Source organism: Phacochoerus africanus, chromosome 1 (assembly GCF_016906955.1).
Source record: "Phacochoerus africanus isolate WHEZ1 chromosome 1, ROS_Pafr_v1, whole genome shotgun sequence".
NCBI lineage: Eukaryota > Metazoa > Chordata > Mammalia > Artiodactyla > Suidae > Phacochoerus > Phacochoerus africanus.
In genome coordinates this window covers 202475025-202535972 of record NC_062544.1, presented here as the reverse complement: position 1 = coordinate 202535972, position 60948 = coordinate 202475025, and the positions used below count along the sequence as shown (strand labels likewise).

The 60948-nt window shown below is 52.3% G+C and overlaps 4 protein-coding genes across 8 annotated transcripts; 2 read left to right on the top strand and 2 right to left on the bottom strand.

Annotated features, from left to right (window-relative positions):
* Positions 1–2820: 2820 nt before the first annotated feature.
* ECE2 (endothelin converting enzyme 2) lies at positions 2821–33642 on the bottom strand. Of its 4 annotated transcripts, XM_047787834.1 has the most exons (20): positions 33420–33642; positions 27421–27704; positions 16702–16788; positions 16219–16354; positions 15796–16011; positions 15230–15354; positions 14966–15112; positions 14752–14817; positions 10319–10507; positions 9476–9618; positions 9077–9191; positions 7629–7739; positions 6571–6669; positions 6391–6468; positions 5496–5599; positions 5207–5317; positions 5014–5081; positions 4643–4833; positions 4440–4535; positions 2821–3785 (listed from the first exon to the last, which is right to left on the bottom strand). In XM_047787834.1, exons 1-20 carry the CDS (start codon positions 33613–33615, stop codon positions 3609–3611), a joined length of 2739 nt encoding a protein of 912 aa, XP_047643790.1. In that variant the 5' UTR covers positions 33616–33642; the 3' UTR covers positions 2821–3608. The 4 variants fall into 4 exon arrangements, with proteins under 4 accessions (XP_047643790.1, XP_047643763.1, XP_047643772.1 ...); XM_047787807.1 differs by lacking the exons at positions 27421–27704; positions 33420–33642 and adding an exon at positions 17048–17154; XM_047787816.1 differs by lacking the exons at positions 16702–16788; positions 27421–27704; positions 33420–33642 and adding an exon at positions 17048–17166.
* CAMK2N2 (calcium/calmodulin dependent protein kinase II inhibitor 2) lies at positions 23634–25982 on the top strand. The gene is made up of 2 exons (XM_047787846.1): positions 23634–24060; positions 24949–25982. Exons 1-2 carry the CDS (start codon positions 23892–23894, stop codon positions 25017–25019), a joined length of 240 nt encoding a protein of 79 aa, XP_047643802.1. The 5' UTR covers positions 23634–23891; the 3' UTR covers positions 25020–25982.
* Positions 33643–34372: 730 nt separating the features above from the next.
* On the top strand, positions 34373–40869 carry ALG3 (ALG3 alpha-1,3- mannosyltransferase). Of its 2 annotated transcripts, none has more exons than XM_047787783.1 (9): positions 34373–34559; positions 37227–37326; positions 37425–37572; positions 37682–37842; positions 38309–38429; positions 39078–39283; positions 39439–39515; positions 40333–40477; positions 40621–40869. In XM_047787783.1, exons 1-9 carry the CDS (start codon positions 34469–34471, stop codon positions 40781–40783), a joined length of 1212 nt encoding a protein of 403 aa, XP_047643739.1. In that variant the 5' UTR covers positions 34373–34468; the 3' UTR covers positions 40784–40869. The 2 variants fall into 2 exon arrangements, with proteins under 2 accessions (XP_047643739.1, XP_047643731.1); XM_047787775.1 differs by having other exon boundaries at positions 34378–34596.
* Positions 40870–40941: 72 nt separating this feature from the next.
* VWA5B2 (von Willebrand factor A domain containing 5B2) lies at positions 40942–53530 on the bottom strand. Its single transcript, XM_047787795.1, has 21 exons — positions 53408–53530; positions 52754–52862; positions 52391–52536; positions 52135–52305; positions 49994–50213; positions 49656–49813; positions 49004–49135; positions 48645–48769; positions 48094–48249; positions 47566–47676; positions 47277–47485; positions 47077–47188; positions 46442–46627; positions 45464–45635; positions 45066–45379; positions 43943–44132; positions 43487–43843; positions 42353–42490; positions 42187–42270; positions 41863–42083; positions 40942–41776 (listed from the first exon to the last, which is right to left on the bottom strand). The coding sequence occupies exons 3-21, from the start codon at positions 52527–52529 to the stop codon at positions 41228–41230; spliced, it is 3744 nt and encodes a 1247-aa protein (XP_047643751.1). The 5' UTR covers positions 52530–52536; positions 52754–52862; positions 53408–53530; the 3' UTR covers positions 40942–41227.
* Between the last annotated feature and the right edge of the window lie 7418 nt (positions 53531–60948).

Here is a 60948-nt window from a genome sequence, read left to right as displayed (position 1 = left end):
CCAAATCTAAGAATCTGTGTTCCAAATTTGGCTTTAATGTAATGTGTTGTAGCTGACACTAGAAGTTATAGAATCTTTTTCCTGAGTTTCTCCACTTGTAAAAGAGAGATAATGATAGAACCTCCTTATAAGTTGTTGTGGGAATTTAATGAGGTGATGGGGGTGGTGCACCCATGGCATGGGGAAGTTCCCGGGCCAGGGATTGAATTCATGCTGCAGTTGTGGTCTGCACCACAGCTAGCAATGCTGGATCCTTAACCCACTGCACCAAAGGGAATTTCTATTAGGTTTTTTTTTGTTTTTTTTTTGTTTTGTCTTTTTGCCTTTTCTAGGGCCGCACCCACAGCATATGGAGGTTCCCAGGCTAGGGGTCTAATCAGAGCCGTAGCCGCCACAGCCACAGCAACGCCAGATCCGAGCCGCATCTGCAACCTACACCACAGCTCATGGCAACACCAGATCCTCAACCCACTGAGCGAGGCCAGGGGTCAAACTGGCAACCTCATGGTTCCTAGTCGGATTCATTCATTAACCACTGAGCCATGACGGGAACTCCATATGAGATAATGTTTTAAAAGTGCTTCACACAGACCTAAGCATAAAAAGGACTTGGTAAATGAGGGGTGCTTATTGTTATTGTCACCATCATTATTTGACACTCTGACCTTTTGTAAATATGGAACTTTAATGCCACAACAGCCAGCTGGTCAGTGTCCTAAGCTGGCCTCTGAAATCAGGTGTCAAGGGAAGGGCAATGCTTTATGGTGCCAAGCCTCTTTCTTCTACCATTACACTGACATTATAAAGCTTGTTTTCTGTGCAGTGCCCAAACTTCACAAGCCATTTCTAAATATTTTTTTGGGTTCTGGAACTTGCTAAGCTCACTTCTTAAAACATTAAAGCTGATTTAGTCCTCAGAGATCAACTCATCCAACCAGCTTATTTTAGAGACTGCTAAGGTTACTGAGGTCTGAAGAGGGGCTAAGCCATGTAGAGTGTCACAGCTAGGGGATGGCAGAGCTGGAGCCAGAACCAGGTTTCCAGACGTGATGGTCCTTATCTTTCTAGTACACTCTGCCGTCCCTCCTAAAGTTATGCTCTCAGAGCAGAAACTCAAGCCATGCTTTCTCTTGGTCTTAAAGTTCCCAAGGCCACTTTGCTTCTTTCTGAGTAGCCAGCTATTTCCTTCCCTTGGTGAGCAGCACTTCCAGGTAATGTGATAGAGACCCACATACAGCTCTTTACGGGGATGGTCTGATGTTGGGACAGGATACAGTCTGTGGGACACACGCTGGAACCATCTCCCAGCAACCAAGGACCCTAGAAACAATCACTGCCAAAGCTTCACCCTTACTCCTCCAAACTTTATAAACCCACCCCAACTTATACCTTGGGGAACACTGTGTTTTAAAGGGAATCGAGACTGGACTCTTTCCATTGTTTTGCTCTGGTTCTCATTTTACAGATAAAGAAACAGGCTCATCAAGGTTAGGGAATAGGCTCAAAATCACACAGCTATCAGAGCTTCAATTCCATTCCAGGTCCCTGACTGCAGCGAAGTGATTAGGTTTAGAGCTGTAGACTGGAAACTGGAGCACTTATAAAATATGCTTCTGTGGGGATTAGACGAGCCCATGAAGGCAGAAGTGCCAACAAAAGAAGAGTCACCTGAGGGAGGAAACCACCTTATTCATTTTTGTATTACCAGTGCCTGGCATATTATCAATACACTTAAAGAAAAATAAATCGGAGTTCCCTGGTGGCTCAGTGGGTTAAAGATCCAACTAGCATTGTCACTGCTGTAGCTCTGGTTACTGCTGTGGTGTGGGTTCGATCCTTGGCCTGGGAATTTCTTCATGCATGGGCACATCCAAAAAAATTTTTTTTTAAATCTATGAGTATATAAATGAATAAATCAAGAAATGGGCCACCTAGCAGAGGTGCCTGGAACACAAGAGTTTTCAATAAACACTCCTTTTCCCTCCCTTCTGGAGGGTGGCAGCTGCACCTGCAGTCTCTGTGCCTGGCACTTGGTAGACTTCAGTGAGTGTGCGTAGGTGGGATGAGTGGCTCTCAGACGTGCTAAGACCTTGACGACATGGAGAACTGCATGTCTTCTCAGCCACAAGCAGGGGCTTGTGTACTCTGAGCTCCAGGGAGTGAGGTGCTACCTTAGCCAAGGCTGCCCTCCACTGCAAGGTAAGGGCCACCCATCTTCCAAGCTGACCATGGCCAGATAGTTACCCAGATTCAGTGTCAGTCCCAGCGGCATGCACCAGTGGAAGGCTGTGAGCAAGCCTCCCAGCTGTAGAACAGCTAGCGATGGGGACCTGGCCACCGTCAGTGGAGGAGGTACTCCACCCAGCCAGACTCAATGTCATATCATCCCTCCATCCTGCCTCTCTTTCTCTATCTTCTTAGTGCTTCAAATTTCAGTTCCCTTTGTCTGGTGAGTGAGTAAATGATTATCTAGAAGAGAACCTTGGAGTTCCCATTGTGGTGTAGCAGAAACAAATCTGACTAGGAACCATGAGGTTGCAGGTTCAATCCCTGGCCTCACTCAGTGGGTTAAGAATCTGGCATTGCCGTGAGCTGTGGTGTAGGTCATAGATGCAGCTCGGATCTGTCTTTGTTGTGGCTGTGGCATAGGCCCGCAGCTGCAGCTCAGATTTGACCCCTAGCCTGGGAACCTCCATATGCCGCGGGTGCGGCCCTAAAAAGTAAAACAAACAAACGAAAAAAGTACCTGGCATACAGTAGGTACTCAATACATACAGGTGGAATGAGTAAATGAAAACAGGACTGAAGGAAGAGACAGGCTGACTGATATGTGTCTATTTATTGGCACAGGGTCCTACAGGGCCAAGACCACGCCCTCCCCACCCTTTTCCCTGTAAAAATAAACTCTGTCCATCCCCTCTCCCTGCTCTCCTGCTTGGTCCAGGGAGAATCATCACCCTCTAAGACTTATACCCCGAGACATAGGAACTAGCCCTCCAAATGCATACACACTTCCTGTCTGAGCCCAGGGAACCCGGGAGGGGGTAGGAAGGCTTGTAAAGGTCCTTGGGCTTCCACTAAGAGCTGAGCACAGCTGGTCTGTCAGGGAGGGCTGGAAGCAGTGGTAGGAGCAGCAGCAGGAGGAACACAGTGTGGGGGCTGCCCCCGAGGGTGGGGCTGAAAGGAGCTCCTGAAGGAGCCTCGGGGAGAAGTGTGGGAGGCACACCACCCGGGCCCTGCATGGTCAGAGTGTGACAGGTACAGCAGGCCCCATGGCTACCAAGCCCAGGGAGCTTGGGACCAGAAGAGGCGGACTCCTTCCTGTGGGAGCTGGTATCTCCCCTCCCCCGCCCAGGCCTCCTCCAGGCAGGGTGACACAGAAGAATGTCACAGTGAATGGTGGGGGCTCTGCTGGAGGCAGGGACACCCCCAAAGCAGAGGCACAATGTGGTGGTCGAGGAGGGATTAGGACTGATGTCATCTGTGGTGTAGAGGGGCTGGGCCCAGCACAGCTGGCATTTGCCTTCTCCAAACCCAGAGCAGACAGCAGGCTGGGCGAGCTGCCCCAGGCCCTGGCAACAGCCAGCCATTTCTCCCCTGACCCGGGTCTACCACACCTCACACAGCTGCCCTGAGTTCATGGGGGAGCCGACGGGGCAGCCGAAGTGCCGCAGGAAGTCACGGGAGTTGGAGAGAGTGCCCAGCACGCGGAAGCGGGCAGGGCTGTGGGGATCTGTCACCAGCCCCTCGTGAGAGCTCTCGGGTGTGCGGACCGAGCACCACACCTACAGGCCAGGACAGACACGGGGACATATGGTGCGGGCATGGCCACCAACCCAGCTGCAGCAGAGCCATCCCAGAGACACATAGCACCCGCCTGGCCCCTTGGCTCAGGAGGCCTCAGGGACACAGGAGGGAACTTAGCATCTCAGCCCCATCCCCCTGCTATCCGCATCTAGGGAAGGGAATGTGCCCTTTCTCTCAGATTCCTTGAAGGCCTTTCAAATCTGTCCTGGGCCCTGCGTTGCCCAGGATGGACGTGTCGGAAGGGAAGAAGCTGCCTGCTGTAGTGCAAGGTACCTGAGGGAGGCCCTGCTGAGTCTGCCACTTACTTTATTTCTCAGTAGCCCTGGACAAGCCACTTTGTTCCAGAGCTTCCTCCTCCACAGCCACCTTGCAGGAGCATCGTGAGGGTCAATCCCCCTCCCTACCCTCAGGCAGGGCTGCCCTGCCCTTCAAGGTCTGCAAAAGCCTTCTCCCTCCTCAGGCCTCCTCTCATGCCTTTGTGGACACCCCTGAGGGGCTGGCCACAAGGCCTTCCCAGACCACTTTCCACACTCCAGCTTCAGCCCCATTTCTTGCATGGCCCAGATTGCTAATGATACGCCCGGGAGGGAGCAGAAGAAGGGCAGACCCCTGGCCTCCCAGGAGGGCAATACCTGGGCAAATCCCACAAAGAAGAGCTGGTGGTTGGTGAGCCCCACGGCTGGCAGCTGCTGCTCCTCCCCATGCTTTTTCAGCCACGTTTTGTAAGCCTGGGGTTAGGGACAGGAGTGGCAAGACCTTTGGTCTCTGCCTGCCACCTCCACCCAGTGACCTGCCCCCAGGGAAGGCAAGCCTCAGCCACTGGAGGGGCACTCACATTGTAGGCAGCTTTAAGTCCCCCGTTGTCAGCAATGTTCTCCCCCAGCGTCTGGCGGCCGTTGAGCTTCTCCCCGTTGACCTGGTATTGGCTGTACTGCTCTTCCATGCAGGCCGTGTGATTCCGGAAGGCTGCCAGTGACTCATTCTGCCACCATGGCCGCAAGTTCCCTTCCTTGTCATACTCGCGCCCTGAGGAGAACTAACTTTGCACCCCACCGAGACCAGAACTCAACCTTTGGGGGCACTTGTGCCCCCATCAGCCCTAGTCCACAGACCCCAGGGTTCTTGGGGTCTGCTCCCAACATCCCAAGGCTTTGCAGGAGCTACTGGGAATTCTAGGCTGGAGAAGACAATGGCATGGACCTCTACCTTGGTCATCAAAGGCATGTGTCAACTCATGGCCCATCACCACGCCGATGCCACCAAAGTTCAGGGCCCTGGTAGGTGAGGAAGGCTGAGTGAGGACACAGTGGGGGGACTTCTAGATCCCACTTCCAGCCCTGCTCCCAGCTCACCCACAGGCCCAGGCCCCAGTACCCAGCCCCTCCTGCCTCAGACATACTTGGGGTGGTTGCGGGCGTAGAAGGGGGCCTGCAGGATGCCGGCAGGGAAGACGATTTCATTCTTGGTTGGAAGGTAGTAGGCATTGACTGTCTGGGGGGTCATGCTCCACCTGGGGGAGGGAAAGGCTGAGGTGGGGCCTGACGCTCCTGATGCCCAGCAGCCCTGACCTACATCCAACAAAAACCTGGGGCCTCATCTGAGATCAGTCTTGCCCTCCCCTTCCCCCAGCCCTGGAAACCTCCCCCACCTCTCCTGCTGCCCCAAGCATCTTCAGGTCCCATTCTTACTGGTCCCGGCTGGGAGGCTTGCGAAGCTGGTCAGCCATCACCTTAGCAGAGAAGTTGTACAAATTCAACATGTTCTGGAAGAAGGAATCTTCGGAGACTTCATACTATGGGAATGGTGGGAAGTAGAAAACAAGTGAAAGAACACGTTAATAGTCCCAGTTTGGCTACTAATTAGCACCTTTCTGAGCCTTAGTTTCTTCAGCTGTAAAATGGGAGTGAAATATCTAATAAATAATAATTGCCGAAGTTATGTTACAGCTGCTTTTTATTTATTTATTCATTTTATTATTATCATTTTTAGGGTCGTACCCATGGCAATATGGAGGTTCCCAGGCTAGGGGGTCTAATCAGAGCTGTAGCTGCTGGCCTGCATCAGAGCCACAACAATACCAGGTCCAAGCCACGTCTGCGACCTACACCACAGCTCATGGCAACGCCGGATCCTTAACCCACTGAGCGAGGCCAGGGATCAAACCCCCAACCCCCTTTCCTAGTCGGATTTGTTTCCTCTGTGCCACGATGGAAACTCCATGTAGCTGCTTTTTAAAAAATATATTACCTCCTTTTATTCTCACAACAAACATTAAGTAGGTGCTAACAGGACCCTATTTTTCAGATGAAGAAGCTGAGGCCCAAAGAGGTTATATAACTTGGCAAAAGTTACAGTTGGGTAGAAACAATTTGAATCAGGTTTGACTGCAAATCCCTGTTTTTGAACACTGAATTCTCCTGCTGTGGGGCTTGCAGCCTGGCACAGAGCCAGCACCTGAGTGATGCCAGATGCGTGCACAAGCCTCTGAAAGGAGCTCCTCCTTCCTTCCCACTACCAAGCGCTGTGCCCCCAACCCACCCATCCCCGAGGCTGAAGTTCAGTACTGATGAGCAAGGTACTCACCCCATCATAAACATCATCCAGCTCTTTGGGTTCCAGGATGAAGTCGGGGAAACCAATCATATCATAGATGGCGTCTGCCTAGAGAGACCGGGTTAAGGGCTTCCCTCCCCAGCCCCCCTCCCCAAATTGTATTCTCCATCATAACCTCTAGATGGCGCCCAAACCCTGACCACTGCTCACTTTCTCCTTGGCTGCCTGGCGGGTCTTCTCATCCATCCAAACCAACTGCCCCAAGGCCTCCTCAAAGGCAGTCCGGATTGCGCTGATCATCCCCTCTGCCTGGGAAGAAGGGGGCACAAGTCGGCCTCCCACTTGCATTAATGCATCCCTTCTCCCCATCCACCCTAGTTGCCTATCCCTGTCCTTCGTGGGGAGCATGTGGGAGTACCCAGACTCCTGAAAGAAGGCTGAGCATCTGGGGAGGACGAAAAGGAAAGATGATTTGTGAAGGTACTGGGACTGGGGTGGCTTTTTTCTAATTAATCAAAAAACTGACAGTAATTTAACTGAATTAACATAATTTAATATAGTACATTGATTTTTTTTCTGCTTATGAAAGGAAAGCATTAATAGCAGAAAATTTGGAAAATTGAGGAGAGTTGTAGAAGAAAACAGACCACTTAAAATCCTCTTCAGGAGTTCCCCTGGTGATACAGTGTGCTAAGGATCTGGTGTTGTCTCTGCTCCACATGGCCAAAAAAAAAATCCTATCCCTCAGAGATAACTCTTTAGGGCCACACCCAGGGCATAAGGAAGTTCCCAGGCTCAGGGTTGAATCAGAGCTATAGCTGCTGGCCTACACCATAGCCACAGCAAGGCAGGAGCTAAGCTGTGTCTTTGACCTACACCAGAGCTCACAGGCATGCCATATCCTTTAACCCAGGGATCGAACCCGCATCCTCATGGATATTTGCTGGGTTCACTAGCGCTGAGCACAATGGGACCTCCTATGATCAAAAAAATTTTTTGGGTCTTTTTTAAATTTTTTATTTTTTTAGGGCTGCACTCTTGGCATATGGAGGTTCCCAAGCTAGGAGCAAATCTGAGCTATAGCTGCCAGCCTACACCACAGCCACAGCGATGTGGGATCCTTAACCCACTGAGCAAGGCCAGGGATCGAACTCTCGTACTCATGATTACTAGTCAGGTTCGTTAACCACTGGGCCATGACAAGAACTCCTGAATGGTGAATTTTAACTAAAATGAGAGGTAGTGTTAGAAGGACCTTGAAGACTTACAATTTCCTTGCTCTGCCGGTCGAACGTGGCCTTCACAAACAGGGAGCCCAGAGCGAAGCCAAGGGCGTCATCCGTATTGGAGATGCAGGTCTGCCACCTTGGTGTGCAGGACTGGAAGGGGTAAAGAGCCAGGCCTCCCAGAGATGGCTCTGCCCTCCAGGCCAAGGGCAGCCCCCCTCAGCTCTGCACAGAGGAGGCCTGGGTTTGGGGTGCCACTCTCGGACTCCAGGGAAAATGAAGGGCAACATGGCAAAGCGTGCTGACCCCAGCAGCCAAACCTCGGGAGGAACGTGTGTGCTGCCCCTCTATTCTCAGCATGCTCCTCCTCTGATGTTTTTCTGAGGCCCACTGGGGTCCAGATGTTTCTTTGCTCAGTTCCACATCTCAGACTTACATCCAGTCAGTCCCTTGTGCCAGAAACCTGGGAATCACCAGCTTCTTCCTTCTCCCTACCCTCACATTCAGTCTATCACAGGATTCTACTAACTTTGCTTCTTCATCATCTCCTTCGCCCACCCCATGCCACCTCCCTGCTCTATAACACTATCATCTCTTGCCTGAAGACTGCAGGGGCCTCCTAACTAGACACTCAGACTCCATTCTCATCCCCCAACCCCCGGTCACTCCCCTGCATCCATCTTCCATTTAGCTACAGAAAGATGATCTAATACACAGATCTAACCAGGTTACTTCTCTGCTTAACATCGTCCCAGGTTCTCCATCCCTGAGGAATTTTTAGGTGTGGCATTCAGGTCCCTCTATGGATTGCCCCAGGCCCACCTCATCATCCTCTTGGGTGCCCTGTCCTCAGACTCCTGCCAGAACACTTGCAAAACCACCATGCTGGCCGCTGGGAATCTGCACACCCTGTTCCTTCGCTCTGGAATGCCTTTCTCCCTGGCTTTCTTGATGAACTCATTCTTCAAAGGTCACCTCTTCGGAGAAGTCTTTCCTAGTGCTCCCCATACCCCAGGTAAAATGTACTGTCCCCACCTCTGTCCTACACACACAAAGAAAGTCTTTCACTCAGTGTGAGCACTTATTACTCCTAAATATAATGTTTGTTTACATGTCCCCTTCCGCCACTTAACAAGACATCTTGAAACTAAGAACTGCACTTCCGGATTTTCTTCTTCACTCTCATTATCAAAGCTGCCAGCCCACACATATCATGCACTGGGTAGGTGGCTTCACTTCAGTCCCCAAAACAGCCCCACAAGAAATTCCTGTTTTACATGCCAGCACATGGAGAGTCAGAGAGGCCAGAAGATATGCTCAAGGTCCCAAAGGTCAAGAAATGGAGGAGATGAGACTAGAACCCAAGTCAGCTTTATTCCTTATCCTGTGCCTCTATACTACACCCCAAGGAAAATGGAGCCTGACACACAGTGGGTGTGAAACTTCGGCCTGACTGGATTGGAAGGTGGGAGCAGAATCAGAAAGCCCACCTTCTTGGTGCCATAGAGGGTCTCCAGCAGCTTCTCTTGTGCAGATTCAAAGCGGTGGTCCAGGCTTGAAGTTGTCTTCTGTACTAGGTTCCAGATCAGGTAATTGTTCAGGACACTGCATGTAGGTGGCCAGAATACAAGGAAAAGGCAAGTGAGGAACCATTTCCACCCCAAACCAGCTCCACCAATGTAGACAGCAGGGGAGTGCTGAGAGGCATGTGTGGGAGCTGTCCCAGAGTGCCTTTCTCTCACCCTAGGACCACACACCTGTCTGCAGAAGTCAGGTTGGAGCAAGGTGTAGAAACAGAGACAACAAGTGAGCCCCCTGAAGCCCCAGCCTGGGGGAATAGCCTGCACAGAGCCCTGAGCCCCACCTCCGACACCTTGGGCTCCCCCTACCTTGACTCTGTGCGGTTGATGAGCTCTGACACCTGCTGCAGATAATCCGTCCCATACACCACCACGGGCTCTGAATCACCCAGCTCCAGGGGTGACAGCAAGAAGGACAGGAACTCCAGCCAGTCTATGGAGGGCGCCAGGGCCTGCGAACAAAAAAAATCTCAAGCCTCCCTGCCTGTTTGGCTTCCAACAGACCCCTCCCCCATTGATAAGCTGGAGCTGGGAGCCCTTTCCATTGCCATGGCAACAGCCACTAGCTGGCTGGTAGCCCCTTCCTACAATAAACCTGTTTTCAGGCCTAAATGCTCCTTAATCTGGGAATCCAATCACTTATTACACAAGGAAAACCACTATGTGTGATAGCTAGGGTGCAGATATTCACATATTTCCCAAACAGTTGATAAATTCCCCAGACACCACCCAGGGTCCCTACATACCTGGACTCTCCTTCAGAACCCCCCTTACGCAACTTCTCCATAATCCAACGACTAAGAGGTTGATGCCTGGCACAGTAAGGGCCCTCCAGGAGATGCTTCCATTTCTCTTCTGATTGTTTTGCAGACAGCTGGTATAAGTTGTCATAGGTTTTTAACATAATCCCTCTATGCATCCCTAGGCCACATGAAAGGGACCAAGGGATGGCCCCATGGAAGGTGCTCTAAAATGGACACTGCTTTTCCTTCCAGGATAGCAACTGTGCAGCTAAGAAGCTCAGAAAAAGCAAGGAAATGAGGAGAGGACTGGCCGCCTCAGGTAGATGGCATGAAGGGAAGCTGGGTGGCCTGTGACGGCTGGGTGTGGGGGTCGGCCCCTCCCAGCTGTCTCTAGTCCCGCCTGCCCCACCTGCAGCTCCGCAATGCTCATCTTATGATAGATCTTCTCCTCGTCCCGCCGCTGGTCCTGGGGCACTGTGATGTTGGCCAGCTGTATCTCCAGCTCCAGAACCTGCCGCATCTGTTCCCGCGTGGAGGCTGGCTGTCCGCCCAGCAGCATCCCCAGCTCCTCCATGTAGTCAAGGTAGGCGGTAAGCACCTGTCAAGATCCCGAGTCATCCTCAGCGCCCAGCAACAAGTCCTGCCCAAGGTTGAGAGGACTGTTCTGGTCGCTACCTCTGCTCACCATCTCTTCTGCGGACCCTCCTCATAGAAGCCTCATTTCTGTCATACTGCTTATCACCATCTGCTAGGATCTTGTTTTTTTATTTGTGTATTTGTTCATCATCTGTTTCCCTAAGGAGAAGGTACGTTCTGGAGAGCACAAGTTACAGTGGCTTATTCACCACTGTGTCCCAAACCTAGCACAGAATAGGAGACCTGGAGTTCCCGTTGTGGCTCAGTGGTTAACATATCCAACTAGGAACCATGAGGTTGCGGGTTCAATCCCTTCCCTTGCTCAGTGGGTTAAGGATGTGGCATTGCCATGGCTGTGGTATAGGTTGTAGACATGGCTCGGATCCCGCATTGCTGTGGCTCTGGTGTAGGCTGGTGGCTATAGCTCCGATTCGACCCCTAGCCTGGGAACCTCCATGTGCCATGGTTGCAGCCCAAGAAATGGTATAAAAAAAAAAAAAAAAAAGAATAGGAGCCCTGTAAATGTTCGTGCAGTGGATGGAACTGCTTTCTATACCACTCTGTCTTCTCCTTTCTGAAAGCCCTACTGCTTTTCCCAGCCCATCAGTGACCATGTGCCTTCACAGAACAGCTGAGTGGACCCCATGGGGAGTTTGGTCCACAGTGGCTTCTATTTCCTTCTCTCTCCCATCCAGCCAAGCCTCAAACTTGCTGCCCTGCCCCCACCTCCCAAAGGGGGAGAAAAACCGCAGAAAAGAAATATTTGGTAACCACATGTATACACATGTATCAAATTCTCTGCTGGGACTTTACATAGAATGTGCTTTCCCCTCCTCACCACAACTCCATAAAGCAGATGTCAGTTCCATTTTACAGATGAGGAGACAAGCTTGGCAACCTTACAGGACTTGACTCATACCACAGAATCAAGCAGATGGCAGAGCCAAAATGTGGCCCAGGCCTGCTAACTCCAGAGCCACGGCCCCAGCACTACCTGGGCCCAGAACAAACTCATGCACTTGAGCTGCATGGGGGCAGGAGCTGTTTGTTCGGTCCTCCACCGTGGTCTCAGGCTCTGGCACAGCACTTGGCACATATCAGGACCTCGATAAATATCTATTGACCGATGGAAGAAAACCTGTGAACAGACCCTCAGTTCTGCTTGGTACCAGCTTCCTGTGGTTCTCCTTCCGGGGACCACTCTCACTTTCACCCTGAAACCCCACTCTGGGCTCCTTCCATTCTACTGAGAAGTTTTAGATTCCTTAATATCCACTCTCTGCACTTCAAATTTTCTCCTTTTTTCCACCTCCCCTCTTCCTTGCTTCTGATGTCAGGGGAAGGAGGTATGAGTACCAGTTCAAGTCACCCCATCTTTTAAGGGGGTGGCTGGTTCAACCAGGGACCTTGCCCCACTCCCAACTCACTTATGCCTTTTTCCCTATCTCCTTACCGTCAGCTTAAGACTTACTTTTGAGACTTTCCTGAACCCTGCTTTACTCCTCAGGTTTTTACCCCACCTGAACCTTTTGCATTGCAGCTTCCCCTAGATGCCGACACAGGAGACTTCCTGCCCAAGACGACCAGTGACACATGAGAGCCGAACTGAGGTTTCTCCTGCCCTTTCCAAAGGACAGAGCATTGGTTCTCTCCTGAATTCTCAAAATTTTCTCCACCCCGCCTGACTCAGGGGATCTTAAAACCCCACATTCTGCTCACTCCACTCCCCACTTTTGAGTTTCTACATGTTCAGAAGGACCTGGCCCACTCTCCCTTCCCACTCCCCTCTCTCATCCATCAGTAAGTCACACCCTGTCCCACCTCAAAGCCTTTGCAGAAGCTGTTCCCTTTGCCCAGGACCCTCTCCCTTCCCCGCAGCCTACCCGCACCCTAGAGCCAGGCTGGCTTCCTGTGGCCACACTCTTGGAAGGCCACGCTTCTCCTCCATGACAGTCCCAGCAACTGTACACAGGATAGCTGTGCACTGGGCCATTTCATGCCTTCTCCCCACTGAGTGGCAGTGTCTTGTCACCACATCCTAGAGGATGGCTGAGGGATGCTCTCTAAGTGTCCGGGGGCGAAAGGGAGAAGGACAAACCCCCCTTCTGGTGTGGTTATTCTGCTCCATAGAAGTCTCTCTTCTTCCCTCTGCTTTTGAAACACAAAGATCTCCCTCTCTCTCTTTTCTAGTCTTGCCCTTTATCTCACTTCTCCTAAGCCTCAATCTAGGCTTTTAAGGGGATGCCCCTCGAGACTTCAGCTCCCTCCAGGCCCGGGCTCTCTCCAGGACTCCTCCCAGCTTTCACAACTGCCCGCTGACCTCTCCACAGATGTGGCGCCCAGGTGCCTCACACTCGCATATCTGAAATGAGTGGCTCCCACTCCCTGAGTGTCTGCCACGTGTAGAAGCATGAACTTGGATCCTCCCCCTGCCCCCAAGCACTGTAGCAGGTAGACGCTATGATCTCCACTTTGCAGATGAAGAAACAGCCTCAGAGAGCTTAATCACCTTGCAGCAAGCCACAGAGCTGGGACTAAAATCAAGGTCTGACTCTAAAGTCTGCCTTTGTCGGGAGTTCCCATGGTGGCTCAGCGGAAATGAATCTGACTGGCATCCATGAGGACACAGGTTCGATCCCTGGCCTCGCTCAGTGCATTAAGCATCCAGTATTGCCGTGAGCTGTTGTGTAGGTCACAGACGCAACTCGGATCCGGCGTGGCTGTGGCTGTGGCTATGGCTGTGGCCAGTAGCTACAGCTCCAATTCAACCCCTGGCCTGGGAACCTCCATATGCCGTGGGTGCAGCCCTAAAAAGACAAAAAAATAAAATAAAAATAAAGTCTGTCTTTGTCCTGTGATATCACATTGCCTCTTCTTCTCCAATGTTCTCTAGGCTGGTTCTCCCCACAGGCACCCTGGATTCCCTGAGCCCCCTCCATTGCACCATCATTCAGGCGCACCACCTCAACTCTCTTTACGTCTACCTTCCTCTGCTCCTCTCTTTGAATATCCAGTTGTCGACAGTTCATGATTCGGACTTGATTATGTCTCTTGCATCCTCCTCCTCCTGACCTTCCCCCCCGCCACTTTCCCCATTTGGGTCCTTACAGACTCAGAGACTAGAGTACCACAGACCCTCTTAACTGACCTCCAGCCTCCCTCTGTTGCATCTTTTTTTCACGCACAGCCAAATGGGCTTCCCAAAGCACTGCTCACTGGGGCACTCCCTCCCTGCTCTGCAATGCAATGGCTCTCTGAGACCTACACAGTACATGCAGTGAGGCATTGGGGGTCCCCTCCATTACTAGTCCCTAGCCACCTTTCCACCCTCTCATCTGCTTTGAGCTCTACATTTTGCCAAACTGGACCCCTTCCTATGGTCCAAACATTCCTCAGCTTTTCCTTCTTCAACACTCTTGTTTAAACTGATGGAGTTCCCGTCGTGGCTCAGTGGTTAACGAATCCGACTAGGAACCATGAGGTTGCGGGTTCGGTCCCTGCCCTTGCTCAGTGGGTTAACAATCCGGCGTTGCCGTGAGCTGTGGTGTAGGTTGCAGACGCAGCTCGGATCCCACGTTGCTGTGGCTCTGGCATAGGCTGGCAGCTACAGCTCCGATTAGACCCCTAGCCTGGGAACCTCCATATGCCGCGGCAGCGGCCCAAGAAATAGCAAAAAAGACAAAAACAAAAAAACAAAAAAAACAAAACAAAAATAAACTGAGCATGCCCTCACCCAGTCCTAGATATTCTACAGGGCCTGGCTCAAATTTTCCTACCTCCTTAGGAAAACTTCTCTGGTGGCCTGGGTCTCTCCTAAGTCCTAGAGGCCCTCTTCTGAAGCTTGTTCTCAGCTATCTAGGTCCATGAACCCATCTACACTGAAGGCTTCCTAAGACAGTGGCTCTGAAAGATACATCTCACAGTAGGTCCCTATAAAATGTTTTCGTGGAAGAATAAGAGAGAACAAGGAAGGAAAGAAGAGAAGAGGAAGGGAGGAAGGGAAGGGAAGGGAAGGGAAGAATTCAGGGAGGGGAGAATGAAGAGAGAAAGAAAAAGGAAGGGTAGTCAGAAGGCAGGGTAGTCGGTTCACTAGGTGAAGAGACAGGCTCACCTTCCCCTCTCTGACCCTAGGCAAAGAGGAAAGTAATCAGGGACCAGCCCAGCTCAACAGGGAGGTTGGGTAGATATTCTGAGGATGCTCCTTACTTTCTCATTGGCAGTCCTGTTTAGGTAGTAATCTCGAGAGGGTAGAAAGAGCCCAGACTGGTCCACCTGCAATAGCAAGGTAAGGAGTGAGCCTTTCCCCCAAAACTTGGACTCGTGCAGGAAGGACTACCCCATCCAGCCCATCCCAGGGGAGGGGAGTCTGGTCTCAGCAAACAGTCCATAAGTCCCTCTGCACCCTTCCCCAGACTGGTACCTGGATAACATTGCTGTTGGAACTCTTAGAGTCAGCACTGATGTAGACAGTGAAGAAGGGGGTGGCCCTGTAGGTTCCTGCTACTGCCTTCAGCACCTCCATGAAGTTGTCCTGGTCCCAGGGCCCCGTAATGTTCCAACCGCTGATCTGAGTAGAGACCACAGTGGCATCTCTGGCACAAGGGCCTCCAAGTGCCTTCTGGGACCCCATCCTCTCCCAGGGTCTGACCCTCTCCCCTGCTCACAGCCCACCTGGGGACCCTACTTTGTCAATGAGGTCACGCAGCGGCTGGGCTCCCAGCTCCTCAATACGCTCCACCTGTAGGCAGGAGAGGTAGAAGCGCTGTGTCTTCCGCTCAGCTTCACTGCTGGAGTTGAAGGTGGTGTTTTCTGTGGGGTAGAACACAGGTCTGAGCGGCAACTACGCTAACTACTGAGAGGGGTCCAGACCTTTGGACCACCTCCTTGCCTTCTCAAGGGGCGGTCCTAACGTAGACCCAGTCTTCATCTGCAACAGCAAAGCAGAGTTTCCCCTCCCCTATCCAGGGAGACCCTCAAAGATCTCCAAGCACAACAGACTCCGTGGTGCCTACCACACCTCAGCAGTGCTCCAGAGCCCAGACAGGAGTCCCTTCACTATCCTCAGAGGTCTGCTCCCTCAACCCATCTACCCTCAGGATGCTCTCTGCATCCCCTACCCCAGGAGTGTCAGCAGTCATCCATTTATTACTTCATTCATGGATATTTATTGAGCACTTCCTAAGTGCCAAAGGCCTGTGCTGGGCACTAGGCATGTACTTGGCGCCACACCTCCCCAGCAGGTCCACTCACCAAGCAGGTGCTTCAGAATGGCCTGGTTCTGGTCCCAGAGACTGTTGAAGGTGTTCCAGCGAGAACGCCCATCAGGCAGAGGATTTCTCTGAATCCAGCCTCCACAGGAGAACTGGTAAAAGTCCTCACAGGGGCTCACCCCACGGTCTAGGGACTCCAGGATTTTTCCAGCCACTCGAATGCAGGCCTCTGTGAGGCAAGTGCTGTGAGATGGGTCTGTGGCAGGGGACATGGGGTATGGGGGGGTGTCAGTCAGTCTGGGAGAGGCAAAGGCTTTGGGAGGGCCATGGCAACAGGAAGGTTGGGAGGAGAGAGAACAACTGGGGGGAGGCTGGCCTCAACCAGAGAGAATCTTAGCAGCCCCTTCAGCCTCCAGAGCCCCCACTGCCCCTGTTACCTGGTGACAGGGCTGGGCCCACCTACCTCTGCGGTACTGGACCCCCAAGGCCACGAAGCAGCCCAGAAGCAGTGCAGCCAGCAGTAGAGAGACACCAGCCAAGACCAGCTCCAGCTGGGTGTGTGAGCCCAGGAGGTGTCTTGTCCTTTTCTGGAATCCCACCTGGGAAACACAGGAGGACCTAGAGCTAGCAAACTGTAGGTGGGTGATCCAATCATGGAAGTCCTCCCAGAGGGTGAAGGCGCAGGCAGTTTCCAGAGCCATGAAGCAAAAACGCTAATGGGGTTCACTCGGGGCACAGGGGCAATGAGGCAGGCTGAGTTGAGCCCTTAGCCTGTTTTGTGCAACGTCATGGCTTAGAATCGCCTCACCATGGTCCCAGCGCAGAGGCCAGAGATGGAGCGGAGGTGGGGGCAGGTGACCCTCCGGGGCAACCCAGAGCTCCAGGGTGTGCCAGGCGTCATGCCAGGGCGGGGGCCTGCTGAGAAAGGGAGGACCCCCTTGCCCACCTCCACGGCGTCCGGGGAGGCCCCGCCCTCTACGGGGGTCTCGAGTGCGTCTTCATCCCGCAGCGTGGCGCGTTTGTACTCCACCATCTGCCAGACAGTCGGGGCGCCAACCCAGGTCAGGCAGAGAGGGCTGCGTGCCCCCGGCCCTGCCCCAGCGCCCCTCGCCTCGCTGCAGTGCGGGCCCCTTCCCTCTGGCCGGCCGGGCTCTCTGGCCTGGGTCCCTCCGACCCTCTGCCCGTCAAGTCGTCGCCTCTTCTCCGCGAGCCGGAGCCCTTGCCCGACGCCGCCTGCCCCTCTGCCTCCCCCTCACCGGTCCTCTCCCCGGGAGCCCGGGGCCCCCACTCACGTTGCCACCGCCCAGCTCCTGCAGCGCAAGGCTCATGGTGGAGTCAGGGCCCGCGGCACCTTAGGGCTCCCAGCGGCTGGCCCTCGCCCAGGCCGCGGCCTCGGCCCCCGGCCCGGCCCGGCCGCCGCCACCGCCGCCGCCGCCGCCAGCCATCGCAGCTGCACGGGAGCCCCTGGCTCGGCTGCCGCCGCCCCCGCCCTCCTGCGCCCCCCCTCCCCCCGCGGCGCCGCGCCTGGGGTGGGGGGACGTGGGGAGGGGGAGGAGCGCTCCTGCCGCGCCCGGCCATCCACCCGGCGGCGCCCAGACCTCGCTCTGGTGCCCGAGGCCTGCCCCGCAGAGCTGCGCCCAGCCTGCTGCCCCAGCCTTAGCGAGCCGACCTCCAGAAACGCGGGAGACTCCCTTTCCGCTCAGGGTCGGCACCCCATCCAGCAACACCCTCCCGCAAGCCATCGTAATTTACATTTCTTTGACCCAGGCCCAAACCCTGCTATTTCTTGGCCCAATTCCCTAAATTGCAGGCCCTCCCCATCCCCCTTAAACACCTTTGAGAAATTATGCTCTCTTGGGGAACATCATGCCCCAGCTGTCCGCACAGCCCCTTTTCAGCCAGCATATACAGAGCAGCTCGCAGGAGGTGACTCACATTCAGGGTGTTGGCACGGTATCTACACAGGGAGATTGTAGACCCAAAGTACACAGGCAGGCACTCAGCCCCACACACGGTCCACACGCGCGCGCGCACGCGCGCACACACACGCACACTCACAGAATGCACACACTGCTTGCTCACGCACAGGGTATACAGCCCTAGGCACCCAGAGCCAACATATGTACACACATACACAATAAACACGTGACACACACACAGTGCTCGGACAGCATGCACACAGTTGACACTGACTCCACCCTTACATGTTGCTTCAACACTTCACTTTTACTCTCCAAGATAATTGTTGTCATCAGATCATCTCACAAAGGGAGGGTTACAGATGGTGACAAATCGGCAGGGAAAAAAACAGCTATGCACAGATATTTAAAGAAAAGACATGCTAACACTTCTAACTTGAGGAAAGCAAAGCACTTTATTTGGGTGGTTTACAAAAAAAAAAAAAAGCCAAGCAATATTTAACTGAAAGGCAGTAGTGTGGCATCTATGCATCTGCCATCTGCCTTCCATATTGTCATTCCTTAATCAGGCCTGGTGGCTTTGCAGTCTGCTTTACTAAAGAGTGCCTAGTGGTTTTTTTTTTCCCCCCATGATTTTTTTTTTTAAAGTGCCTCATCCTCTTCCCTCCTCTCTTTTGCAAGAGTATGTGGTTTTGACCTGAGAAGACTTGGAGTGTTAACAAATCCATCCCCTATTTCTTGACTCTCTCCTCAGTTCTGAAACATCTTGCTGCAGGTGGTTCTAACATGGAATGCTCTTGTGGCTGAGAAAGGGTAGATGATGAATGGATCAGCCTGAGAAATGTTGGATTGCTTTCTTTTGGCATCTTCCACCCCAAAATTGCATGTTCTCAAAGAGGAGACAGTGTCATGGTTAGGATGAAAGATTCTGGATTCAGACCCAATTTCCTCACTTGTAAAATGGAAATGAGAGCAATACCTATTTCAAAGGATGGCTGTGAGAATTAAATGAAACAATACTTGTAAAATGCTTAGAACAATGTCTGATGCATAATAGGTACTCTAGCTGCTATTATTATTGTTGCTGTTATTATTAAAATCCTACAGGTAGAAGTGAGAATTATGTGGCTGGAGGAAGCCTGTTCTGTTTCCCAGAGGGTAGAGCAGGCACATGGGTTCAAGGACTCCCTGAGCAAAGAACTTTCACATCCAGCTGCACTGTAGCCTGCAGTGGCATGGCCTTGGGGTAACCAGAGAGAACAAGTCTCTGGAGTTGTTCATGTTCACTCTGATGATGTGCCATCGCATCACTCACTTCTTTCCCCTCTCCCCGCAAGCCTGGATAAAGGGAAACATGGCAGCAGTGTCAGTTCTGCCATGTGGGAAATTCCACATTAGTATAAGCAGTGCTACTTTATAAGGACTTCCTGGCCACAGGCTCATTAGAAGTAGTCCCGTTGGAGTTCTCTCGTGGTACAGTGGGTTAAGGATCTGGTGTTATTGAAGTGGCTTGGGTTGCTGCTGTGGCACAGGTTCAGCCCCTGGCCTGGGACTTCCATAGGCCGTGGGCACGCTCAAAAAAAAAAAAAGAAAAAGAAAGAAAGAATACCATCTCATTGCTACTGCAATGCCATGCTGGAAGTAGCAAGCTTGTATAGCACTTTACCATGTGCCAGCCACTGTTCCAGGTGCTTTACATCGATGTACTCATTTATCCTTAAGGCACTTATGAAGCCATTTTACAGATGAGGAAAGTGAGGCATAGAGAGGCACACAGCTAGTAAGCAGTAGAGCTGGGATTCAAATCCAGACAATCTGACTCCTTTCTGGAGATCGGTCTGGCAATATGAATCAAAAGGAAAATACGCTACCTCCCAACATTAATTGCTAGTCTTCTGCCACATCTTCTAGGGAAGAGAAAGCACATAGTTTTCTTTTCTTTCTTTCTTTCTTTCTTTTTCTTTTCTTTTCTCCCCCCCCCCACTGCCCCCCGCTGTCCCGCTGTTTAGGGCTGCACCCATGACATATGGAGGTTCACAGGCTAGGGGTCAAATTGGAGCTGCAGCTGCCTGCATAAACCACAGCCACAACAATGCCAGAGCCGAGCCTCGTCTGCGACCTACACCACAGCTCATTGCAAAGCCGAATCCTTAACCCACTGAGTGAGGCCAGGGATAGAATCTGCAACCTCATGGTTCCTAGTCAGATTCATTTCCGCTGCTCCATGACAGGAACTCCAAAGCACTCAGTTTTCAAGCAAGACAGATCTGGACTCAAATCTGGGCTCAGTTCTTTATCATTAAGCAATTTGAAAGCTTTGACCTTTCCCTTTTCTTCATCTGTAAAACTGGAACAATCATTCCCATCTCAGAGATTTGCTGGAAGGATGAAATGCAGCATGTAACAAAGAAGCTGGTCCCTACTATTACAGTGTTCCCAGCTTCACTAGGATTGGCCTAAATGGACATTTCCTTTCCATGCCTCTTTCATGACCCAATTCATTTATTAGGTTCACAACTATTCCACACTAGAGGTTAACTACACTATGTATAAGAGGCTTGGAGGTTGCTCTATTCCATAATTCTATTTTCTTTCCTTTGTGTTTATAACCTTTGATTCTGTTTTAGTCTCTCATTCTATTATTTTCTCTCTTTTTTTCTGCTCTTCTTTTTCTATTAGAGTAATTTTTTATCTCCTTTTATTTTTCTCAAAATTGATTGTGAATTGAGAGGGAAAGGAAAAATGTCTTATATGTTAATCTCCAAGAACACTATAGTCATGAAGATAACAACAAACAATAATGCCCAGTGTTGACAAAGATAGGGAATGTGGGCACTTTCATACACTACTGGTGGCTTATAAACTGATAGTCTTTGTGGCAATATGAATCAAAAGGTGTGTACGTGTACATATATATATGTATGTGTATGTATGAATTTTTTAATGGCCACACCTGCAGCATATAGAAGTTACCAGACCAGAGATTGAATCCAAGTCCCAGCTTCAGCAATGCTGGATCCTTTAACCCACTGTGCTGGGCTGGAGATCAAACCCGCACCTCTGAAGTGACCCAAATGAATTTTCACTTCATGAGCAGGGATGTAGAACTTCAGAATTTTGGAGTTCCTGTTGTGCACAGCAGAAACGAATCCAACTAGGAACCATGAAGTTATGGGTTCCATCCCTGGTCTTGCTCAGGGGGTTAAGGATCCGGCATTGCCGTCAGCTGTGGTGTAGTTTGCAGACGAGGCTTGGATCTGGCATTGCTGTGGCTGTGGCGTAGGCTGGCAGCTGTAGCTCCGATTGGACCTCTAGCCTGGAAACCTCCATATGCTGTGGGTGTGGCCCTAAATTGAAAAAAAAATTTTTTTAAATAGAGGATCACAATCTAAAAAACTTCCTCCAAGGAATTCCCCTCGTGCCTGAGAGGGTTAGGAACCCAACTAGTATCCATGAGTATTTGAGTTTGATCCCTGGCCTCGCTCAGTGGGTTAAGAATCTGGTGTTACCACAAGCTGAGGCATAGGTCAAAGATGTGGCTTGGATCCAGTGTTGCTGTGGCTGTGGCGCAGGCCTCAGCTGCAGCTCAGATTCAACCCCTACCTAGCCTGGGAATTTACATATGCCACAGGTGTGGCCCTAAAAATGGAAAAAATTAAAAATTAAAAAAATTAAAAATTTCCTCAAAATTTCACATAGTTGAAGCTTATACTGTATCTTTGCAATTTTGCAGTTGTGTCTTTTGCTTTAATCATGGATCCAGCATGCATCTTAAATCTATTTAAGAAGGAGCTAAGCAAATGAACTCCAGGTTAAATTGTTGTCCCTCCAGTCTCCCTCAATCTGGGAGGAGAAAAAAGAACTGTATCAATCACCCACCCAGTGCTCTCATCTTGGCAAGAAGCCTCATTTTCCCTTTAGTACTTTTGGTCAGGGGCAGCTCATTACCTCCTGAAACAACTCACTTCACCTTAGGACATGTTCATCTACAAAGTTGTCTTTAACAACTAGAGGCTCTGTCACCTCTAGTCTTCACACTAGAATATGGAGGCTCAGAGAGGTTCCATGAGAAAAGACTAGAAGGATTTTATATATGATTTTTATGTGATTTTCTGTATTTTCCTAAAATGTTAAGTACAAATGAAATAATTTTTTGGCTGTGCCCTCGGAAGTTATGGGCCTAAGGATGGAACCTATGTGACAGAGGCAACACAAGCCACATCAGTGACAACAGCAGATCCTTAACCAGCTGAGCCACAAGGGAACTCAAAAATTTACTAATTTTTTAAACTATAACTGTGGGGCCATCAGTTCAAGGTCACACAGGAAATGGCAGAGCCCGGATTGGAACCCATTGGTAGACAGCCTCCCATGGCGGTGAAATTTTCTGGGCTCTCTCCTAGTGACCCTAAGTTCCAGCTTCTCTTGTCTTTTCAGGTCTGGAGGTTCCTCTCACTCCAGCTGGCCCTCCACCTCCAACTTTTGTGCTTATCCCAGAGACTAGGGCACAGCCCTGGAGGGTTTGATAGGGATAGGCCTCTTCTGTGATCTTGAGTGAGGGTTGTACAGAGGCATCCTCTGTCACTCCTTATTCTGGCCTTCAGTGCCACTGCTTTCGCCTGTGTGTCCCTGGGACTAACACTTGGAGCAGTGTTGTTGAAGGGAGACCCAGCACCAGGAACCTCACTAGCTCTGTGATTTAGAAGGAAGGAGGAAGATTGCTTTGGGGACGATTAAGAACCAGCCACCGAAATCCAGATGATGATTACCCTTATCATTGCTGTCGTCACTGGCGTCGAATATGAGACATCCCCTTCCCTCAAGGCCAGAGATTGCGTGACGAAGCCGCCGACGGCCAGCGGGGGCTGGAGGCTGGGGGCGGAAGACAAGAGTGTGTTACGGTCGGTGTGGCAAGAACTTTCACGTGATCCCTTGCACCCAGGGCGGGGGCATCCTCTATCCCTCCTGCTCCGGACACACACAGGCGAGCGCCGCGTCTTCAGGCGCTCCGGGTTTCCCCGAGTCACCTGCAGCCAGGGTGCCCCCCGCGACGCAGTCATTCATTCCTCCTACACCGCAGGCGCTGCTCCGGCCTCGGGGCTTGGGGAAACCGCAGCGCGCGGCAGGCGCTTTGAGCCCGAGTTTCCGCGTCAATCTCGGTCTCTCCTAGGAAGGGTCTGCGTAACTGGCCCGACGCGCTCTCACCAGGGCAGATCTCCACCCCCAGCCCTGTTGCTAGCGCCGAAATTCGGGCTCAAAGCGCCCGACGCGCCCTCCAATTCTCCCAGCCTCTGAGGTCCCTATGTGCCACCATGGAACACAGAAACCAAGCATGGAGGCAGATACAGAAGGGCAGAGACACTTGAGACAGACGTAGACAAAGACCATGACACAAAGCAATATTGGGCACCGACCGAGACGGAGATACACACAGACACACAGAGATAGCCTGACATAAAATAGACACGCAGAAACACAGACTCTAGATGAACAGTTTAAGACCCGAAAAGCAACCCCATACAAGCGCGCGCCAACAGCGGGGACACCACCCATTGGCCTGAGCGATTCCCGCGTCCTGCGGGTTCCCACACACTCCTCCCGGTACCCGACCCTTCCCTTGCCGAGCTTCCGGTGTCCCCTACCCCCTTCCCGAATGCTGGCCCTCCTCTAGCTTTGGTGTCCCCGACCCGCCCCTCGGGAACAGGATTCTCTCCCGCCTCCCTCAGCCCCGCCTCTCCCCGCCAGATCCTGCACCCGTTGGCTAGTACTATTCGCCTAGCCACCACTCCCGCCACTGTGCAGTACCCTCCCATTTTCGCTCCTTTGCCTCCGCAGAGAACTGGGCACGCTCCTGTCCGCACCACCCGCCCCCCGCCTCCCTCCCTCCCCTGGCCGGTGTCCGCCCCATCTCCACTGCGCCCCGCCCGCCGCGCTCTGCCGCAGTCGGGCGCTCATCGTCATTCCGCTCTCGCCGCCGCCGCCACCCCCGCCCCCAGCGCGCCACCCCCGCCCGGTCCCCGCCGCCGCCACCGCCGCCGCCGCCTGCCCAGCGGCCGGGGAGGCGGAGGTGCGGGGGAGGAGGCCCCGCTTGGCTCCGCAGCCCCGGATGCTGCATGACTTCATCCTTCCGCCGGCTCCCCTGATGAGCTAGGGCCGGTCCGGCAGCTAGCCCGCCGCCCGCGCCCCGCTGCAGTCCCGCGCCCACCCCGCGCCCGCCATGTCCGAGATCCTGCCCTACAGTGAGGACAAGATGGGCCGCTTCGGCGCCGACCCCGAGGGCTCTGACCTCTCCTTCAGCTGCCGCCTGCAGGACACCAACTCCTTCTTCGCGGGCAACCAAGCCAAGCGACCCCCCAAGCTGGGCCAGATCGGCCGAGCCAAGAGAGGTACGCGGCCAGGGCCCGGATCGCCGCTTGACCCAGAAACCCTCCGCCGGGCGCCCCCCGGCTGCGGTTCCCCGCCAGGCGCCCGCAGCTCTTGCCGCAGACCAGCGCAGCCAGCCGCTCGCCGGCCGGGGTTTAAGGGGAGGGTCCCTGCTGCAGTGTTGTGTCCCGCTCTTCCCCTCTCTTGGGAACGCAGTGCCCCGGATTCGATGCTCGCCACCTCTGGAAGTAGAGCCTTGGCACCCAGGCGAGGGGGAGGGGCCGGCCGGGGCATTCGGGGCTGCCCGAAGTGGGAACATGGGGCGACGGGCTGCTTCTTCAGGATCAAACGCTGAATCGGTGTATGCTACGGAAGAACCTTTGGGTGGGGAGAGATGTTCGACTGGAGAGTGGGCGAGGGGCTGGGAGTTCGATTGTCCAGATTGTTTGCATGGGGAATGGGTTCTGTTGGTGCCAGGATCGGAAAAGGGGTTCGAGCCGCAAGAGGGTTAGGTTGGGGAGAGGGTTGGAGTAGATGGAGAGTCTGTTTGAGGAGGAGGTTCTGTTGAAATGAGGGTGGAAGAGAGGGATCCCATGAGCAAACGCATTCCGATTAGCTCGGACGGAGAAGAGCTCGGGGGGCGGGAGGGTTTGGACTGGTAAGATGAACAGCGGGAGCCTTTGGAAGAGGGGCGTTCCTCCACAAGAAGAGGAGGGGGGGTGTCTCTAGGAGCTGAGGTCAGCAGTGGGTTGAGTCGGCAGGAGAGTTGGAATGGGGAAGGCACTGTAGCGGAGGGGTCTACGGGGCGTCGCTGGGCCAGGAGCAGTAGCTGAGCAGGGTGCGAGGCCCGGGGCCCATTCTCGCCGCCGCCCCTCGAGGCCGCGCGGCTGACGCGCTTTCTCCCTGCGCAGTGGTGATCGAGGATGACCGGATAGACGACGTGCTGAAGGGGATGGGGGAGAAGCCGCCGTCCGGAGTGTAGACGCGCCGGCTCAGGCGGCGGGCTCCGGGCCCAGCCCAGCAGCGGCCAGGAGCGCAGGCCGGCGATGCGGCTGCGGGCGCCCCCCGCCCCGGCCCAGGCGCCCGCGGGCGGGGGCTGCAGGGCCGCGCCGTCTCCGGGTCACAGTCGCTGCCGCCGCCGCCAGGCACTCCGGAGCTGTCCGCTTCAGCACCACGGCGGCGGCGGTAGCGGCGGCGCGGACCTGCCCGGAGCCCGCCGCCGCTTTCATGCACTTTAGAACCTCGGGCCGCAGCCCCTCCCCGCACACCGGAACGGACACAAAGACCCGCAGCCCTCAGCCCCCGGTCCGCCCCCTCCCGCACGGCTCCCCTGACCCGCCCCCGTCCCAGCAGGTCTGGTCTGCAGACCTGCTGCCAGCCGGTGTCGGACCTCGCGCGCGGCCACCAACGTTTGGCTGCGTATTTGCATGAGCTTCCTATCCACCTGAGCCCAGCCCTCCAGGCCGCTTCTCACCCCCACCCTTGTCTGGCGTGACCCCAGCCTCAGCCTCTTTCTAAGGGACTTCCTCAGCACATTTGTATTTTTATATCCGACTCTTTGTTTACTGATTCCCCTCATGGTTCATACCCTCCCCCCACAGTCTCGGCCACGCTCCTCTGCGCCTGGCAGATAGGATGGGTGTTGAGGCTGGGATGGGACAAGCCCCCAACATGGTAACCAACCACAGAGCCAGTCTGCCCATGCCTGACCCCAGGAGGCTCTCCGGCAGACCCCTTCCCTCAAGGTATCACCTTCCAAGGGCCCAGGTCTGATTTTACCTTGGACCCCTGTATTCTGCCCCTGGGAACCCAAATGGGGGCTGTTCTGCATCTTTGGATGACACCTGTGGCCCTGGAGATGTTCTCAACCCAGGGGTGTCCTTTGTAAATGTTCCTCCATCCTCACTGTACCAGGAGTGTGTGAATAAACACAGACCTCCCTGTGTGTGTGTGTGTGTGTGTGGTGTAGCTGCTGCTTTAGTTTGCCAGGAGCCAGGCCCAAATGGCTCTGATTCCTTCTGGGATGGGGAGCAGGTGCTTGGGAATCTCAGGTGCATGTTACTGGCAGAGAAAGGCTGTCAAGTAAACAAAGCAGGCCAGTCTGGCCTAGGAACATCATTACAGGGCGGCCTCCTTGGGTAAATAATACAACCCAAGCAGGATAAGTCACCAGAGTTGAGGCTGCAGCGGGGTTTAGAAGCATAAAGCAATCGAGATTCAAAATCTGCAGCCTCCTGTGGATAAATCCAGGTTGGATGGGACTCAGTAAAAGGCCCCAGGGAGGCAAGTCTCCAAGCATGGCTGGCATGCAGAGGGGTTGTGCTGAGCTTTGCCCCTGAGGATGAACACTGGTGATTTGGTATGATGGGGAGGAAGTTGGGGAACCCATGAGTGATCCAAGGAAGTCAGAAATCTGGGATTTGGGTCTAGTGTGGCCTGGCCTGTAATTTTTTTCATGTGAGGTTACTTCCATCAGCTCTATCTTAGGCATGAGGCCCCTGGGATGTGAGTACCTTGGACCCAACCCTAAGCCCTGAGTTAGGAATTCTGAATAGTTGAGTCCAAGACATAAAGGCCTCACAGCTGAATGGCACTAAGGAATTCCTCATGATCTGAGTCCGAGAGGAAGCAGGGTGGAGTGGGAGGTCTAGGGGGTGAAAGGATCTGGGCTCCAAGAGCCAGCTGGGCCACACTGAGCTCTCCACCCTTATGCATGAGGTAGAAATGGAAATGGAAGCCACTGCCATAGGTTGCATGCCTCAAGGACCAGCCATAACGAGCTTGGGCATAGTGTCTTGCCCGGAAGTGAGGGGCAGCAGAGGTCATTGAGATGAACCGGCCCCCAGGGACCAGCACTCGGCTCACCTGCAAAGCAGATAGAGAAGCCATTGGTGAGAAGCCCACCTCCAGGTTCTCAAAGGTCAGTATTGCTCCAGATGCCTTCCCAGTGTAATCTCAGGTACTACCCTACATCCAGTAGCTCAGGGCTTTCCATGGCAAAAGAGTGAGGCTCCTTCTCTGCCCTTGGTTGTTCCGTGGGGGTAGGGATATTTTAGACAGGTAGGAGCATGGAAGTGATGTCAGGTGCAGGGGCAGGGGGCACTGCTTTCCTGTCAACTGCTCATCCTCTCTATCTGGAACCTGTCTGCTACCTCATCTCTGTGGCAACCCAGTAGTCAATCATCAGCCTGGCCACTCCAGCCCCCTCTGAACTCGACCCAGCCTAACCCCTCCGTTCTTCCAGGTAACCACTGTACTAAAGGTGACCCACTACTTGCTCCAAACCATGCCTCATTCTGGCTTCTGAGTTCTTCCAGTTTCCCAAAAGCTCAACCCCTCCTCCCCACCTCTTGATCTGCCCTCTTCCCTCATTGCTTCCTCACCTCACTCAGCACCTGGTCCACAGTGTGGACACCTTCAGAGGACACAATCCAGGGATCCTGTTCTCCAGTCAACAGGGCATCCAGCGTGCCCTTCTCAAGCACCACGTTGAAGGACTCACTGGGAAAGCCCAGTGCCCGAACGTCCATGGTCTCCCAGCGCAGCTTGGGCACATGGGCATAGCGAGCCCGCATGGCATCCACCACCACTGACGAGTAGTCCACACTGGTCACATCAGGGAAGCCCCCAAGGAACAGCTCATAACTCAGGGCACTGTTCCCACAGCCTGGGTGAGAAGGAGTAGGTGACAAAAGGGCTAGGTTAGCTTTGGTTCTCACCTCCCCAATTATGCATTCACTCTTGGCCCATTTTCTCTCAGCCCAAACCTTCCAGTACTGAAGGAACAGCATGGTACAAGAGCAGGAGCCTTAGAGTCATACAGACCTGGGCACATATCCTGGCTCCATCATTCCTAGCTGTGTGGACTCAGGCAAGTTGTTACATACCAGGAATTTGGATTTCCTAGTCAGAAAAATGAAGATAACAATACCTAGCTGACATGCAGGATATGATGCACTAACCAAAAACTAAATCAGGTGGAGAGTAGCTGAAGGAGCTCTGCACTTAGGAGTTCAAAGATCTGGGTTCTGGAAGTTCCCTTTGTGGCTCAGCAGTTAACGAACCTGACTAGGATTCATGAGGATGCGGGTTCGATACCTGGCCTCACTCAGTGAATTAAGGATCCGGTGTTGCCATGAGCTGTGGTGTAGGTTGCAGACATGGCTCAGATCCCGTGTTGCTGTTGCTGTGGCTGTGATGTAGGCCAGCAGCTGTAGCTCTGATTTGACCCCTAGCCTGGGAACTTCCATATGCGGCTGGAAAAAAAAAAAAAAAAAAAAGACAAAGATCTGAGTTCTGATAGCCTTAGTCATACAGCCATGGAAAGTTATTCAACTCTCAGCCTCAGTTTCCTCAAACTCATAATGGGGATAATACTGGCACCATTAGAGCCATAATATTATTAACAAATGGATAATATTAGTATTATCCCAATGCCTAACTTCTTAGGGATCCTCAACTATATCAGCCTGGGGAAGACCTCGCATTAGATGTTATTACCTTACTTTGGTTTCCAAGGCAGAATTAACAAGTTAAGGGGAAATTATGTGGGGACTCCCAGTGGAGATGATTCCTTGTTATTCCTTTACGTATAATTGAGCACTACATACTGGATTCTGCTGATGAATAAAGAGTCCCTGTCCTCAAGGAGCTCATGCTCTGGTGAGAGGAACAGATGTGTAATCAGGCAACTGCCACATAAGGCAATGAGTGTTTCAATAGGGGCAGGCTGTAAGATCACATAGGATAGTCCCTGTCCCTGCCTTAGGTGGCTCAGCCAACAGGTTCATGGGAACTGACAACTCACCAGAGTCTTGAAGACTCCTAACACTCTGGTGGGAAGTGCCTGGAAAGCAGTCCCAAAGGAGTGGAGATTAGAGGAGTGGATGTGGACCTACTGTCCAGTGGGCATGGCTTCCTTCAAAGGTCTGTTGGCCTTTTCCAGGTCAGCATCAGCCAGAGGACAGTCCTGGAGGACAGTTCCTGGTGGCCTCACATGGGGATCCCCAGCTCTTGGGATTAGATTGCCTTTAATCCCCATTTGCCTCCCTAAGAGGATCACAGATTTAGCTGTAGGGATAGCCCTAATCTAGCAGACAGAGCTTGACGCCTGGATAGGGTACCTAGAGGCTGCCCCTTCTTGTGTTCCTCCTCAGGACCTGGAGCTCAGGAAGAGTACTATCTTGCCTGGGAGAATTCAATGTGTGCTTCCCAACAGTGGAACCACAACAGGCTCTGGGATGAGAGGTGAGGATGGCTGAAGAGGAAACCCTAACTTAGTGCAGGCTGAAATCCCACTGGGTTTTCTGGACCCACCGTTCCTTCACCACCCAACCTGACCTCATGTGCCTGCAGAGCTCTGCCTAACTGTGGACAACCCCAATTTCCTTTCCTTGTTTCCTTTGGTAGGAATGGTATCTTCCAAGACAACTTTATTAAAGATAAAGAGAAAATCAGACTTGACCACAGAGCCAAGTTATGTCTACAAAGCAGTGATTTCTGACTCTGCTGCCTCAGTGGTTTGGGGCTACCAACTAAGATGAGCCTAGGAAAGGTCACTTCCTCCCTAGGTCCACTCTTAGGGAAGCAGGGCCCTGGAGAATTGAACCAGATCCAAGAACCCATCATATGTGAGTCCAGAGCTAGGTGGATGCTATCTCAGCACCAAGAGATTGAGGTGTAAGCTAGACTACCAATTCGCTAATTTATATCAGGAAAAATAGCCATCATGGGGTCTGGACAGCCAATCCTCTGGTCAGTCACTTCTGTCTCTAAAGGAAATACATATTGAAACCAAATTATAATTGCAAGGTTCTACAGAGTATGGAGTCAAGAAAGAAGAGAGAACCAGAGAATTATGACAACAAAGCTGGAACAGCCGCATGCATTTATCTGCCAGGAGGAATCTACCCATAGGGACCAGACGCACAGGTCCTCAGGCAGGGCACTCTTTCTCTGAGCAGTCCTGAAGAAAGTGCCTCTCTGACTCCCATCTTCAATAATAAAAATGATAGCTAGGGAGTTCCCGTCGTGGCGCAGTGGTTAACGAATCCGACTAGGAACCATGAGGTTGCGGGTTTGGTCCCTGCCCTTGCTCAGTGGGTTAACGATCCGGCGTTGCCGTGAGCTGTGGTGTAGGTTGCAGACGCAGCTCGGATCCCACGTTGCTGTGGCTCTGGCGTAGGCCAGTGGCTACAGCTCCGATTGGACCCCTAGCCTGGGAACCTCCATATGCCGCGGGAGCGGCCCAAGAAATAGCAACAACAACAACAACAACAACAAAAATGATAGCTAACAGTTGTTGAACACTGGGTCCTATGCTAAGTACTTTATAAGGATGTCTCAAGTTTTGTTTTTTGGTTTTTTTGGCGGTGCCCACAGCATGCTAAAGTTCTGGGCCAGGAATTGAACCTGTGCCATGGCAGTGACCTGGGCCACAGCAGTGAAAATGCCAGATCCTTAACCACTAAGGAACTCCTCTCAGGTTATTTATTTATTTATTTATTTATTTTAAATGGCCGAAACCACAGCATATGGAAGTTCCCAGGCCAGGGGTTGAATCCAAACCACAGCTGTGACCTATGCCCTAGTTGTAGCAACTCTGGATTCTATAACTCACTGTTACGGGCTGGGGACTGAACCCATGCCTCCGCAGCGACCCAAGCCACTGCATTCAGGTTCTTAACCCACCGTGCCCCAGTGGGAACTCCAAGTTACTTCTGAAGTAGTTTCATGCAGAAGATACTATTATAACAACCATTGAAGTATTTTAGCCTGCAAAGCCTAAAATACTTACTATTTAGCCTTTTTCAGAGAAAAATTACTGACCTCTAACCTAGACTAAGTCTCATAATATTTATCACTAACGTGGATAAGATTAGTCGGGGGTTTTCATGAGGATTAAATAAGTTAGAAAGGGCCCACCACATTCCCTAGCACCTACCAGGTGTTTAATTAGTTTGTTCAGGTGTAATACAACATAAGATGCTCCCAAGCTGTGGGTCCTGTTGTTAGATCTTGGGAATCCCACCTGGAAAGTTTTCCTTTTTGATTTTTAGACATTTCTCTCCTCTATCTAGAAAAGGATACTTCCCAGCCAGACAGATTTTTAAGGCAGTGTTACCCTGCCAATTATTGGCATGAGAATCAGCCTGCAGGCTTGTTCAAAATACAGACCCGTGGGTAATACCTTAGACCATTCTTGGAATTAGAAAGCCCAGTGGGGTTCATTTTTCCAGGTTATTCTTTTTTTTTGTCTTTTTTTGCTATTTCTTGGGCCGCTCCCGCGGCATATGGAGGTTCCCAGGCTAGGGGTCCAATCGGAGCTGTAGCCACCGGCCTACACCAGAGCCACAGCAACGAGGGATCCGAGCCGCGTCTGTGACCTACACCACAGCTCACGGCAACGCCGGATCGTTAACCCACTGAGCAAGGGCAGGGACCGAACCCGCAACCTCATGATTCCCAGTCGGATTCGTTAACCACTGCGCCACGACGGGAACTCCGTTTTTCCAGGTTATTCTGATGCACACTAAAACTTGAAAAACAGAGATCCATGGTAAATCTACGAATAAATGCTACGGTTGAAAACCACAAAATTCAAGAGTTTTTACCTCTGGGGTGACAGGGCTTGAGGGACCACACAGAAAAAACCTTGAATATGCAAGGCATTTAATTTTGCCAGGAATTTTTGTAGGAGTCTTTCATACTCATTCAATCAGCTAAAAAGCCTGATACATAAGTATATACTCTTTTTTTTTTCCTAAAAGCTGAGAAAATTGAGACAGAAATTTACTTTGTCAAGGATTCCACAGCTAAGAGTCCATGATTTTTTTTTTTTAATTTCTTTCTAGGGCCGCACCTGAAGCATATGGAAGTTCCCAGGCTAGGGGTTGAATTGGAGCTGCAGCTGCCGGCCTACAGCACAGCCAGATCTGATCGGCATCTGCACTTATGCTACAGCTTGTGGCAACACTGTCCTTAACCCATTGAACAAGGCCAGGGATCAAACTGGCATCCTCTGGAGTTCCCATCGTGGCTCAGTGGTTAACGAATCTGAGTGGGAACCATGAGGTTGTGGGTTCAATCCCTGGCCTTGCTCAGTGGGTTAACAATCCGGCATTGCCGTGAGCTGTGGTGTAGGTTGCAGACACGGCTCAGATCCCGAGTTGCTGTGGCTGTTGCGTAGGCCAGTGGCTACAGCTCTGATTCGACCCCTAGCCTGGGAATCTCCATATGCCGCGGGAGAGGCCCTAGAAAAGGCAAAAAGACACACAAAAAAACAAAAACAAAACCTGCATCCTCATGGATATTAGTCAGGTTCTTAACCCACTGAGCCACAATGGGAACTCTTTTTAAGATTCTATGATTTTGCCATTATTCTGCAGTTAAGATTACATGTGCCAAGATCCCAACATAATTAGCTGCCTCCAGCATCCAAGTTCTTAAGCACTAGATTATACTTCCTTTCTAGTCCTAGAAATGTTCTATTTCTCAAACCAAGTAGGGTATACACACACATTCGAGTTATTATTTATACCTTACATATATATTATAAATGACTCATATATGGGAAATATTTCACTTAAACATATACATGCTTTTAAAAACACCAAAATAAAAACTATAATTAGAAGGAAATCTGTTGCTTAATCAAATTTCACTGGAGTTCCCAAGGCTGGAAGAGTGAGAGAACCCCAGTATGGGCAAGTGGACCTCTCAGAGCCCCACCTTACAACCCATTATTTGTTCCTTTGGAAAAAATCACACCATCATCCGCAGCAATCTCCCCTCAGAGAGTGCTGCCCCTGTCCTCACTGCACACGGCAGGGCGGGGTGGGGGGCGGAGAATGGGGCATATGGATGCGTAGGACCAGGTTTGTTAGAGTTTAGAGTGAAAAGATCAGTCTCTGAGTGACGATGGCTCCCGGTGCCCAGCCGGGCAAACATAAAAAGCCCTAGGCATTGCGCTCGAGGTACCTGCACGTGCCCTATCCAACTTGAATTCCCAGTTCCATTTCTGGAAGTGAACCCAAGGCTCAGAACAGGTTCACGATTCGTCCTGTCTTACAGTCAGCTAGCGCTGGGACTTGAAGTAAGTCCCCTGAGCTCTCTTAGTGCTGGAGGCTGCCTCCCTAGGGGCCGGAACCGAGTTATGGGTCACCTACCCACTTACTACATTCAGACTCAGACTTTCTACGGGGGAGGGGGGTGGCGGTCCCCGGACTAAGAATCTCTTGGCACCTGTTTGCCCTGGCAACTACTGCAGAGATTCTGAAGGTTCTGGGTCTTCACTTCTGACTAGGGCGTCCTCTGAGAGGGGCAGGCAGAAGCGAGGAGCAGGAACAGTCCCCTTGGGCTGGGCAGTCCCGAGACTACCCACCTAACACAAGGATACGGTCCTCGGGCCGCAGCTCCGGCTCTAGGAGGTCACGGAAGGAGGAGAAGTCCCCGAACCACTCGTAGGGGGCAGAGTCTGCAGCGCCTTGGTAGCGCTGGTCCCAGTACTGGACTTCGCGGTATCCGCTGTTCTTTTCTGGTAACTCCAGCAGGGGCGTGGAGGCCCTTGAAGAGGCCATGCTTGCCGCTTCTGGGTTCGCAGGGCTGCAGGTTCTCACATCTGGGCGGGGCTTGGCGCTTCTATGTAACCAATCGGAATGGTGGCATGTAGGAGGCGTGGCCTTTACGTCTCCGCCCAGCACCAGCAATTGCTCAACATAAACACGTGGAACTTCCGTTCTCTGTTAAGTGCGCTGGGAAGAATCCTCCGGATGGGGAAGTCATATCGTCCAAACCCTGAGTCCTCCGGCAGCATTGCTAACTTCTGAGCCACAGTCCTGGTGTCGCACTCACTAGGGCTCGTCACTCCCCTTCTCATACTTTGTTTGATTGGCTCCTCCCATTAAGAAGTCTGAAAATTAATGAGGGATTTATTTCTTCCCAGTATTGAGCACCCAGAGAACTCTGAGGGATGGCGGGAGTAGCACAGGTCTTATCCTCCAGGAAAGATTGGCATGTACGCTGATATTAACGACACAGGCTAAGTGTTATACTGGGCCGGGGAGATGGAGGGGAGAGACAGGGCGCAGACAAGAATGTTCCTTTCCGGGCAAACTTCGATCCACATTAGCCCCTATGGGTCCAGGGCTAAGTATGTACTGAGGAGTGACATTATTTCTACTTGTAGAGTGTGCACTCCATAGGGGAGACAGATATAGAAGAAGTGAATTTTGGAGTAAGTAAGGACTCTGACAACTCCAGCCTACGCTCAGTCCGTTGGGACATGCAGCGCGGGAAGCGGAACCCAAATACCCAAGGATCGGGCTTCCGAGGTAGCGGGCCACAGGAGCGGTGCACCATCAAGATGGCGGCGAGCCTGCGGAAACGCGGCCGGGCAGGTCCCGCAGCCCTGGCGGCGGGACTGTGCGGGCAATGGCTGCGGCGCGCCTGGCAAGAGCGGCGCCTACTACTGCTGGAGCCACGCTACACGCTGCTGGTGGCCGCCTGCCTCTGCCTGGCGGAGGTGGGCATCACCTTCTGGGTCATTCACAGGGTGGCATGTGAGTGCGCCGAGGGGGAGGGGAGGGTAGGGAGGGGGACCGAACCCCCGACCCAAACTGGGACCTAGATTTAGAGCTCTTAGACCCCTCATCCACTCAATCTTCAATGCAGGCCTTTATTTTTTACCCCAGTAAAAACTAAAGATTGCTCCACTGAAAACGAAACCTGATCTTAATCCCTTCCAGAAAATTTGGGTCCAATTTAATGTACTGCTGCTGCTGCTTGTCTCTGTGAATTTGGACCGGTCACTTCTCTTGCTGTGTCTCAAGCTTCTCATCTCTTCAGTTCTGAGGTCTCGAACTCTCTTCTTAGCGATAGCGTTTTGTGATCGCTTGAGTCATTTGGCATTATTGGTGGCTGCTTTCCAGGCTGAAAACATTGGACTTAAAGCTTTCTTGGTTAAGATAGTTAATTCAGTACATATTTGTTGAGTGCTTATTATATGGCTAACACTATGCTAGGTGCCAAGAGTATAGTTCGAAAAAGATAGACACATTTTCTGGTTGTGTAGGCCTGGACAGAGATGTATTAGTATAAAATTACAATGCTGTCGTATTCATCATGATAGTAAGACAGTGCTATAAAGGACACAAGAGGGCACTTCAGCCAGGCCTTGAGGAGTCAGAGAAGGCTTCCTAGAGTCTTCCTTGAAACATAAGAGCTAGTTAGTTGAAGAAGAGAAAAGGAGGGGGGAAGAGAGAATCCTGTATCAAAAATCTTCAATTGAAAGAGAAAGTTGGGAGTTCCCGTTGTGGCGCAGTGGTTAACGAATCCAACTAGGAACCATGAGGTTGCGGGTTCGGTCCCTGCCCTTGCTCAGTGGGTTAACAATCCGGCGTTGCCGTGAGCTGTGGTGAAGGTTGCAGACGCGGCTCGGATCCCGAGTTGCTGTGGCTCTGGCGTAGGCCGGTGGCTACAGCTCCGATTTGACCCCTAGTCTGGGAACCTCCATATGCCGCGGGAGCAGCCCAAGAAATAGCAACAACAACAACAACAATAACAACAACAAAAGACAAAAAAAAAAAAAGAAAGAAAAATGAAAGAGAAAGTTGGAGTTCTGTGCTGGCGCAGCAGCAATGAACCGGACCAGTATCCATGAGGATGTGGGTTTGATCCCTGGCCTTGCTCAGTAGATTGAGGATCTGGAACGCTGAGGGCTGTGGTGTAGGTCCAAGTTTCGACTTGTTATCTGGCATTGCCGTGGCTGTGGTCAGTAGCTATAGCTCCAATTCAACCGCTAGCCTGGGAACTTCCATATGTTTTGGGTGCAGCCCAAAAAAAACAGAAAGGGGAGGGAAAGTCTACTTTGTTTGAGGAACTGAAAAAATTTTTTTAGAGCTGGAATGTAAAATCAAGTAAGAGTAGAACAGACAGATAAGACTGCAAAAGTTGAGGCCAGATCATGTAGGAATCTGTAAGCCCATGTTAAGGAGATAGATCGCAAAATGGCTGAGAATTTAGGACTCCATGAGTTTCAGTCTCGTCTACCCTTCCTAGCTCACTGATCTTGAGCTAGTCACTTAACCTCATAAATTCATAATTTCCTCTTCTAAAAATGGGAATAATAAAATTTGGTCTTGGGGTTCCCGCTGTGGTGCAACAGGATCGGTGGCGTCTTGGGAGTGCTGAGTCAAAGGTTTGATATCCTGCCCTGCACAGTGGGTTGAGGATCCAGGGTTGCTGCAGCTTCGGCTTGGGTCATGACTGCCGCTTGGATCTGATTCTGGGCGCAGGAACTCCATATGCCGTGGGGCGGCCAAAAATGAAAAATAAAATAAGGTTTGGTCTTCATCTTAAGGAATCATTGAAGAGTTTTAAGCAGGGAAACATGATATGGTTTCTATTATAGGAAGAGCTCTCTGGTTGTGGGGTGGAAAATGTATTGCAGTGGGGTGAAAGTGGAAGCTGGGAGCCTAATTAGGGAGGTTTTTTTGTTTGGGTTTTTTTTTTTTGTCTTTTTGCCATTTCTTGGGCTGCTCCCACAGCATATGGAGGTTCCCAGGCTAGGGGTCTAATCAGAGCTGTAGCCGCCGGCCTATGCCAGAGCCACAGCAACTCGGGATCCGAGCCGCGTCTGCAACCAACACCACAGCTCACGGCAATGCCGGATTGTTAACCCACTGAGCAAGGCCAGGGATCGAACCCGCAACCTCATGGTTCCTAGTCGGATTCATCAACCACTGTGCCACAACGGGAACTCCTATTTAGGGAGCTTTTGCATCACTGAGGCTAGAGATTATGTTAGGCCCAAATTTGAGTGTGTGATAGTAGAAATATTTAGGATGAGGAATAGGCAGGACTTGGTGACTGAGGGTTGCAAATGAAAGAGAAGGAAGTGTCAAAGACGTTTCCCAGGTTTGTGACCTGGGCAGCTGACAGGTTAATGGTGCCATTCATTGAGCCCAGAAAAAGGAACAGATTTGGAGTGGAAGATTACGAGTTGCATTACAGACATGTTGGAGTTTGACCTGAGAATGTGAATGACATTCACCCAGAGAATGTCAGATAGGCAGTTAAGAGAAGGAGTTGTGATAGAAGTCCTGAGAGTGAGCCAGAACCAGGTGCTTTGATAGCCTGGGGCAGACAAGTTCTGAGCTTGAAGTAACCACACCATGCTGTCCTTTTCCAGATACAGAGATTGACTGGAAGGCCTACATGGCTGAGGTGGAGGGCGTCATCAATGGTACCTATGACTATACTCAACTGCAGGGCGACACTGGACCTCTTGTGTGAGTGGGGATAGGAGGTTCAGCGAGGATGTGAGGGGCTGATTGGATGCTGGGCTGGCTAGCTTCACCCAGATTCACGTTCGTTCTCCTCTTCCCAGGTACCCAGCCGGCTTTGTGTATATCTTTATGGGGCTATACTATGCTACGGGCCGGGGCACTGACATCCGCACGGCCCAGCACATCTTTGCTGTGCTCTACCTGGCCACCTTGCTGCTTGTCTTCTTGATTTACCACCAGACCTGCAAGGTGAGTCCTCACTACCAGGAACAGGGGACTCCAAACCGGGAGGCTTGGGGAATGGGACTGGCTCAGGGTTGGTGAGCTGACCTTGTTTCCCACTGTGCCTACCTCTTAGGTACCTCCCTTCGTCTTTTTCTTCATGTGCTGTGCCTCTTACCGTGTCCACTCCATCTTCGTGCTGCGGCTCTTCAATGACCCAGTGGCCATGGCACTGCTCTTCCTCAGTATCAACCTCCTGCTGGCCCAGCGCTGGGGCTGGGGCTGCTGCTGTTTCAGGTCAACACCCCTCCCTTCTGGCCCCTCTCTCACATTCTGTGTTTTCATCACCTTCTCCCCAGATTTCTGCAGCAGAGGACCTAAGGGAGTGGTCCCGCAGTGTGGGTCAGTTAGGGCCGCACTGGGAGAGTCCAGGATCTATAAAAAGTGCCCCCCTCCCCAGGCCCCCAACACACACACCTTCCTCCCTTCCTCCATTCCCTCCAGACAGCATCTATTTGTTGGGGTTGGTCTTTGCATATTCTAAATATTCCACATATATTTGCTCACTCCGTCTGAGTGTCGAGACAAGGTATCGGCTCCCTCCCTCTAACCCCTGCCAGGCTGTGCTGAGTGTGAGCTCCCCTGGGGCTTCCTAGCAGGTGAGGGGAGGAGGTGCTATGGTGATAGGGGTGTTATCCATTTTGGGGCAGGGTACATGGCCCTGGAGCTGACCTCCACTCTTCCTCTCCCTTACCCACTCCAGCCTGGCGGTGTCTGTGAAGATGAACGTGCTACTCTTTGCCCCTGGGTTACTGTTCCTTCTTCTCACACAATTCGGCCTCCGTGGGGCCCTCCCCAAGCTGGGCATCTGTGCTGTCCTTCAGGTATCCCCTCCTTACCCCTCCCCCCCCCCTTTTTTTGTCTTTTTGTCTTTTTAGGGCCACACCAGCAACATATGGAGGTTTTCAGGCTAGGGGTCTAATAGGAGCTACAGTTGCCAGCCTACACCACAGCTCATGGCAACGCCAGATCCTTAACCCAATGAACGAGGGCAGGAGATTGAACCCACAACCTCATGGTTCCTAGTTGGATTCATTTACACTGTGCCACGATAGGAACTCCACTCCTTCCCCTTTCAAATGAAGGGGAGGCCCTTCTGTCTGGCCTCCTTTCATCCTTGAGCTTTCCTCAAAGCCAAGAGACAGGGTTGATTCTGGGCTGGGCAGCCACTACCTCTGGGCTTTGGTTTCATTAGCTGTAAAACAAGGGTGTTGAGCTAGAGGGTCTATGAGGGTCTTTCTAGCCCTGCCCATTTATAACCTGGAGAATTCAAACTTCAAGCACTATTGTTACCTGCTTCCTTGACTCCTTTGACCCAAGGCTCTGGTCTTTGTGGGTGGGCTGGCTTTCCTACTATTCCTGATGGGAATTAGGAAACCTCTGAGACCTGTACCCTGTTCCCACTCCTTCAGTGATTAACATGAGGCTGAGGGTGAGCCTGGGCAGCTCTGCTGACATCACACCATCCTCAGGTGGTGCTGGGGCTACCCTTCCTGCTGGAGAACCCCATCGGCTACCTGTCCCGCTCGTTTGACCTTGGCCGCCAGTTTCTCTTCCGCTGGACCGTGAACTGGCGTTTCCTCCCCGAAGCGCTTTTCCTGCATCGTGCCTTCCACCTGGCACTTTTGACTGCCCACCTCACTCTGCTCTTGCTCTTTGCCCTCTGCAGGTGGCACAGGTGAGAAGGGGGAGCAGTGCCATGGGCAGAGGTGGGGGAAGGCGTGAAGGACTTAGGCCTTTGGGAGATGTTGAGGAGATGCTGAGCTCATGGGGTGAGTTTAGAGCCTGGCCCATGATGGGAGCTTGATTAATGTCTCAATGGCTTCTCCCCAGGACAGGGGAAAGTATCCTGTCGCTGCTGAAGGATCCCTCCAAAAGGAAGGTTCCACCTCAACCCCTCACTCCCAATCATATCCTTTAAGTCAATGGGAAGGTAAGTCTTGCTCTCTCCAGGTGCAGATGGGGTCCTGGTCAGCTAGGCTGGTGACCTGGGGAAGGGAAAAGAAGGTACCAGTAATAGCTACAGGGCACATGTGTAGAGCTCCTACTCTATCAAACACTGCAGAGCACTTTATTCTTTTTTTTTTTTTTTAGCTCTTTAGGGCTGTACCGCGGCACATGGAGGTTCCCAGGCTAGGGGTCTAATTGGAGCTGTAGCTGCCGGTCTCCACCATAGCCACAGCAATGCCAGATCCGAGCCTCGTCTGCGACCTACACCACAGCTCCCAGCAACACCGGATCCTCAACCTACTGAGGCCAGGGATTGAACCCAAAACCTCATGGTTCCTAGTTGGATTGTTTCCGCTGCACCACGACGGGAACTCCTACTTTATTCTTTAATTCTAAATATTACTGAATTAGCATTATGAGTGCCCCCCTGCGCCTGGTGCTGTTCTAGGAGATTTACATGCATTCCTAACATTTAAAGTTCACAAGAGACCCTGAGATAGGGAGATATTTTTATTTTTATTCTTATTTTACACACAGTAAAATTAGGGCATTAAGAGGTTAAGTCATTTGCTAAGGTCGCATAGCTAGTAAGTGAGACTCATTAGGCCTTACGGTCCTAGGTATTATTGCCTCCACATCAGATTGAGGAACAGGTGTGAAACTTGTCAAAAGTATACATCTCAGAACAGCAGAGCCAAGGGGCTGACCCCAAAACTTTTGCCCCTCTGCTGTGAAACCTCCCTACCCTTTCTGCTCTTGGCCTTGACCACCATATACAGATTGTTTCTACCCTCTTCACCTCCAACTTCATTGGCATCTGCTTCAGCCGGTCGCTTCACTACCAGTTCTACGTCTGGTATTTCCACACACTGCCCTACCTCCTGTGGGCCACGCCTGCACGCTGGCTCACACATCTGCTCAGGTACCAGCTGGGACACCTGGGGAGTGGGAAGGGCTAGGGAGCTCCACCCCCCATGACTGACCCTGAAGGGGCAGGGGGTGAGCTGAAGGGCTGCTGCAGGTCTAGAAACTGGACACGACCTGGAGCTTATTTCTCATCTCCAGGTTGCTGGTGCTGGGGCTCATTGAGCTCTCCTGGAACACATACCCATCCACGTCCTGCAGCTCTGCTGCCCTGCACGTGTGCCATGCTGTCATCCTGCTGCAGCTCTGGCTGGGCCCCCAGCCTTTCCCCAAGACCATCCAGCACAGCAAGAAAGCCCACTGAGATCCACCTCTTCCCCTCCAGCCCATTCTCAGGACCCTGGATGGGGATGGACTCTGTACCCTTCCCAATAAACCTGACGAAGTCCACTTCTGTGCAGCCTAGGTGGAGGTGCCTGGACCAAGCTGAGAGGGGCAGATGTGGGGCAGATAAAGAACTCATTTGGGCAGTCCTAAGAGGCACTTTATTGCATAGGATTTGGGGACTGTGGCTCTCTCCCTTTCCACTGCACTGCACAGAGCTCAGAGGGGAAGGGGGCATGGGGAGGGAGGAGCAGGAGAGAGCACAGGCAGGCACTTTCTGTGGGGGCAAGAGGATTCTGTGAAGGGGATAAGAAGCAGTGAGAGCAGGCTGTCGCCAGCCTACCCTTCACAGCACCGAGAAGCCAGCCCTGGGTGGCAGTGACTTGAGTTTGTTGGGGGGTGCCAGCCTGAGCAAGGGCGCCCCTCACATGTTTGCCGGGCTGTAGCACAGCAGGTGCAGCTGTAGGTTCTGGTCCCAGTGGCGCAGCAGCAGGAAGAGACCGCGGGCAGCAGCCTTGAGGTTGGCCAGGTCGAGGCCCTCTGGCAGGTGCTGGGCTCGCAGCCAACAGTCAGCCTTTGCTGCCGCCAGTTCCCACTCCCCAAAGGCAGCCGCACAGCGGTGCTCCAGCCACGCAAGCGCCACGGCAGTGGCCCAAGTCCGGCCCCGCAAGTCGGCACCGCCAGGCCCTTCCGCCCCCTCTGAGGCCTCGGTGTCTGAGCCCCGCCCACTGTCCGCCTGGCCTGGACCCTCGGAGCCTGAGCTGGGAGACGGGCTGCAGGAGGCCGTGGCACTGTCACCCTGGCCAACACCGTGCCCTAGAAGTGCCCAGGGAGAGGAGGCCGAAGTGGGGCTGAGGCTGGCGCGATGCGCAGCGAAGGGCGAGGCGCGGCATAGACGCTCCTGCGAGATGCGCACAGCTGCGCAGAAGGGCGCGTCCAGGCGGAAGGAGCCAGGTGCCTCCTGCAACCGCACCTGAGGAGAGAGGAGGTGGGGGGAGAAGCGAGCTGAGACAGTGCCCTGGCCCTGGCAGCGCCACCCTCCACCTCCCGAGTCCTCACCAAGGGTAGGTAGTCGTGGTCGCTGCCTTCACTGTTGCTGTCACCGGCCTGGCCCGCGTCGGGGCTGCGGAGTCTATGGCTGTCTGGACCTCGGGGCTTCCGACCGCTCAGGCTGAGCCGAGATGGAGGCTGGGGGGTCAGGCGATGAGGCCCTCCGGTGGGGGCTGTGTGGCCCCCCAAAGCAGAATTGGAGTTGCCTATTTGGTCCGGGTCCCAGCCGCCTGCCAGAGAGCCTCCCTGAAGTTCGGCACTGGAGCCATTCAGTGCCAGTGGTGGTCCCTAAGCCAGGTTGCTCCCTATCGTTTCCCTGGATTTGAGTATTACCTTTAGAGTGGACGATTGTGGGCAGAGGAGCAGCATTTGGATGGCCCTGAGAAGCAGGAGAGGTGCCTGGGGGCTCTGCTGGCTCTGCAGGGGCACAGAGACGCGATCAGGTGTGTCTGGAAGGGTGGCCAATGAGGTGAGAACCAGCCCCTGGAATGGACCTTACCTGAGCTCCGCACCTGCAGGGCTGATGGCAAGACCTCCCTAGTGGTAGCATCCACAGCTACAGGGCAGGTGAAGCAGGAGGGGGCAAAGCTGACCTTGCTTGTCTGAAGGGCTCGAAGCCAGGACCTCCGGGCATGGCCTGTGAAATCAAGGAGCAGCATGCTGAACAGGAGGCATGCATTCCCACCACCCACCCTCTACTCTACAGAGGGCTTTACGGCAAAAAATATCACTGCTCCCCTAGCTTCTCCCTCTGTCCACTTTTGAATAGAGTGCAGTTCCTTGCTGGGGCCAGCTCACCTCCCCAACTCTGATGAGAAATGTTAGGCTGAACCCTCAATTACCTTGTAACAAGTCTAGGCCCCCTGGCCACCCATGAATTCAACATCCTGTATGCAAACGAAGAAAGCATTGACTGCAGTGCCTTTTCCATCCATTCATTTCAGCACTGGCCAATAGAACTTTATGCCATGATGGATGTGTTCTGTATCTGCACGATCCAATATGGTAGCCACTAGTCACATGTGACTTAAGCACCTGATGTGTACTAGTGCAACTGAAGAACTAACATTTTAACTTTATTTCATTTTAATAATCTTTGCTTTTTTTTTTTCAGGGCTGCACCTGTGGCATATGGACGTGCTTGGGCTAGGGGTCAAATCAGAGCAGCATCTGCAACCTTGTGGCAACGCCAGATTCTTAACCCACTGAACAAGGCCAGGGATCAAACCCATATCTTCATGGATACTAGTCAGGTTCTTAACCCACTAAGCCCCAATGGGAACTCCTCATTTTAATAATCTTAATGACAGATTTGTTTTTATGTTATGGGCACTGTGAATCATTGCAAGATGACGTTCCCTCTCTGATGACTACTAGGAAGCTTGCCAACTTGGGGTCCCATGCTTGCAAGGGCACATAACCTCATGTGTATGTCTTTGATATAACCTCATTCTCTGCTTCCTTCGATTATCCCCTTTTTTCCCATAGCTCTGCTTAATTTTTTTTTCTTGTCAATGTGAGTGAGCTGCCTCATCCTTTGTGAGCAAGGTGAGGTAAAGAAAGTGATCACATAGACCTGTGTCTCTGCCACTCTCTGCCCCTTGACCCCTGACCGGGCCCACCAGCAACTCACCCCGGTCAGCCATGGTCTCGCCCCCTCCCCGGAGAGCCAGCTGCTCATTGTCCCGGACCACGGAAGCTGCTGTCAGTCGATGGAGTGCTTGATCCCAAGCATTTTCTCTTTCAGGGGGTGACGGAGGCAGTGCGCCAACATCCCCAGGACCCCATAATGTCTCCAGCCCAATGCCCACCTCCCAGCACATAGGCTGCTCCCCACACAGGGCCCGGATCACCACATGGCAGCGTGGAGCCTGGGGAGGCGGCGGTATTGCCGGAGGGGCCAACTCCCCATTGGGAGGAACAGCCGTGAATAAGAAGGGTGGATCCATCAGCATGTCCCAGTCCATGGGGGCTGGGGAGAGCAGGTTTCCTGGGGAGAGACAATGGGACAGGGACAGTGTGGTGCCTGGGACTCCGCCTCCCCGAGGCCTCCTCAGTATCAGAAGCCAGCTCCCCATCCGACCCTTACCTGAGTCATCCAGGCCCTGTCCCAGCTGCCGCCCTGGCTCAGGGCCTGGCCCATCTGGCGCTACACCCAGAGAGGGGTGGCGGGGGTGGCCAGGGGCTGGATTCACCCGGCCTGGTGGAGACGAGAGACTTCGGCCAGCCAGAGCCACTCTGTGTCGACGGCCTAGCACCTCAGCACTCAAGGCCCCAGTCTGCACACGAGAAGTGGGGTTCGCTGGCCAAGGAATGCAGAGCCCCTGGCCATCAGACATACACACACAACTGGCCACATGCCCCTTTGTCTGAGCCCCAGGATGACTGCTCACCACCATTAGGGGGAGGTCAGGCTCCTATGGCCCCTGGCCACCTTCCCAGTGTCATCTCTCTCCATGCCCTATTTCTCACTCATCTGTTTTTTTTTTTTTTTCCTGGCCGCACTTGTGGCATGTGAAAGCTCCCAGGCCAGGGGCTGAACCTGTGCCACAGCAGCAACCTGAGCTGCTGCCATGACAACACCAGATCCCCAACCTGCTGAGCCACAAGAGAACTCATCTCTGTTTTTATCATGTCTTCTCCCATTTCACCAGGCAAACGTCTTTATTCTTCCAGAGATGGCTCTTGCTCTCCCTACTCCCTCAGACAGGGTTAGTCACCTTAACGCTGAACTCCCATAACACCATGTTCCTGTGCCCATCAATGTATGTTGCATGGTATCGTGATTATAGATTTGCCCATCTCACCCTCCCTCCTTTCCTTTCTTCCTTCCTCTTTCTCTCTTTCCCTCCCTCCTTTCTTCCTTTCTTTTCTTTTTCTTCCTTTTTCTTTCTTCCTTTCTTCCTTTCTCCCTTCCTTCCCTCCTTCCTTTTCTTTCCTTCTTTCTTCCTTCCTTCCTTTCTTTTCTTTCCTTCTTTCTTTCTTTCCACAGTGTGCAGCAGCCTGATGTGGGATCTCAGTTCCCAGACAGCAATCGAACCCAGGCCACAGCAGCGAAAGCACCAAATGCTAACCACTATGAAATCAGGGAACTCTCCATATATTTTTTAAAACTATACTTACTAGTAACCATTGCATAATTTATTGCATGTAGCAGGTGGCCAATAAACATTTGCTAGATACATAGTAGGTGGATGTGGACTGAATCTCACCTTGACTGTTGCCAGTGGGGGTGGAGGCAGGGGGCAGGAGCGGGAGCCTGCAGGTTCTCCCCAGGCCAGGCTGCGGCAACCCTGCTGAGAAGGGGGGTCCAGGGGAGCACTGCCTTCAGGTGAACCAGGGCCCTGGGAGATGGGGGACTCACTGCTGCCTGTGGAACCTGGGCCTGGCTCTGGGCTGGCAGAGCAGTGGGTCAGCACATATTGCTCCCGGATGTATGAGGACTGGAAGATGCGGCGCCATATGGCTGTGTCAGAGGACGGGTTAGGTCCAGGGTCCGTGACTGGGTCTGTCAGAGCATCAGTACCTATTGGGAGGTAGGAGAACAGATCCCAGCCCTGGCCTCTCCCACTGCCCACTCCTCCTCTAACACACACACCTGGACACTCACTCTGCTCTGAGTCCCCAGCAGCCCATGGGCTGGACATCTCTGCCGACACAGTGCCTGTTCCCAGTGGCTCCGAGGTGCCGGTGGGCTCAGTGCCAGGGCTGGTGGCAGATGGTGCTTCCTCTGGAGATGGGAACACGGAGCCGCCCAGGCTCTGCCAGCCAGGCTCTTGGCCCTGGAGAGGCATAGACATTGGAAAAAAACTGATTGTGGTTATACACTACCTCTTTCCAAACAAGATTTAAGATGGCTCATGAAAGAGGCAATAAAGTTAATAAGCCAGAAATGAAAGCCCAGTACAAAGGAAGGAGGAAGCATACGTGCTGACAATGGGGTTACTAGAGCTGCTGTGGCTGAGCCTCAGGTTTGGCCTTGAGCTTCCTGGCAGCCAGGCAAAAAGGCAAACAGTCCCTTATACAGCTCTCCTGATCAAAAAGGAGGAAGCGAGTTTGGTTCTTCTAGAGATAAAACTTTTCATAATAAAAATAACAATCATTTCTCTAACTCCTACCAAGAGTGCACATGTCATGACCTCTAATTACAACCCTGTGAAAAAAATCAGTACCAGGAGATGGGCTCAGAGAGGTTAAGTGACTTGCCCCCAAATGGCTAGTACACAGCAGAATGGGGACCTGAGATTTCATCTAGATGATGCTCCGTCTGCCCCTGAATGTTACAAGAAATTATCTGGATGGTGCTTTTTGTAGGGTGTTGTGTGAAGTAATAAGAAAGTTTTGACAAAAACTTGGCAGCAAATGCTGGCGCTGTTCTCTGTGGCTGTGCATTTAGTGACCAAGGGCAGCACGTGAGAGGGGCAGGCTGCGGTTACCTTAGGGGGGCCCAACGCGGCCTCTGGGGAGGTCTGGGGGTGGTAGTAGGAGAGTTCGGCAGAGCGAGCCACAGGGAATAGGAAACGGTTTTGAGGAGATAAGGGGCTTCAGTCACCCCAGGCCCAGCTCCTGCACCCCAGCCCAGGCCTACCCCTGGGGGGCAGGACCGGAAGCCATCCACCCTGAAGAGTGAGCAGTAACCAAGCAGCTGGTCCCCAGGATAGAGCGCTGGGATCTCCCGGGGCGTCAGCAGTGCCTCCACCGCATCGGGCACAAACCAGTCCACGGAGATGTCGCTCAACGCAGGCTCCAGTGCCTTCCGCAGAGCCTGCACCAGCTGGGAGGAGTGGCCAGGTGGTGGCCAGGGGAGAGAAAGAGGGGTCACACAGCCGACATAGTGGGAGGGCTGCTCTCCCACGGATGCCATCCATCCAGCCCCGGGCTGAGGGGAGCGGGGTCAGGCGAGGGTCAGGGAAAGGCAGGGGCTGGGAACAAGCAAGGGGACTGAGGGTTTGGTTCTCAGGGCTTGGTGGGGCTCCTTGGCCTGAGCCGTGCCGTGTGGATGAGGCAAGACTTTTCAAGGCTATCGCTCAGTACCAGGACAAAACTAAGAACAAGATTTGGGGAGTTGGCAGAGGCTGTGACCCCCACACCTTTGGCCTCCTGCGGCACCCCACAGCAGAGCGCCTGGAGACCCTAGGACCAGACCAGGTTCTGTTTCAGACTCAGTGCAACTTGGGAGGTGGACTTTGAGGAACAGGGGACAGGGCCTGGGCTCCAGCTCACCATGGGCTGCAGCCTTTCCCCAGGCCTCAGGAAGAAGGCCTGGCCCCTGCTGAGAGCAGACAGACCCTGGATCAGCTGGCGGCAGGCAGGCCCAAGCCCAAAGGAAAAGCACCTGATGAGAGAAGGAGAGCAGCTGTGACCTCCGGGAACCTCTTTGGGGGGGCTATCTCAGGAGCCTGGCTCTGCCCACTCCATCCTACCTGGCTGCCCCCCTGTGCCACCTCATGAGCTCCAGGGTTTGGTGGGTGACAGTGGCCACAGGTGAGGCAGCGGTGAGCAGGAACAGCTGCCGAGGGTGGGCCTTGTGCTGGGGCTGCCCCAGGGCCCAGTCCAGCGCAGCCCGCACGTCCGGCGGGCCACACGCAGCCTGCAGCATCTCAATGCTCTCACAGATCAGCTGCACGGTGTCCTGGAGGAAAAAGGCACAGGGTGGGCCACGCTGGGCTGAAACACCTCTACTAGGCCCCCACATCCCAGGGCCACACTCACATCACCGCAAGGCCGGCTCTCTGGGAAGAGGGGCTGCACCGACGTGCCAAACATGGCCAGGTTGATGAGTGTCTGGGGCGGGAGCGACTTCACAGCCAAAATGATGGCATCCTGGGGAGGGCCAGTGAGGGCAGGGTGAGGCGGGCCCAGGGGCACAGGCAGATAACAAGAGACACCAGGTTGCCCACCTTCTCCAGGCCGCGTGTAAAAGGAGGAGTCAGATGAGGTCATCTGGGAGAGGCCCTGTGTGTGGGACTGTGCATGAAGACTCTGAGAGACCCTGGAGTGTGAGGGAGACTCTGAGTTTGTGTGAGAGACGTTGGTGTTTGTGACCCTGGAAGTGCATGTGAATTCTTGGGTTTGGGATTTGATGTGGCTGAACATAACTATATATGAGAGAGGCTCTTGGAATCTGGGAGGAGCGCACGTATGTTGTGAGTATGAGAATGAGAGAGGGGCTGCCCCCAGCCCATCCCGGACCTACCGCCCCACCCAACCCCAGGCCTGCCCACACCATGCCCCACAGGCCTTGTGTGCCACACTGCTGCCATCCAACAGGACGAGGAGCTCCCGCGTAGCTGTGCCCAGGTGTCCAGGCTTGGAGCTCAAGTCCGGGCAGAAGCTCAGCACCAGCACGGGGTTAAGCAGGATGTCCTTGTGGAAGCGTCGCTGCAGGAACCACACCTGAGCACGGGAGCCCTGACTTATCCTGGGCCAGGCTTAGTACAGCACTGACCTGGGCTGGCAGCAGGACCTTGCCCTGAGGCCTTTTTCAATCCAATCCACCTAGAGGGGCCACCCTTCTGCAGTCATCTGAATAAAGGTAAGCGCGCGGTGGCAAGTGGATGTCCTCTGCCCATGTCAGTCCCAGCCCCCATCCTTTGAGACATCCCAGGGAGACTTTCTGGGCCCTCCTGTGACAATACTCATCAGCCCTCTGGCATGGTGGTAGCAGCTCCTCCTGCTGAGAGCAAAGGCCCCCTGCCCATCTCCACATAAGCCTGCTCACTTGTTCCTCATGCACTAACGCTGCCATCAGTGAGGCCAGAGGCCAGGCCGGGACCCTCAGGCAGCCATACCTGTCGGTCCCCATCACTATCCCTTCGCTGCAGCCTCTGAAAATCCCGGCGGGCCCTCACCTGGGCCTCATATTCTGCTGAGCTCAGGCTGCCGGCCTCCAGCATCAGGTGTGGCTGGTGGGGCTCTGGGAGGGAGGGGACATAGCTCTGTCAGAGGCACCCTGTCTCTAGATCCCAACTGTTCAGTCCCACTGTCCTGGGGGAACCTGGTAGGTCCGGCCTCCTTGCACCCCCAGGCCCACCCTCACAAACGACTCAGTCCATCTGGCTTGGGGCCCAAGAATCTATACTCCAAAAATGCTACCCAGATGATCCTGAAGCAGGTCAGAGCTGGCCCCTTGTGTGCCCCAGTCTCTCACCACTGGGGTGCAGCAGGATCTCCAAGGCCCGGTCACAGCGGTGGCCCTCTGCCAGTGTGACACAGATGGTGGCTGCAGAGCTGGCATGAGGTGGGGCATCTGCCCGCAGAGCATGAGAGGGGCTCTCCAGGCCTGAGGGACAGAGAGGCAGGGAGAGGGGATGATTGCCCCCTCCCAGCCAGGACTAAGAACACAAATATCAACTTCCCAGACAAAGCGGTGGGGGCCAGAATCATGACTGATTCAGCTCAGCTCTCAGAGTCCCACCTACAAGGTAGACAAAGGGGGATCTGCCTGCTTTCACGGACTGGGAGGTAAATTCCCGTGCGTATTCCCGGTTGGCCAAAGAGTTTTATGTCAACCAACTACTGATTTAACAACCTCCTCCAGCTCTTGTGCAAGGAAATGCCACTTCATCACTTGGACCGGTCTCATTATAAGCCTCTCTCTTGTCATGGGTGGGTGGAGTGGGATATGAATAAATGATACTGTCAAAATTAGGGGGCCGTGTGTTCTGTAGAAGTGGCCAGGGGGTGCGCCCACTGTGAGACTGAAGGTTCCTAAGGCTTAGGTCCCCATCTTCTTTTTGTGTGCGTCTCATCCCTGAGCCTTGAGTTATTTCCCAGTCAGCTCTTCTGGGAGGGGCACCCACCTGCCAGCAGGCATGGCCCAGTAACCAGCATCTTGAAGGAGAAGGTGTACGGGGCAGGGCAGCGGGCAGGGCCTGAGAACACGTCCTGTGGGGCAGCTGGCTCCTCCCAGGCTGGCCCTGCCCCCTCAGGGCTGCCCACCCTGAAGCAGCTGGTGGGGCTGAAAGGGAACATGAGGAGAGTCACTGGGCCATGACCAAGGTCCCTAGCCCCTCTGGCTGTCTGGCCTCAGCCCTTCCCCACCCTGCCCGTCCCTCAGGGAACCCTGCCAAAGCCCCCTCACCCGCACTAGACCCAGAGAAGCCGAGGGAGGGACGAAGAGAATCACCATAGGCCCAACCTGTCGTCACAGAGCCCCGGAGGCCTGGGGGGCCCCGGCGGGCCTGGCGGGGCCAGAGGGGTGAGCACAGAGGGCACAGCCACGCGCAGCACCCCATCAGGCCTGGAGGGCAGCTCCCGGCTGCTGCGCAGGGTCACTGTCACGGTGCCGGCCGCGGCGATGAGGCCTGTGGGCAGCACCAGCGTGGACCGGGCCTGGGCCAGATCCAAGACAAGATGACCTATTATGAGTGAGGAAAGGGGTCAGAGGGGGCTGGAAGCAGAGGAGATGAGGGCAGTAGGGGTGGGAGCAGGCACTGAGTCAGGGGAGCTTGGGCAGGGGACACTTTGTGAGGCTGGAGGGAAGCTGGGCTAATGCACTGTGATGCAGGATGGAGACATGAGATGAATGGTAGGAGAAGGAGAGGCAAGGTGATGGTCGAAGGATTTGGCTGTCACCAGAAAGGACAGCAGTGACATCACTGCTAAGGGAGGGCTGAGGAGGAGAAGGGGCATGTCCATGCCACCCCCAAGGTCCTGGGGGAACCGCACCTTCTGCCCCTCTTCCTTTACCTGCTCCAGCCTGTTCAACCTGTGGGCATCACCTTCCACAGCCTAGGACCCACCCTTCTGACAAATACCCTGCTCATGAATGGTCAGGGCTGCTCACTGCCCACTAGGAGTGGCTCCAGCATTTTCTACCCAGGAGGAGTTCAGGAAGTCTACTTGGAAGCTGGCTAGAGGACATTTGCATACTCAGTACACTATTTTACTTAGATCAGAGGCTGGTTTGAGGACTGGTGAAGTCATGGGTGTCTCTGCTGCTAAAGGAAAAATGGCCAGGGGTATATGGTGGCGGTCAAAGCCCTACATGATCTGGCCCACCTACTTTTACCTGCTTCGCCTCGCTGCCCCACATTCTTTTGAAAAATACTTTCTGAATAAATGAGGGGAAGAAAAAAATGGAAGCAAAGAAGAAAGGGAAGAAAGAAAGAAAGGGGGGAGTTCCCTGGTGGTCTGGTGGTTAAGACTTGGCACTTTCACTGCCGTGGCCTGGGTTCAATCCCTGGTCTGGGAACTGAGATCCCACATCAAGCTCTTCCATCCCAGGCAGGGATTTTGAGTCGGGTTTTGAGGCTCTGTTCTGCAACTTCTAATTCTGTCCTTTGGTAACTCTTGTTTAGAGGTGCCTCAGTTTCCTCGTTCAGAAAGTGCAGGTCATAACTATATTTTGAGACCGGTGAGGAATGAATGAGATAATATACGAAAAGTATCCAACACATAAGAAGCTGTTGCTGTTATTTTTGTCACCTCTAGAGCTGGAAGGAGAACAACATTTGCATTAACATACCTCTCTGGATTCAAGTGAGGTGACACCAGTGACTGGGCTTTGTCGACTGTGAATCAGTATAAACATGAGGTATTTTATTACCCATCACCTAGTATAACTTACTTCCAAACCTTTGCTTCCACACCATTGCCCCTGCCTGGGGAGTCTTTCCTCTCATCTCCACGTTGTTCTGTCCCACCCTTCCTTTCAGTCAAATGTTGGCTCCACTTCCTTCTGAAATATTCCTGGGGCTTCAGCCTCTGGGAGCTCTGGCTCCCTCTGGCCTCTCACTACCTGCTGGGCTTATGCCAACTGTCTACACCACTGGATTCTGTCCCTCTTCTTACCTAGATGGTAAATCTCCTGTGCAGGAATCAAGTACATATATAAAACAAATAAGTGAAAGAATGAAGTGCAAGCCAGGAAACCTAGCAGAGGGGCAGTCTTGCATTCCCTGACCCAGCACTCACTGAGCCCCTTTGTGACCCGTTCTGTGGGAAAGCTAGACTCGGAGATGACCAAAACCCTGTCCCTGGCTCAGGAGCCAAAGCTCCAGAGGAGAGGAGAGGGATGTGGGGCCCGCCTGCTGTGTCTGTCTACCTGACCGCAAGCCTGGGGTCAGGCCTGGCTCACATTCCCCCAGCACCTGGCGCGCATCATTGGCCCAGTTCTGGACTGTTGAATAAAGGGATGAATCAATGAATGAAAACAAACAAACAAACAAAAACAGTGACTGGAGCAGGGACAGGGAGGGATGGGATGCAGAGCGAGTGCAGGAACTAGAGTGCGGCTGGCTTTCAGAGAGACAGGGCGGGGGGGCGCCCTGGACTCACCCTGCGCGCAGCGGCGGGGCGTTAATGCCCCCAGCGCCGGACCCAGCGCGCGGCAGCAGGCCGCCTGCGTGCGGCGCCTGCTCTGCAGCTGGAAGGAGACGCGCCGTCCCGCCGCCTCCGCCTCGAAGCCGGAAACCACTTCAGCCTCGGCCAGCGGGTACACGAACACACCTGGGACAGGATGGGAGCACAGGTGATGTTAGATCTTTCCAGGCGAGCACAACCCCACCACCCCGCGACCCCGCCCAGGCCTCACCGTCCACCGGCTGCGGCTGCGGGTTGTGGTAGGTGAGTCGGGCCCTCAGGCTGAGGCAGGGTCCGTTGGCGCAGGCCCGGACCCAGGAGTCCGTGAGGGGCAGCGGCGTCCAGCTGGAGGGGCAGTACAGGCCGGGCATGGTGCCCCTGGGAAGGGGTTGCTCAATGAGGGATGCGCAGGGTAAGTCCTGAGCGCCCCGCCCCGCTCTCCTGAAGGCCGACGGGGAGAATAGAACTCGGGCACAGGGACGCAGACCTGCAGGGGGCGCGAGGCTGAGCCGTGCCGAGGGCTTGGGTCAGACAGACAGGTGGCGAGGGGAGGGAGGCAGAGGGTGGTGATGAGATGGGCATCTTCCCTGGTTACCTGGGAAGCCAGGGCCGAGCGCGGCTCCAAGCAGCGTGGGGACCCGGGGAGCGGAGGGTTAATGTTTAACTGGCGCTCCGAGCGCCCAGCAGTCCTGCCGCCGGCTCCTCTAGGGGCGGAGGGGAGGGGGTGTCACAGCTGTTCCATCACCCCCTCCCAGGCCTCACCGCCACCCCCGTATCTGCCAGCCCCCCGGGGCTCCCCGCGGCTGCCAGCTGTTGGAAGTGGCGCGGGTGGAGAGATGGAAGATGCTCTGGGTGGGGAGCAAGTGTTTAAAGGGCCAGCATCCTTCTGGGTGCCCCCAGCCCAGCAAAAGATAGCAGGGGCGGGGTGGGATGGGGAGTCGAAGGGCCGCAGTCTTTTTCTCTCTGGCGCCTCAATTGACTGGAACGCTGATAGAGGGTCTAGGGGAGTGGAGGAGGTTGCATTGGGAAGAACGAAATGGGAAGAGACAGGAGGGAGTCTTTCAGAGGCAAAACGAAGAGAGGTATTAGGGCAGGGGGATTCCGTGGGATCGGTCCACGGCATCTCTCCTCATCATGGCAGAACTGGTCTGGGAATGGTCGCCGCCGCCCCCCACAGCAGAACTGTAAGGGGATGCTGTGGGCTGGGTCTAGGGATCATCCTCCTCCCCACCCGGAGCCCCAGCCTCACCGTCTTGTCCTCTGCGGAGTTCTGGGAGCCACGACGGCACCAGAGGGTGATGCCGCCTCTGCGCCCCGGGCCACACTGAAGTCTAGGCACTTGAAGGGCGCCTGCTCTTGACTCCCGCTGCGGTCGCTCTGAGTCCGCGCCGGGGCGTCGGCCCTGCGGGTGCTGGTCCCGCCCCCGCTCAAAGGGCCGCCCCTCCAGCTCGCCTCGGCCCCGCCTGGTGCTGCGGCGCCGCTGCTGCTCCCCGCCCCCTTCGGGCGAGGTACCGCCTCCGCGCCACCCCTGGCTGCTCAAGCCAGACTGGGCACCGCAGTGCAGGGATTGCGTCCCTGCGGCCGCACAGCCCCCCATCAGTGCTGGGCCGAGGGCTTTGAAGCCCCACCCTTTCCATCCTTCAGGAAGGGAGGCGTCCTACAAGTGTAGCAGAGGGGGTCAGTCTACAGCCGTGCCCACCGCCTCCAAGCATTGCCGCAACCCTAGCTATCCCGGTACCACCCCACCTCTTCCCTCCACCCCAGCCCCACCCCCACAATGGCTCAGCTTTTCGTCACTGCAATGACCCTCCCTCATCGCTGCAGCGAACCCCAGGGCCCCATCACCGTAGGACAAACCCCCTCCCTCCCTCCAAGAAGCCCGACCCTTTCCTTTGCAAAGTGCTCCTTCATCACTGCAGGTATCTTCAGTTAGTGTGATCGCTTCAGTGACCATTCACCCCTACCAGGGATCCCTATCACTGAAGTGATTCCCCCCTCAAATAGCCAGCCTTTCCACCACTGCAGTGCCTTCTCCCCACTTTTTCTGGGGGTGGGGAGGGTAGCAGGATACCGCCTCATGTTATAACTTCCTGGTATCTTAAGTTGCACCACCTTGGAAGTGAGACCTTCCAGCCTGCAGAGCCTTCTGGTGGCTCCAGACTGCCCCATCATAGCAGTGCTCCCCTCCATGGCATCACTGCAGCACCTGCAGAAGAAAAACATTTCTGCTTGTGAACAGTTTCCTTTGTTATTGGCAGAATTTTCATGCGCTTGACAGTGTTATGCCACAAAAGATTAGGAAATTACATAAAATTTCTCCCGGGATCCCTGAGGGGTAGTCTGGGAGCCCTGGGGAAATGGCCATATTGAGGGTCACCATGTAAGCTTTTTTGCAGAGGCTACACTCAGATTCTGCAAAGAGGGAGGGATCCCCTGCCTCCTTGAGCACCTGAGTCCTCCAATGCAACCTTTCCCTTGCTCAAACCACTTAGCATGGTGGAAATAGCTTGGCCTTTTCCCAGGGAACTTCATGGGTAGAAATGCACAAAGATGATTATAGGAGGCATAGACACCATTATAATGATCTACCCCATGGGAGCTCCAGCTGGGTCCCAGCCCTGTTCTTTTCACACTATCTGAACCATGGTTCCATCCACCCTTTTCCTCCCTTCTCTGCTGAACCCTCCCCCAAGTCTTATATAGAGCAAACATTACCCTAACAGGCTTGGGGACAAACAGAGGGTGAGTGGGTAGAGGGGCCCTCCAGGTGCCACAGGTCTCCAGACAGGACCAGCCCTGGCTCTGAGGGCTCCATGGAAGTCCAGAAAGTGACCACCTCCCCAGGGGTGTTTTGTGCTCTGCCCCTCCTGCAAATGAACAAAAAGCTATGTATGGCCCTCAGAGCAAACACAAAGCAGCAGGAAGCAGTCATTAAGGGGCCTTACACATGGATGTGGAAAAAGAGGTCCCTGTCTTAGGTCCTGAAGAGAGCTTGGTTTTCAAACAGTGTCCCGGGAGGATGGTGTCTGTTAGAGACTAGACAATGTGTTGGTAAAAGCCAAGCTTGGTTGGGAAGCTGGACTAACCCTGAGATCCTGCTGGGAAGGCTTTGGTCTTAGCTGAAGCAAATGGAGAGTGAGATAGGCCAGCAGCTGGGGCCAGAGGTGTAAAGCATCCTGCAGGATGGGGCAGAGCAGTGCAGGCTCTGGCACTGGGGAGGAGGAACTCTGTGGGGGTGGGGGTGGGGTGCTCTGAGGCCCAGCTGGGTGGCGCTCTGGTGTTGGGGCTGCAGCATGGCAGGCAGCTGAGGGAAGGAAGGGGCAGCACAGACGCAAAGGATCTCAGAACCAGGTTCCAGGAAGTAGAGGAGATCCTAGGCAGGGCTAAGGAATGGCCCAGAGCCTGGGTGCTCTGCTGCATGCCAGGCAGAGGGGAGGGGGTGCGGGATACAGGACTAGAAAGGCCTAGCCTCTGTTTTGAAAGGCTCACACTCTGGTGAAGAAGGCAAACACACAGGTACAGGAGACGAAGATGAGGGCCGTGTTACAGGGATATCATTGGTATTATAAAAGCTGTTAACCTGGAGCTTTTAGGAGAGGCACCCAACCTGGTGTGGTGGTGGTGGGATGCCATTTAAGCAGAGTCCTAAATGGGAGTTAAACAGTGAAGAGGAAGTTTCAAGCAGAGGGATTAGCTTGTCAAAAAGTGAAAGAGCCAGAGGGACTAAGGATAAGAAGTTGTGGTGCTTTTTTTTTTTTCTCTTCGCTAATATTTGTCAAGCATTTACTATAGTCTAGGCACTGCACTAAACATGGATCACCTTCTTTAATGATTAAAACAGCCCAAGAGATGAGCATTATTATTATCTTACAGGTGAGAAAACCAAAGCCCAGACAAGGTAACTTGCTCATGATAAGCTAGTAAAGTGATAGAGCCAGGATGTTGAACTCAGATGGTCAGGGTTCAGAACACTTGAATCTTTGTCTTTTTTTTTTTTTCCCTTTATATGGCCCCACCTGTGGCATATGGATGTTCCTGGGGCCAGAGGTCAAATCAGAGCGGCAACTATGGCCACAGCAATGCCAGATCTGAGCCACATCTGTGACCCACGTGCAGCTTGAGGCAACACTGGATCCTTAACCCGCTGAGCAAGGCCAGGGATCGAACCCTCATCCTCACAGACACCATGTGGGGTTCTTAACCCACTGAGCCACAATGGGAACTCCTTGAATTTTTGTTTTTAAACTACTATCATAGACAATATGATTTTCTTTTTCTTTTTAATTTTGTTTGATTTTAAATGATTCAAAATTTTAAAAATGACTCAATTATGGCATTTCTATATATAGACACATATTTGCGTGCAAATATAATAACTAAAAGTTATACATACAATTTTGCATAAATACATATTCACTTTCTATTGATTGCCTGTATGGCAGAGATTGCTAACTAATCACCAAACTGCCTCTTCCTCCTTGTCACACAACTGGACCTCTATTTCTCAGCCACCTTTGTGGTTGTTTGTGATCATGTGACTGTTCTAGCCAACAAAATGTAAGGAAGCAAAAGTGACATGTACCTGGTGGAAACCTAAAACCTGAAATCTTCCATGCTCTTTCCTCCCAACTGACAAGTCTGTATTTCTGTGTCAGTTTTCTATCTATCTATCTATCATCTATCTTTTTTAAGAGTTTTTTGTTCTTTTTTATTTTATACTTTTTATATGAAGTATAGTTGATTTACAAGGTGGTGCCTATTTGTGCTGTACAGCAAAGTGACCCAGTCAAATATATATATATATATATATATATATATATATATGTGTGTGTGTGTGTGTGTGTGTGTGTGTATATACACACACACACATACACACATATTCTTTTTTAAAATATTATTTTCCATCAGTGTATTCCAGGAGATTGGATATATTTCCCTGGGCTGTACAGTAGGACCTCAGTGCTTATCCATTCTAAATGTAATAGTTTGCATCTACTAACCCCAAACCCCTCCTTCCATCCCACTCCTTACCCCCTCCCCCTTGGCAACCACAAATCTGTTCTCCGTGTCTGCGAGTCAGTTTCTGTTTTGTAGATAGGTTCATTTGTGCCACATCTAAAGATTCCACATATAAGGGATATCCTGATATTTGTCCTTCTCTTTCTGACTTATTTCACTTAGTATGAGAACCCATGTTGCTGCAAATGCCATTATTTTGTTCTTTTTATGACTGAATAGTATTGCATTGTATATATGTACCATATCTTCTTAATCTCTTCATCTGTCAATGGATATTTAGGTTGTTTCCATATCTTGGCTATTGTGAGTAGTGTGGCTATAAATATGGGGTGCATGTATCTTTTTGAATACTAGTTTTTTTCCAGATATATGCCTAGGAATGCAACTGCTGGATCATATAGTAGTTCTATATTTAGTTTTCTGAGGAACTTCCATACTGTTTTCCATAGTGGTTTTACCAATTTACATTCCCACCAACAATGTAGAAGGATTCCCTCTTCTCCACACCCTCTCCAGCATTTGCTGTGATGTGAATGGTACTTCAACGTAGTTTTGATTTACATTTCTCTAATAATTAGTGATGTTGAGCATCTTTTTATGTGCCTACTGGCCATCTGTATGTCTTCTTTGGAGAAATGTCTATATAGGTCTTCTGCCCATTTTTCAATTGGATTGTTTTTCTGTCATTGAGTTGATGAGTTGTTTGTATTAAGCTCTTGTCTGTTGCATCATTTGTACTATTTTCTCCCATTCCATAGGTTGTCTTTTTGTGTGTGTGTGTTTTTTTTCTTCAGTGGTTTCCCTTGCTGTGCAAAAGCTTGTAAGTTTGCTTAGACCCCATTGGTTTATTTTTGTTTTTATTTCTATTGTCTTGGGAGACTGACCTAAGAAAACATTTGTATGGTTTATGTCAGAGAATGTTTTGCCTATGTACTCTTATAGTTTTATGCTGTCATGACTTATACTTAAGTCTTTAAGCAATTTTGAATTTATTTTTGTGCATGGCGTGAGGGTGTGTTCTAGTTTCATTGATTTACATGCAGCTGTCCAGTTTTCCCAACACCATTTGCTGAAGAGACTATCTTTTCCCCATTTTATTGTATTCTTGCCTCCTTGTTGAAGATTAATTGACTGTAGGTGTTGGGAAAAATACAATTTTTTTCTTCTTTTTTGGCTGCACCCGTGGCCTATGGAAGTTCCCAGACTAGGGCTCCAATTGGAGCTGTGGCTGCCAGCCTACTTCCATATGCTGTGGGTATGGTGCTAAAAAGACAAAAAATTTAAAAAAAAATTTTTTTTCATAGAAGTCTCATATAGTCTTGGTTAAGTAAATTACCTATACAGGTTCTACCCTTTTCTTATCCCCCCCCCTTTTTTTTTTTTTTTTGTCTTTTTAGGCTGCACCCATGGCATATGGAAGTTCCCAGGCTAGGGGTCGAATCAGGTCAAATCAGAGCTGTAGCTGCTGGCCTATGCCACAGCCACAGCAATGCCAGATCTGAGCCACATCTGCCACCTATGCTGAGGCTTAAATGCTGGATCCTTAACCCACTGAGTGAGGCCAGGGATAGAACCCGAGTCCTCATGGATACTAGTCAGGTTTATTTTCTTTACCACTGAGTAATAAAGGGAACTCCAAAAAAACCTTTGAAAGTCAAAGGACATAGAAGATGATGCAAATAACTAGAAAGACATTCCACTGTCTTGGGTAAAATGGCTAAAAAACTAACAATGTTAGTCAGTTAATCTATACTTTCAATGAAATCCCAGTTAAAATCCATGAGGATTTTTGTAATAAACTTACTCCAGTATACATACAGAGAAATAAAATTTCAAAATTAGCAAAGTCAATGCATAACAACAGAGTTCCTCTGTAGCTCAGTGGGTTAAAGATCCAGTGTTGTCACTGCTCTGGCTCGAGTCACTGCTGTGGTGCAGGTCTGATCCCTGGCTCAGGAAATTCCACATGCCTCAGGCATGGCCAAAAAATAAATAAAAATAAAAAGAAGAAGAAAGAGTGGGGCTTACCCTACCAAACATCAAGATATACTACAAGGAATTCCCTTTGTGGCTCAGCAGTTAACAAACCCGACTGGGATCCATGAGGATGCAGGTTTGATCCCTGGCCTTGCTCAGTGGGTTAAGGATCTGGTATTCCTATGAGCTGTGGTGTAGGTCACAGATGTGGCTCAGATCCCACCTTGCTATGGCTGTGGCTGTGGCCGGCAGCTGTATCTCTAATTTGACTGTTAGCCTGGGAAACTCCATATGCCACAGATGCAGCCCTAAAAAGCAAAAAAAGAAGAAAAAAGATACACTACAAGACTAGAGTAATCAAAACAGTATGGTAGTGTTACAAGAATAAGTAGGTCAAGGAGTTCCTATTGTGGTAGAGCGAATCCAACTAGTATCCATGAGGATGCAGGTTCGATTCCCGGCCTCACTCAGTGGGTTGAGGATCCAGCGTTGCTCTGAGCTATGGTGTAGGTCATAAACACAGCTTGGATCTGGCATTGCTGTGTCTGTGGCTGGCAGCTGTAGCTCCAATTAGACCCCTAGCCTGGGAATTTCCATATGCCGTGAGTGTGGCCCTAAAAAGAAAAAAAAAAAAAAGAACAAGTAGATCAGTAGAGAATCAGACCCCTGTGTGTGTAGTGGGATATAACTGAGGATATAATATGCAACAAATATGGCATCACCACCACTGAAGAAAGGATAGGTTGTTTGATAGACAACATTGGAAAAATTGGTTCACGCAATAAAGAAAGGTGAAAATCATGTTGCTATACAACAACATATACAGAGTGAATTCTCGAGGATTCAACCTAAGAAAAATGAAACTATAAAATTAGTAGAAAAAATAACGTTGCAGAAAATCTCTGTTACCTAGGGATGGTGGGGAAGGATTCAACATTTCAAAAAAACAAATCATTGTTGCAAAACACTGATGACTTTGATTATATAAAAATTATTTCTTCTCCACAAGATACTTATTAATTACAATGGGAAAAATAGCAATTTAAAAGCATAGAAACCTTGCAGACACCACCTTAACCAGGTAATCAAAGTTAAGATCACCAGTAATGAGACAAATTGATATCACATGCCTCCCTGATAAGATGTACTGAAAAGGCACAGCCACACTTCTATGATATTCCTGCCAAAAATACACAGCCTGAATTTAATCATGAGGAAACACCAGACTAACCCAAATTGAGGGACATTCTCAAAATGAATGTCCTGTACTCCTCCAAAATGAAAAGACAAAGAAAGGTCATGAGAGATAAAGAACACTGAGAAACTGAAGAACTTCTGAAGAACTGTGCCAGATTAAAGGAGGCTAAAGAGAACAGCTAAATGCAATGTGTGATCCTGGGTCAAATATATTTTTTTCTTTTCATATATATAAAAGGAATTGCTGGCACAATTGGCAAAATTGGAATGGATTCTACAGATTAAATAATGTTACAGTAACAATGTTTATTTCACAATTTGCTTTTTTCTTTTTCTTTTTTTTTTTGTCTTTTTGTTGTTGTTGTTGTTGTTGCTATTTCTTGGGCCGCTCCCGAGGCATATGGAGGTTCCCAGGCTAGGGGTTGAATCGGAGCTGTAGCCGCAGGCCTATGCCAGAGCCACAGCAACGCGGGATCCGAGCCGCGTCTGCAACCTACACCACAGCTCACGGCAACACCGGATCCTTAACCCACTGAGCAAGGGCAGGGACCGAACCTGCAACCTCATGGTTCCTAGTCAGATTCGTTTCTGCTGCGC

What these genes read in the sequence shown, in the direction of transcription:
- ALG3 (XM_047787775.1), top strand. Translation starts at nt 34,401, where the DNA reads ATGGCGGCGAGCCTGCGGAAACGCGGCCGGGCAGGTCCCGCAGCCCTG. An exon ending in TTTACCACCAGACCTGCAAG is followed by an intron (nt 37,573 to 37,681) that starts GTGAGTCCTCAC and finishes CCTACCTCTTAG; the next exon opens with GTACCTCCCTTCGTCTTTTT. An exon ending in TCAACCCCTCACTCCCAATC is followed by an intron (nt 39,516 to 40,332) that starts ATATCCTTTAAG and finishes ACCACCATATAC; the next exon opens with AGATTGTTTCTACCCTCTTC.
- VWA5B2 (XM_047787795.1), bottom strand. Translation starts at nt 52,529, where the DNA reads ATGCCCGGCCTGTACTGCCCCTCCAGCTGGACGCCGCTGCCCCTCACG. An exon ending in CGAGACCATGGCTGACCGGG is followed by an intron (nt 42,491 to 43,486) that starts GTGAGTTGCTGG and finishes TTGATTTCACAG; the next exon opens with GCCATGCCCGGAGGTCCTGG. An exon ending in ACCACGACTACCTACCCTTG is followed by an intron (nt 41,777 to 41,862) that starts GTGAGGACTCGG and finishes CTCTCTCCTCAG; the next exon opens with GTGCGGTTGCAGGAGGCACC.
- ECE2 (XM_047787834.1), bottom strand. Translation starts at nt 33,615, where the DNA reads ATGGCCTCTTCAAGGGCCTCCACGCCCCTGCTGGAGTTACCAGAAAAG. An exon ending in TGAGCATTGCGGAGCTGCAG is followed by an intron (nt 9,619 to 10,318) that starts GTGGGGCAGGCG and finishes TTTTGTTCGCAG; the next exon opens with GCCCTGGCGCCCTCCATAGA. An exon ending in CCCTCTATGGCACCAAGAAG is followed by an intron (nt 7,740 to 9,076) that starts GTGGGCTTTCTG and finishes TACCCCTTCCAG; the next exon opens with TCCTGCACACCAAGGTGGCA.
- CAMK2N2 (XM_047787846.1), top strand. Translation starts at nt 23,892, where the DNA reads ATGTCCGAGATCCTGCCCTACAGTGAGGACAAGATGGGCCGCTTCGGC. An exon ending in GATCGGCCGAGCCAAGAGAG is followed by an intron (nt 24,061 to 24,948) that starts GTACGCGGCCAG and finishes CTCCCTGCGCAG; the next exon opens with TGGTGATCGAGGATGACCGG.